At 42.7% G+C, this 72,089-nt stretch overlaps 2 protein-coding genes across 2 annotated transcripts; both read left to right on the forward strand.

Moving 5' to 3' along the window:
- The first annotated feature begins 3,904 nt into the window (after positions 1 to 3,904).
- LMAN1 (lectin, mannose binding 1) lies at positions 3,905 to 30,677 on the forward strand. Its single transcript, XM_063128188.1, has 13 exons — positions 3,905 to 4,218; positions 8,794 to 8,948; positions 9,032 to 9,139; positions 10,828 to 10,889; positions 11,229 to 11,328; positions 12,113 to 12,236; positions 14,724 to 14,782; positions 16,211 to 16,343; positions 17,968 to 18,161; positions 18,287 to 18,357; positions 24,482 to 24,635; positions 26,405 to 26,526; positions 28,679 to 30,677. Exons 1-13 carry the CDS (start codon positions 3,981 to 3,983, stop codon positions 28,713 to 28,715), a joined length of 1,557 nt encoding a protein of 518 aa, XP_062984258.1. The 5' UTR covers positions 3,905 to 3,980; the 3' UTR covers positions 28,716 to 30,677.
- Positions 30,678 to 40,989: 10,312 nt separating this feature from the next.
- Positions 40,990 to 71,229, forward strand: CPLX4 (complexin 4). Its single transcript, XM_063128688.1, has 3 exons — positions 40,990 to 41,156; positions 49,957 to 50,044; positions 70,902 to 71,229. The coding sequence occupies exons 1-3, from the start codon at positions 40,990 to 40,992 to the stop codon at positions 71,127 to 71,129; spliced, it is 483 nt and encodes a 160-aa protein (XP_062984758.1). The 3' UTR covers positions 71,130 to 71,229.
- Positions 71,230 to 72,089: the final 860 nt, after the last annotated feature.

The raw sequence follows: 72,089 nt of genomic DNA on the forward strand, positions 1-72,089 counted from the left end.
GGATACTCAACTCCATAATCCCTCCCCAACTTTTCCATACGCCACCTCTTGGCAGTCAGTCAACAATCCATGGCCACTGAGAATGCTCCTTGAGCTGTTTGGGGTGGTGGTCCCCTCTTATTTTTCCCTCCAAATGTTTTTTTCCAAACCTTGTAGTTGCTCCAAGCACGCTGATACCTTCTCTTCTATGTGGATGGTGCCATTTTAGCTACATAATTGTCCACACTGATAATGAGTTTGCTATTAATATGTAACGATAAATGATTATAGGAACTGGGTAAAATTGAAATGAATACCAATTACCCTCATTTCTGAACAATATTAATATTGCTACAACCTATCATACAAAACTGCTTTTTAAAAGTCTTACAAATCTGGTGGGATTATGTTGCTCATCATCATTGATCTCATAGGCATTATCTAATTGGTGCTCATGACACTTACGCAAACACCCTCCACTGCACTTGCTGCCTCAATGAATGAGCTAACCACTAACTATGCCAAACCTGCATTTTCCTATCAAACAAAACGCTGCAGTTTCAAGAGTGGAAAACCCCTGCGTGAGAAGCACTGGAGGACAGATGGGATTGCTCTGTAACAGCTGAGTTACATCTGTGCTTTTATTTTTCTCCCTCCCTCATAATACTAGAATTTGAGGTCACCTAATTAAATTGATTCACTAATTAGAACAGAACCAACAAAAGAAAGTATTATTTCACATCATTCATCATCAATGCATGGATTTCACTGCCACAAGATATGTTGATGGTCACTAGGTTTTATGGTTTTAAATAGGGGTTAGACAAGTTCATGGAGGTTAGGTCTAGTAACAGCTATTAATACTGAGAGCCAAAGGAAACTGCCAAGTCCAGAGGCAGTATTGCCTCTGAATACAAGAAGCCAGAGACAAACAAAAGGAATGGGCTATTGCCACATGCCCTGGATGGAGGTTTCCGGGTGGGCCCCATTCATAACTGAACTAGATGGACCATTGTTCTGATCCAGCACAACTCTTTTTTATTATTATTTTAAATCATTTCTAGGCTGCATTTAAGGATGGAACCTTTCCAAGGTGGCATGCAACATAAAAACCATATAAAACCGGTACAACAAAAATTCAACACACACATATTCAATAAAAGTTCCATAAAACAGTGATTTCCAGTTTTTTTAAAAAATCAATAAATGCAGATACTACCATTAAAAACCAGCAGCCTGAGATACTACTTAAAGGCAAAAGAATACAGGTGAGTCTTCCTGAATACCTGCAAAACGGGGGATTGGCAAACCCCTGGTGGAAGCTGATTCCAGAGATGTACTTCTGTATATGTGTTTCTGTCCTAGGGAGGGACGGGGGGCGGCTCTCCCCCCCCCCCATGATCTATATAAACCCTGCACTTGCTCCTTGGTGTGGGGATAACATGGCGCAACCCCACAGGAGCGAAAACGTGGGGTTTGGGGACTTGCAGCACCAATGCGCTGTCATCAAGACAGCCCCTGTGTCTCCCCAATTCTAGTCCAAACCAATAACCCAGCCTACTGTTTAGGTGTGTTGGATTGTAACTCCTATCATCCCCAGCCAGTCTAAATGTGTTGGACTACCGTGCTGGAGGCTGGGTGATGATGATGGGAATTAAAGTCCCATCAACCCCATCCAGCTGCTCTAACGAATATGTATCAGTGGAGGCACAAATAACATTCTGTGAGTACAATGGTGAAAAGAATAAACTACAAAATAAAAATTTAAGAATCTAATGGAAATCATACATGAATGTCTAGAGGAAAGAATAAGATCCTTCAGGTTGGTCTTCTGGGAAATGTGGCAGTTCAGAATATTTTATCTCATGTACCATGTTAGCTTCACTCTCTCTGATCCTCAATATGTTTATGGATTTTTCCAGAGAATAGTATCAAAAGCATTTGGCATGTAATAAACCCCGGGACAGTAGGAGGCTCTCATCCTCCAGCCTGTCAAATTACATTTTGGATCTTCGCTTTTGTTGTCTGACAGAAGGCAGCCCTTGATTAAAACCTACTTGATCAGGATTAAAACAATTCCTAAAAGAAAGACTGGGATTGATTTGCTAGAATCAGAGCCAACAGTCAGAGCTGACCTTCAGGTTCAGAAAAGGAAGTCTTTGATTTCTTTGGATGTATCTCATTTTTCAAGAAATCTAAATTCAATAACAGATTGTGGGGATTTCAGAAGGATAGCCATGTTAGTCTACGGCAGCAAAACCAACAATGAATTTTGCAGCAGTTTAAAGACTAACAAATATGTTATGGCATAAACATCCACTTCATCAGCTGCATGAAGTGTTATACTTCATTGGCAGGTATATCTATACATGGAAGGGATGGTGGGATTGTGATCAGTGAGATTAGAAGGAAACGAAATGTAAAATTACGGAAGGTGATAACGCTAAAGCTTAAATGCATGTAAAATTGTTGCAATTGCATTCACAAAATAGAACTGATGAAAATGCAAACATAAACTCCTGTGGTGATATAAAACCCATTATCTAGATTCAGACCACAGGTGCTACTGAACGTCTTGAGCTATTATAATTCAGCAGTTTCATGCTGGAATCTCACTTTGAAGTTCCTTTGTTCAAGAATTGCTCTGGGATGTTTGCAACTTTAAAAACTGGTGTCTGAGTCATCCACCACCACCCCCTGTTTCTTTTTCCTTTTGTGTCGTGTCTTTTAGATTGTAAGCTGGTGTGCTAGAACTGTCTTGTTTACTGATTAATAAGCCCTTCATGAAGCCTTTTTGGCGGAAGAGGGGTAGAAATGCCTTAAATAAACACATAAAGTGTGTGTGTGTGTGTGTGTGTGTAAGGGAGTGATAGCATTGTGGCTTTTATTTTTATTTTATTTATTACATTTATATACTGCCCCATAGCTGAAGCTGTCTGGGTGGTTTACAAAGATTAAAACACGGAACACTAATAGAGAGACTTCATTTACACAGCATTTTGAAGTGTGACAGGTGTAAGGTTGCAAATCCTATACCCACTTACCTGTAATACTTTACTTCTGAAGATGGTCATGTATAGGACCGCCTGTTCAGAAGTAGTAATTCCTGCAATAAGCAGGGGGTTGGACTCAATGGCCTTGTAGGCCCCTTCCAACTCTACTCTTCTATGATTCTACCACCTCATTCTGCAGCACGTGTAGACCAGGCCATCTTCACACATGATACAAAAAGTGTATTTGAGCCTCTTGTGTTATTTGTGCCACATGTGAATGTATGTATGTATTCAAAGCATTTTCATCCTGCTCTTCAGTCAAAAGGCTCCCAGAATCAGTAATTAGACAATCCCTGCCTTCAGGCCTAGGACCTGAAAGAGGCCAGACACAAGGAAAGGGTTTTGGGAGGGAGAAAGGGTGTGTGGGGGGAACCATGATGGTGATGTGTTAATTCAGTTGCCCAGATGGCTGGGAATATACCAATTTTGGAACCAATTGTACTGTGGTTTGCATTGCAAAATAACAAAGTCATATTTATTTATTTATTACATTTCTATACCGCCAAATAGCCGGAGCTCTCTGGGCGGTTCACATTGCAATTTTAAAGCTTGGATAAAAGCATATAGAATTAAGAACTCAAGAAGAAAGCAGAACAGAAGAAGAGCCATGCTGGATCAGAGCAAAGGTCCACTTAGTCCAGCACTCTGTTCACACAGTGGGGGAGAAAACAAGGGACGGTTGCTCTATATTTAAATGGGCGCGAGAAAACAGTGGGCGGAGCTAGTGTGGAAATGACAGCTTCGAACCTTCCCCCTCCCACCATACAATTGCCTCGTTCCTTGTGGGACGGACTGAGTGGGGGCGGGAACAGGGAGGCCACGCCCCCTAGAGACAAGCCGCTGCGCTCCTTGCCCTTTGGCTGGGCGAAGGACCCGCCCCTCCGGGCGTCTCGGCCAATCAGCTAGCGCCCTGTTGGCCGAGCCGGGTTGCATGCAGCGGAGACCAAGATGGCGGCGCTCTGGATGCAGGAGGGTAGCCCGGCGGGACCAGCTGGGAGGTTGTTCCTAGCCGCGTTGCTGTGCCTGGGCAGCCGCTGGCTCCCGACCGCCGATGCCGATGGCCAGGCGGAAAGCGGCGGCGCTGCTCCTGCGGCGCCTCACCGACGGTTCGAGTATAAATACAGTTTCAAGGGGCCGCACTTGGTGCAGGGGGACGGGTCGGTGCCCTTTTGGGTTCACACAGGCAGTAAGTACCAATATGGGGTTCTAGCGGGGTCAGGGAAAGGGGCTTTGAATGACAGAACTCAGTCCTAGAGCACGTCGAGAGGAGGGGAGCGTTCCGCTAAGCATGTGCAGAATGCACCTAACTCGCCTTGAGTGCCCGCAGACCACCCCCGCGTCTGTGACATTCGGGGCAGGGCCTTTTCTAAGCAGTCTGTATAAACTTGCTACCACGGTTCAGGCGAGAGACAGGGAGGCAACTGGGGACCTCTCTGGCATTTAAGTCCATTTCCAGTCCTGTTCTCCTTATCTGCAAGCCTGCCACGTAGCCCTTCTGGACTCTTTCCTAACCTTGTCAATAGTAAACATAAGGAGGCTGCCACCTAATTTTTCCATCACATGTATATGGACATGCATTTGCACATGTATGTATGTATTCTGTTCGCCCTCCTCCAGGTGCTTTGGGCTTGCCTTTGTGCAGCTGCTTCATTATAAGCAGTGTGCAAAGTGAGCAGAAGGTAAACCCTGGCCCTAGTGCTGCAATAGTTGCAAAGAATTCCAAGCTACATGGGCTGTAATGGGATCCACCAAGGCAATTTATTGCAAAAGTACATACTTGGAACAGTTAGCATTTAAGAGCACTTTCACCTTAAATGTTAATGATATTCTAAGAATATTTCTTTGCTTTGAGCATTCAAAATAAGTGAAGGGATAGGTGGTAGATAGCGAGTAGACCCGTGCCATATAAGAATGCAGAGGTGGCATGCTTGCTGCTCAGAGGGATGATTTTGTTTATAGTCCTTTATGGCCATTGACACCTTCCATTATATGAGTGGGATGAGAATGGGAGGCTTGGAGCCACAACCTTCATACCTATTACCCTAGAAGAGAATATTGTCTACTCTCGCACTTCATATGTATGCCTTTCTCTCTCCACACCCAAACATGCTGACCCCTGCTGCTATTGCTTCCTTTACTAATGTACTTTTATTTGGCATTGCCGCTGTGCTGTGTGTCCTATAGAACACAGAAGGAATTTGGCTCCTGCTTAGAGAAATTAATAAGGTTTGGGCAAGGGATATGGCTTTACAGGCAGAGACATCCCCTTATAGCCTTGACTCTTAGTGCAGGGTGGGCAACTTGTGGCCCTCTAGATGTTTTGGCCAACAACTCCCATCATCCCTAGCTGGCATAGGCAACGGTGAGGAATATTGGGAGTCATGGCCTTCCATACGGTTTTGACCTACAAGCTGTTTGTCCTTGTGAATACCTGTCATTTCTGTAAACCGCCCAGAGAGCCCTGGCTATGGGAGCGGTATATAAGTATAATAAATAAATAAATAAAATAAATAAATATCATGTTGCTTTATAGCAAGGGTTGGTAACCTCTGGCCTGCATGTCAAACGTAGCCCAGAGGCCCCCCCCTCAAATCTGGCCAACCAGCATCCTGCCAGGCCCTCCCCATAATCTCCTTGCTTTCTTGGGTTTTTTTAGAAAGCTGAGCAGTGGGGAAAAGAGGGCTATGGACACACACACCCTTTTCCTTTATGCTCAGCTGTTTTTCAGCCCTCAGCTTTTAGCATAGCAGGGATGAAGTGAAGGGGAAGGGGAGCTTGCCCTTGGGCAAATGCTTCCCTCTGACTAAAAAAAACCTTCTCTACCCGTGCCTTATGGCTATTATAATCATAGGATTATAGCTGTAGGTCTGTTCCCCACCCCTTTCCCAAATCCTAAGTAGCCAAGATAATAGATGGGTTGAATAAATCTCCTGTATATAGAAGAGACTTGAAACCTTTATTTCTGGCTCTCTGTTTTGCTGGGACATGATTTCACTGGCCTTTACCCCTCTGTCATAAAGTATTAGTTTTTTGTTTCGGATTTTTTTGTATTGTACACTTCTGAATGCCGTTGCATACACAATCGACCTTAAGAACTTTGGAGTACGGTGCCTGCTCAAAGAGCAGCATTCTTCCCATTATAGGGCTATTTATTGTTTGTGTTGCTTTTCCATGCTAGGTAATTGGTAGCATCTTTCATTACCATTATGTAAACTAGACCATATGGTGCTTAAGTAAGCCATGAAGGTTTCCCAGTAACACGTTTGTTTTTTAAATGCATTCTGACAAGCAAGCTGCTTTTTCTGTTGCTTGTTTGTTCAGGGAGTCATAGTCACTTAATAGTTACACCCCATTTATACTCTTGTTATAGTAAGATAGCTAAATCTCAAAGGATTTTCTCACACTTTTTCAGTGTATGATATAGGTAGAGAGGTTTTTTAACCCATGTTGGTGATTGCGACTAGACTGGTAGTTTATTCCATACTAATTAACATAGGCTGAAGGGATCCGATCCTTAGAATCTTGTGTCAGTAGTTTATGAGCCTGTGGCATATGCGAGAAATCACTGAAAAACATCATTGCTTGCTATAGCAACTTAATAACACATCTTGATTTTCTGTAGCTAATGTATATTTGTCCTTGAGGTTAAAGTTCAGATTTTGAACTGTGAGTTGCTCACATGCAAGCTAATTCAATACATGACGCGGCTGCCAAAGTATCTCTTCAATTTATGCCTCGGGAATGAATGTAGACTTTTCATTTAACGTGTGAAACTGCTTTAAGCTGAAGTCTTTTATGCTGTTCTTGATATTTCTCATGCAGTTGCCCGTTCAGTTAATTTTAGTTGAACCGAACTATGGAAATGACTTGATGTGAAACGTTTTGTATCTTTTTAGTGATGTGTCACTGTTGACAGAAATGAGAGGCCAAAAGAGAGGCCAACACCAGGCCTATCAACACCTGTTTTCTACTCCCACTCCCATTTTAATTTTTTTGCTTAACATCCATCCTGATGAGTTTTGATGAACTTCTTTACTTGGTCCAAGTACAGATAATATGCTACCACTGCCCTTGGACGCTTACTTCTAACGGATTGACGCAGCTGCCTGCAGTGCTGTGTTGACTATTCTGTCACTGATTAAACTAGAGGCAAATAATTTCTGATATTAAATCCAATGAGAACTGGGCAGATACTCACATTTAACACAGTATGCATGTAAATCAAGAATTGGGGGGAAATAATTAAGACCATAATGAAGTCCCTTTCTCGTTAAAGACCAAAAACGAAACAAACACAAGTACCAGTTTATAATTTTTATTTTTATAGATGTGCTACTTGTGGTCATTTGTTTCGTTTCTGGAGTGCTGTATCATGCACATTGCATTGCCTGCACATTGGATGATTTTGAATAATGGGGTGTGTGTGTGTGTTTCCTACACACACAGGAGCATGGTTCTGGCGCTAATACAAATTGAGAGTGTTGCCAAGTACTTATTTATTTAGTGGAATATATTATTGTGGGTGGGATGTTTGCCCACCATGCTTATATTGTACTTTACTCTAGCCACAGAGCCTGGTGTCCATGTTCTGTCTTATGGCTGGCCTACATCTTTTGTGATCATTTGCCCTGTAAAGTCTTTTCAGCATCGGATGTCCAAAATGGCTTAGATCAGAGTCTGCACACCAGTTTTCTCATTCACCATATGTGGCTAACTTGCTAATTTTTATTTATTATCTGTTTGACTTCTATCAAAAATGGTACTCAAGGTGGATCGTTACGGGTTCCTGTGGTCTCTGTGACCCTGGGCCGCTTCCTAACTGATATGGCCACAGAGTGGAAAGAAACTGGACTGCCTATATTTGACTCGAGTTTGCATATTCACCCTGTGACCCTCTCTGCATGGGGAAAGGGACTTCTTTTCCTTACTCAGTGCTAGAGAAAGTGCTGCCTTTCTCCAGTGCTGAGCATTGGGCGGAGCCTAAGAGATGGTCCAGAGCCTGGAAAATAAGCTGCCAGGCTGGATGGGGAATTTCTACAGGCTAGAGATTCCCCATCCTTGACTTACACACTTTCAGCCCTTATTGATTGTCCTTGCTCATTGTAGTAGGTGCTGTGATTGCCACACATGTTCTCCCTGCCTCAGAGCTTACAGTGATGGGAAGGATATTTAAATATGGCTTACCCCTGCTTTATCTTGTTCACCACTGTGGACATCAACCAAGTAGGCGAACAGTCTGAAGCTGCCATTTGTGGAGGGAGCACATGTTTGTTCCCTATCTTCCTCCAGTGATGCACTGCAGGGCTGACTTTATCTCCCACTGTTAAACATTCTAGATGCCATTATCCTCCACTTCAACCTTCGACCAGTTGTTGTCATCTCAGAAATCTACTTTACATGGTTGTTGTGAGCAAACTATGGGTGATGGTGGCACACCTTGTGCACTGCTTGTGGTAGGGGAGTAATATTTACGCTCAGTTCTGTAAAATCATTTCTCTAACTCTGTATTTTAATCTTACATCAATTTTGCTGCGTGGTTTTATCCTGGTTGTGCTTTTCATACTGTATTTTGTATTTGTGTTTTTAACCTGTTGGTTGTTTTATTATGGTTTTAATTTTTGTGAACCTCCCAGAGAGCTTTGGCTATTGGGCGGTATAAAAATGTAATAAATAAATAAATACCATGTGTTTTAGGAGAAGTCATTCTTGTAAGTGTTATCAGATTTTAAAGATAATAATCTGTTATGAACTTTCCTTTTAGATGCTATCCCCAGTGCTGATCAAATAAGAATAACCCCATCATTAAAAAGCCAGAGGGGATCAGTATGGACAAAAAGCAAATCTGTATTTGAATTTTGGGAGATTGAAGTGACCTTCCGAGTGACAGGGAGAGGGCGAGTAGGAGCTGATGGATTGGTATGTAAGAATAGCTACTTTGCAAACATATCAGTTGTTTAACCCTGAACATGTAAAATTTAGATTTGGATTTCTCTGAACAGGCAGTGTGGTTTACAGAAGGACAAGGCTTAGAGGGTCCGGTTTTTGGAGCCGCTGATAACTGGAATGGTGTTGGCATCTTCTTTGACTCGTTCGACAATGATGCAAAGGTAAGTGGAAAGTTATGCAGACTGTGCACAGTGGCTAAAACCTTAGTGCATATATAGCACTATTTTGTAGTAGGTTCTACAATGGCCATCAGGGTCATTAAAACAGTATGTGTGAATTTACAGCGTGTTCCCATACATGTTCTCTCAAAAGTAAATTCCACAGAGTTCAATGAATCTTATTCGTGAGGAAGTCTACATAGGATTGCCACCTCAAATGTACTAGTTGAATTGATTCATAGAACGCAGCACTAAGCTTTTATAGGGTGATTCTTGAAATGGATTAAAATAATACTTAGGTACGTACGTTGCCTTTTTGTTGTTGTTGTTGACAGAAGTAGGACCTAGCAGAGAATCTGGTGACATCTATCTCAGTAAAGCAGCCCAAAGAACTAAGCTGTAAGAAATGCTTGGATTTCTGAAGATCATCTAACTATTTATGTTATCCTTCAGAGTTGGCAGTGTAACTCTAGTAGTGAAAAGAAGTAGAAAATATTTCATGATTTTGGGGTGGGGGGTAATGTCAGTGTTGCTTTAAAAAAAGATTACCTTCTTGTGTGCAGCAATCAAGTGGGAACTCATTGAGTACCACCAGGGAAATTACTATAGTGAGTTAATATGTATATAACATCCACTATCTGCAGCTAAGAATGTACAAAGTGCTTTCACTGCAACTGGGATAATATATAGATAGGTTTCAACACTCCTGTATCTTTCCCATCTTTCCCATTATGCTAGAATATAAAAATAATCCTGCTTGTTCAAGCCAAAGGTCCATCTCATCTGGCATTCTGTGTTCCGCACTGGTCAACCAATTGCCTCTGGGAAGCCCACAAACTGGGCTTGAAGGGAGTAGCCATCTCCCATTGGTGCTGTCCAGCAGCTGGTAATAAGTGGTATGAAACCTCTGAATTATGGAGGTTCCATATAACAGTCCTGAATAGCAGAATAGGCTGTTATACTGACCCTCCATGGATTCCTCATCCCATTCCATGTAGCATGCAAAGCTGCAATAAGATGTTTGTGGTTTTAAAAAAAGGCTCAATCATAATTCAGATCTTTCAAAACATGACATTGGGTAGTGAGGCAGTTTCTTTCAGTCACTGAAATGCATTCCTCCGTTTTCACGAAGTATAAATTGTTATGAAAATTGGCGCATCTTAGAAGCTTAAGGGTCTCAATTAGTATTAGGAGCTTCTTATGTTGATAAATCTTGATGTCAGTTCTGCCAAGCAAGTATGGCACAATGTAAAAGAACTATTTTGAAGGTAGTTTTTGTTTGTTCATCTCTTAACATGAGTTATTTTAATTGGTGATAGTGGCATTGCAGTAATTCTTAAAAAGTCCTTGGGTTTGATTTCTCTAGCTATGTGTTAAGCTCTTAAGTTTTTCTTTTGTGTTCATGTATTTCTGAACAATATCCACTTATTAGCGAGCACTAATGCTTCAAGTTGGCTTTGTGTATTTTCTGATAAAATATGTAAGGTCTAAGTCAAGTATTCATTAGTGTATTAAATTATGACTGGGGCATGATTTGGAATCTGAACTTCAAAAAGGCATAATACTTCCTAGCTAAATTGGATAGTTTTTTGGACATTGCTGGAAGAGTTATCTAATAACTAAAGCTAGAAGAGTTCCAGTTTAAAGCCATTTATAATCTGGTTTCATATTTATTTGCATTTTCCCTCAAGAAAAACAACCCAGCAGTGATTGTGGTTGGAAACAATGGCAAGCTCAATTATGACCATCAAAAGTAAGTTGTATATTTGTCTGATCTATGTTGAATTGAAGAGGGTTTATGAACTAGGATGGAATTATTTTGAGCAACTTCTGCCTGTTTTTATTTACTTGATGATTATCCTACCCAATTCCAGCAGGTTGAAGCCTGTTGTAAAATAAAACCCTGGCTAAGATGTTCCTTTCTCTCTGTTTGTTTTAGGGTGCATGTTAATGGAGTTGTTATTTCATTTCTGGAATAGATTGCTTAAACTTTGTTCTAGTTATGTGTGCTGTGTTTCTTCACTTCTCAACTGCGTGGTTCTGCTATATTTTCTGGCTTTTAAACTGCATTTATATGTTCTGTCCCTTAAAGTGATGGTTCTACACAGTCGTTGGCATCATGTCAAAGAGATTTTCGTAACAAGCCTTATCCTGTCCGAGCGAAGATCACATTCTACCAAAAGACACTGAGTGTAAGTGCTCTCTATTCTCATTCTTCTTTTCTATGTCTACGTTTGATGCTGGGGTCTCTGAGGATACTTACTTTTTATGGCTGTAAAAGTTGGCGATGATTGTACTTCTGAAAGTGAGAGGTGAAGTCTGAGCTGCATGTGGTGTGCTGATGCAAGGAGAGAGTGCCATGCAGCCAAAAAACCCCACACCCATCTTAAAGTTTGGCAGTGAGATGAAAAGCTGGTACAGCACAGGAACAAAATTTAGTAGTAGTAAAATTGAGTTCTGCGGTGTAACCTGAGAAACAGCTTTCAAGTTCTTTGTTATCATGCCTTCAAGGGGAAGATGTGGACTTTGAACCTCTGGTTCAGCTTACACATTGAGAAGTAACATTTTAAATGGTTCCCCATAATTAATGAAAGACTTAAACAGTAATTTAAATTACAATTGTAATTTAAATTACAATTTAGTAAGGGATTAAGATATAGAAACAAATCAGTTTGTTGTTGGTGTCAAAATGGGGGCTGTTGCATAACTCAGTGGAGTATATAAGGGCGGATTGTGGAGGACTTCTGTGTGTGGATGAAAGACAGGCAGACAGACGTATGGCACTCTATTCACCGGCCATGCTGGCTGGAGATGCTGGGAGGAGCATCCAATACATCTGGTGGGCACCAGCTTGGGGAAGACTGATCTAGCATCTCTGCCTATACAGGGCTGGGAAAGCCCTTAGAGCGCAACTGCCAGTTGGAGTAGGTATTGCTGGGTTTATATGCAGCTTCATGTTTCTACATCTCTTTTTAGGTATTTATAAACAACGGCTTTACTCCAGACAAGGAAGACTATGAATTTTGTGCCAAAGTAGACAACATGGTGGTACCTTCTCAGGGATACTTTGGGATCTCCGCAGCAACTGGTGGTCTTGCAGGTGCTTTCAGTACTTAAGATGTACCTTCCCTCTGTTTTGTTAAAGAAACGATTCCCCCACCCCTTTGGGATAAATTAATATGTGATCATACAAAATGTCTGCTTAATTAGTAACTGACGAAGCACCAATTGTCACTGGCACTCGATGGTAAGATTTTTGGAAGGCTGCAGAGGGAAGGAGTTAAGTGAGCAGGATGTACAATTTCAAGTTGTTGCCCTGTTTCCTTCCAGTTGAATGATTGTGGTTCTTGGCATTTGTGTAAGAGAGAAGCGACTCCTTTGTGAGAGCTCTTCTTCAAGATTGAGGGGCAGAGAATCAATTGCATCTGCTCTAGGAGGAAGGTTGAAATGCTTTAAGATCTTGTCCAGCTAGAGTTACTATCAAAAGCCATCCTTTTTTATTGGTTGGGATCTACTTCTGGCTCAAAGGATTGGTTACTTCCAGTTGGATTTATCACTTTTCCTTTGGAGAACCAGCTTCCCTATTGCCCTAACCATATCGCAAAATGCTTTTGGAAAGATTCGGTTTGGCATGACTCTGGGGGTTGCTGTTTGAGGAAATTTGAGCCCAGTGCTCTCTTGGGCATGCAGAACTAGTTGTGTTTTGGATCCCAGCCATGGCCTTATTATTTTAGTGGCTCTCCTGATAAGAAGACCTGGGCCAGAGCTACTGGAATTAATAGTAAGCAGCATGGCTTGGATTCAAAGCACAAAACATTCTGCATGCCCAAGAGAGCTTTGGACCTGTGTTTACCTTTGAATTTGCAGTGAACCCACAGTAGTAGATTCTAATTATGTGGACAGGATCATATCTGTGCAGCACCTGGAAAACTAGGCTTTCACGTGTAATACTTTATTAAACATATATCATTATATGAAACTCTTCTGCCTTTTTGCTCCAGTCTTTTGCCCAATGTGGCCTTGGGGCAGATTCGCATGACCAGCTTACGTAGTGCATATTTTTTAATGGCATAAACTCCGTTCCTCATGGAGGGGCAAGATAGCTTACAGATGTGAAAGGCTCCAACCCCATTTTCTCTCCATACTCACTCAGTGTTGTGGGAGCTCTGTTCTATGCTATGATTCCGCATTAAAGAGAAGAATGTGTGAGTAGGCGATAACGGTTTGTGATTTGACCTGACCCACAAGATTGGGATATTCACCCACTCTTCCCCAGAGGTATGCGTACAGAAGCAGCTCCCATGTTGCATGGTGTATTTAAAAAGCGGGCATTTGTGTGAAACGACATTTCAAATGGCAATCTTCTCTAAATTAAAATCAATACGTTTCATTTAGAATCAATATATTCCTTAGGTTTTGCTATAGGAATGGATTTTTGAGAATACTTTTCTACTCACCTTTACTCATATGGGGCTTGCTGGTAGGCCACGTAGATGTGTGCGTGTGTGTATACGTGTTCATTAGTTGGTTCAAGATAGTAGGTAGGAGCTTATGCACACATACACACACACACACACACACACAGTTGGATATTGACTTTTTTTACAACCAGTTTAGTCAAGCTAACTCCTGAATTCATAAATCATGGGGGTGGGGGGCAACTTTATATTGGATTGCATTTCAGATCTTGCTGTATGTAATTCTTGCACCAAAGGGATGGGTGAGATTGACACAGGCAAACTAAGGTGGTTCGAGAAATCTTGGAAAGTATAGTATAGATAGCTTGTTCAGTTCTGCCTTTGGAACAGTAAATATGAGGCCTAGTAATCTCTAGCTGATTAGATAACCACGAATTCAAAGTAAAACTACTAACATAACTTGCAAATGATAACATTTTGCCGTTTCTTTTAAAAACAATAAGGGCAGTGTTATACATGACAATTGTTGCAGGAATACCAACCTGTTGCACTCCTGACTTCTGCAGCAAAAGTGTTAAGTGTGGTTGTGGTAGGTTTAAGGAAGCCCTCAGTGAAGTGCCCCCTGCCCCATCATCACCAAGAGCTTACCAGAAGGGTGCTGACGCGCACGGCTCCACTCTTTGTCTTTTGATGTTGTCTGGTGCTGAGTGAAAGAGTGGTGGGCAGCTGCAGTGCCCCCCCTCATGCCTGTGGGACCCTGCCCCTAATTTAGTGTCCATCTGTGATACTATATTGGAGGCGGAGCTCAAAGGTATTTGGGGAAAGGAGAAGATAGTTGTGTAAGCTGCCCAGTCTGCTGCTTCTCCATTCAGTGTTGGGTCTCTTAAGTAAAAAAATTAAAAGAATGGTGCCGGCATTGGCTGCAGTGGGTCTCAGGGCACCTGGAACTTTAGCTACCATGCTCTGTGCTGATGCTGAGCCTAAAAAAATAGATAAACATACATGCCTCCCAGCATTCAGAATCTGTAATGTTGCCCTCTGTGTCACAGCCTGGAGGTGATCATGTGATGGGAGAGGTGAGAGGAGAGTTTTATATAGATAAAGTTACTCTGTTATCCTATTAGAACAGCTGTGACTAATAACTTCGTATGTTTGGTGTTTTTATTCAGATGACCATGATGTCTTGTCTTTCCTGACTTTCCAGTTGACGGAGCCTGGCAAAGTAGCGGTAGGCATCTGTAGACAGCAGCACTTATTTTGAGATGTACATGTTCGTGGGGACTTTGTGGAAAGAGAGGCTGTTACCCATTCACTTTACCATTGGATAATACATCAGTCTCAGTGCAAAGCAAGTGTTCCCCATTGTTTAAGTGGAACAAGGGATGAGTATGTAATTTGCAACTGGGAGATTTTAAGTGAAGTGGGATTGAGGTAGCAGTCTCCTTCCAGTGGGCTTTATTTGCCTATTTGAATTTTAATGTATTGTCTTAATTTTTTTTACTGTCCATTAATGATGAGTTAAGGAGGATACCTTTGCTGGAAAGCTATGAGTTTTACATGATAGACAGAGAATTTCACATTGATTTTTAAGAGCGCTCAGGTGGATGCCATCAAGGCTTAATAGCACATTGCAGAGCACTCCATAATTTTTAGTTTCATGTCACTGACAACAGGATTTGGATGCAACCTTCATCAACATGGTGGGTTCCAAACATCAAAGGCAGGGTAACAAAGCCTTTGATAGTTAAACTCATTGGCACATTGTTTTAACTGCTTTTAAATTATATATTGTTTTAACTTGGATCATGGTTTAATATGTTTTTAACTGTGCATATTTATTGTTTTATACTGTATGTTTTTTATCTGTACGCCGCTCTGAGATCTTAATGATATAGGGCGGGATATAAATGTTTTAAATAAATAAATAAATAATAAATAATAGTAGCTGGTGGCATATTGGTTTTGTAAAGCTTTCCACAAGTTCTCTAAAAATTTTGATTTGGCCTTTCCCAGCTCTCGATTTCTTGTGTATAAACATGTGAGGGCAGACCAGGAAAAAATGGTATACTGAGCATTTGTTAGTCCATTTGAAAAACTTAATCGTGTGAACCATTGCTCACTCCAGCCCTATTCAGGCATTTAACTCCTCGTGCAATTGCACTCCCACAAGGGGAAGAGTGGGGCAAAACGTTCTGACGTCACCCCCCAGTGTTGTGTCCCCATTACTGGCCCTTCCACACCCCACACATAGGAGGAGAAGGTCTAAAGTGGGGAGCTTGTCCGCACGATCATGCAGCCTTCTAAACGTATGGGGAGCCTATATGCATAGAGCAGGGTCTTTTCTTCTGATTTCACTCACCCACCCCTGGCCCAGAGCATCAATGGCTCTGGCAGGTAAGGCCCATGAGTGCAGCCCCACTGTTCCCTTTACATAACAGGCATCATATGAGCACTTGATATCTCAGTTGGGCTTGTTCTGAGTGCGAAATATCCCAAAACTATTTGTTTGTTTGTTTGATTGATTGTTTAATTATTACGTTTCCATGCTGCCCAATAGCCAAAGCTGTTTGGATGGTTTACAAAAATTAAAAATCCCAGCCAGAACTTCTTTTTTTACAGTGTCTACTTAAATAATCTCTTGAAATTTGTTCTATAGCCTCCTCCCGATACAGAAATTCCTGAAAAGGACAAAGAGAAATATCAAGAAGAGTTTGAGCATTTCCAGCAAGAGCTGGACAAAAAGAAGGAGGAGTTTCAGAAGGAGCACCCTGATGTGCAAGGAGAGCCCAGTAAGTGGCTACTGGACAGGCTTGATGGGGGAAAGAGGCATGACTTGGTTGGAAGGTTTATTTTCCCAGTGATGCATTAATCTTCATTTAATACTGAACGGACATGGATGTTTGCTATACTGTCTGTGTGAGAAACGGCGAGACAGTTCTGTATCTCCAGAGTTACCACACTCGAAGCCACATGAAATTTGAAGAGGTGTCTGATTACATTTTTTTTCCAGTTATCAGTGCAGCAAAAAGTTGCAAGTCTTGATCATGTGAGCTTCAGTTACAATTATTTATGTGCTTAGGGCACCACTTGCCTAATTTGTAGGTCTGTTCCAACATGTATACAACTCTTTAAAAACTGTTATGGGTGTAATATTCCCCACTTTGTGGCTTTATTGTACCCTTTTGTCCAGTTTCTGGCTTTTGCCCAACATATATAACACTCTTTGAAAACCATTATTAATATAATATTACACCAGTTTTAAAATCTCTTCACTGGCTGCCAATTAGTTTCTGGGCGAAGTATAAAGTGTTGGTTATTACCTTTAAAGCCCTACATGGTTTGGGTCCAGGTTACCTGCGGGATCGCCTTCTCCCATACAATCCGCCCCGCACACTCAGGTCCTCTGGGAAGAATCTACTTCAGTCTGCCAAAATTAAACTGACAAGTATTACTCAGAGGACCTTCTCTTCTGCTGCTCCCAAACTGTGGAATGGCCTGCCAGAGGAGACTTGTCAACGTAATAGTCTTTTAGCATTTAAGAAAGCCGTAAAACTGATCTATTCTGGCAGGCCTATCCAGTGGAATTTTAGGATGTTTTTAGGATGTTTTAATAATGTATACTATGTTTTTAATTCAGTTTTATGTATTTTATACTTATTGTTGTTCCCCGCCTCGATCCAAACGGAGAGGTGGGTAAGAAATTATATTATTATTATTATTATTATTATTATTATTATTATTATTATTACTACTACTACTACTACTACTACTACTACAAAATTCAAAGAACCTTCTTTGGTTGCCTTGTAAGTTCCACCAGGTTCCCCACCTTGCCTTCTAAATAGCAGTGATTCTTATGAAGGCGGGAGGAGAAAAGCTTGAGAAAATGAAATAACTATGGTAGAAGTCTCAGCTTCGGCCTTGACTGCTTACATCCTTCTTTTTAGGCAGCAATCCTGTACCTAGTTACCTATGTGTAAATCCCATGAACTTGTTTTCAGGTATAGAATTGCACTGTTAGCCAAGTAGCCACATGAGGAGGGATCTTTGCCTGCAGACTTGTACTTTCTTCTAAGTTGTGCCGTGTTGCTTGAAGCATCTTCCTGTTGAATTAAAGACATTTCAAAATGGTTAACTAGAAGCTTAAACACTGTTCTGTTGTGAAGAAAGCTGTCTGCACCTGCCTTGTCTCCCTCCTTTTCATCTGTGCTCGTCAGTGCCAAATTAGGGCACTTGGGACTCATTTGGGTGTAAAATAATACTGGTTGTGAGAAGAAATTGCACAAGAATTGCGTATAGTACATGTGCACTGAAAAATATGATGGCAATGCTTGAAGGGGAAAGTGGTGAGTGTCTAGTTGTGACCCTTTGAGAGCATATATTTAAAATGCCCTTTCTGTTGTTGTTTTCAAGCGGATGATCTCTTCGAGACAGTGAGTGATCGTGAGCTGAGGCAAATCTTTGAAGGCCAAAACCGAATTCATCTAGAAATAAAGCAACTCAACAGGCAATTGGACATGATTCTGGATGAGCAGAGAAGATATGTCTCTGCAATGACGGAGGAGATTTCCAAAAGAGGAGCTGGTGTCCCAGGCCAGCAAGGGCAGGTAGCGAAGTGTTGGTGCATGTGCCATAGGCAGCACAATAGTCTACTCTTGTCATTCTTCACTAATGCTGTTGGATGTATTTGCTCATTTATTCTTTTTTATTCTTTTTCTGTTTTACACTTAAGGTCTCCCAACAAGAACTTAACACGGTTGTGAAAACACAAGAGGAGGTCCTGAAACAAGTCAGTGAAATGAAGTAAGAGCACAAGCATCAAGAAGGACACTAATAGCCCAAGTGTTCGGTTTTTTTCTGATACAGGTTTCATATTGTCTGGTGTAGATGCAGGATGTTTAGGTAGGGATTATATCAATACACAGGACAGCGCCAAAGAGAACTTGGAGATGTCTTCATAGCACCATTCATTGTAACATTTACACCGCAGTTCTATACAAGTCTGTTCAGAAGTCTCATTGGGTTTGGTGGAGCTTGCTCCCAGGTAAATGGGTATAGGATTGCAGCCTTAATTACCTTTTGGCTATAAGAATGCCTTCTAGGCTTGTTACCTTCTGCTTATATTTTGATTGCTTGTCCTCCTATCCATATTTGTTCTGTTCAAACATGCGAGTAAAACTTACAGATTTCCCAGGGGACTCCTCATACTAGCAGATAGATGTGGGGTTGTCTGCTGAAATAGCAGATGTTTGTGTAGCAAAGGTCAGGTAATTTCTTTGTGATGCAACGGGAGAGGATGGCAGGTACGAGCCTGCAAAACCCATCAGTTTTGGCAGCGGAATCATGAGTGGCTACAGGACAAGGCTTGTTGAGACAGAAGGAGAGCTTGGGGTAGTTGAGGATCTGAATGAATTCTGGGCTACCTTGCTGAAGGAAATGGTTGTCCCTGAGCTGCTGCTCGGTGTGGCCTCTGTACAGTCTTACATATGGGTTCTAGAGCTTTAACCTAGTAGCTGCTGTTCAGCCCTCCCTCCCCAAAAGTAATGTATTTAAGTGTGGACATTTGCCCCTGGAAGTAGGGTGAGCACCTCCATGATCAGTTCCCCACCCCAAAATGCTGTGCTGGTGTGCACTTCTCAAAGGGAAGAGGACATAGGGGAGGGGCCATAGCTCAGTGGTAGAGCACCTGCTTTGCACACAGAGGGTCCCAGCTTCAATTCCCGGCATCTCCAGGTAGACCTGGAAAAACTCCTGCCTGAAACCCTGAAGAGCTGCTGCCAGCCAGTGTCAACAGTACTGGGCTAGATGGACCAACGATCTTCCTATGTTCCTATGTTCAGGATCAGAATGCCTGTGAGTTTGCTGTGTTGCCACCCCCACCCCCCACCCCGGGTATCCAATCATGAGAAGGGGAAGGGGATTACCTCCTCTAATACCTTCTAAGACATTTTCTTGGGGTCTTCGCACAACATTTCTGAACCGTGATGTTTACTAATATTTTTAGTTAAAGGACAGCTCCTTCGATGTACCTAAGTAGGTCAGCTTTTATAGAATCAAGATTATAGAATGTACTTCCATTTTCACCCATGTTATTTGGGAACAGCTTTCGTTTTAATATTCTTGACAAATCTTTATACTGGAGAAGTAAATTAGATTTCCTTGTTAGCATCAGAAGCCTGCCCTTTTAGTGACTACTTATTAAGAAAGCTTTTGCGTAACATCATCTTAATATTTTCAGCTTGAGATTAAAGAACGTCTTGTAGTGGATCAAACAAAAACAAATGAACATCCCTCTTGTCTTCTGGGCCATCCCTGGATGGAAAAGCCGTATTGCCCATGTAATTTTTCATGTAAAGATCTGTATATTTCCTAATCGCGTCATTAGAAAAGACTTCTGGATTGCGTAGACAAGAGAAGAAATCTTGTCTCTCCCTCGAGCAGAGCATTTCTTTCTTGAACATTGTTCAAACCAAGTAACTCCACACCAACTATTTACTGGACCATTTTGTCCCTATTTTTTTTTTATTATTATTATTTATTTATATAGCACCATCAATGTACATGGTGCTGTACAGAGTAAAACAATAAAATAGCAAGACCCTGCCGCATAGGCTTACATTCTAATAAAATCATAATAAAACAATAAGAAGGGGAAGAGAATGCACCAAACAGGCACAGGGTAGAGTAAAACTAACAGTATAAAAGTCAGAACAAAATCAAGTTTTAAAAGCTTTAGAAAAAAAAAAGTTTTTAGCTGAGCTTTAAAAGCTGCGATTGAACTTGTAGTTGTAATTCTTGTAAAACTTGTAATTCTATTACCTTACTCTCAAGTGATTGTATTTCAAACTGTTGATATATAATCACTTTAGATAATGCAGTAACTTGATATAAGTGACAAGTAAATGCAGTAACTTGATTTAATCTAAAACAATATATTCTTAAACCTGGGTATTTCTTCTAAAAATGTTAGAGTAGGTTTTTCCTGAACTGTATATGCTGATGGCAGGGACATAGAATCATAGAATAGCAGAGTTGGAAGGGGCCTACAAGGCCATCGAGCCCAACCCCCTGCTCAATGCAGGAATCCACCCTAAAGCATCCCTGACAGATGGTTGTCCAGCTGCCTCTTGAAGGCCTCTAGTGTGGGAGAGCCCACAACCTCCCTAGGTAACTGATTCCACCGTCGCACTGCTCTAACAGTCAGGAAGTTTTTCCTGATGTCCAGCTGGAATCTGGCTTCCTTTAACTTGAGCCCGTTATTCCGTGTCCTGCACTCTGGGAGGATCGAGAAGAGATCCTGGCCCTCCTCTGTGTGACAACCTTTTAAGTATTTGAAGAGTGCTATCATGTCTCCCCTCAATCTTCTCTTCTCCAGGCTAAACATGCCCAGTTCTTTCAGTCTCTCTTCATAGGGCTTTGTTTCTAGACCTCTGATCATCCTGGTTGCCCTCTTCTGAACACGCTCCAGCTTGTCTGCATCCTTCTTGAATTGTGGAGCCCAGAACTGGACACAATACTCTAGATGAGGCCTAACCAGGGCCGAATAGAGAGGAACCAGTACCTCACGTGATTTGGAAGCTATACTTATTATTATTATTATTTATTTATATAGCACCATCAATGTACATGGTGCTGTACAGAGTAAAACAGTAAATAGCAAGACCCTGCCGCAAAATAGCATTTGCCTTTCTTGCAGCCATATCGCACTGTTGGCTCATGTTCAGCTTGTGATCTACAACAATTCCAAGATGAAACAATGGTGTCAAGTAAAGGAGGCCACAAATGGATTTTGTCCAAGATCTCCCCCTGACCCTCATGTCTTAGTAGGTTTTGAACTCCTGTCCAAAAGTTGAAAACCTAAACTCAGTCTCCTACCCCTTAGCTTCCTCTAAACGTAAGGTTCTGAGCTCCCGGAGGGTTCAAGACACAGTTCAGATGGATTTTAATACATTTTACTCTGTGAATGTATTTTAGAAATTCATCTGTATCAAATGAAATAGATGAGATGGGCATGACAAATGTTCTGCAGGTTTTAAATCTTATGCAGCCAGCAACTGTTAACTGAGGAATCATTAATATCTGCACATTTTGCATCTTAACATCATCTCATAGAAATATTTAAAGAAACGAGTGTATTTGGTTGTTTACCACAAAGTAGTGATTGAATCTTTTCTAATTACTTTAAAGTTGCAGTCACGATTGTTATTTGACTGAATAAAGAGCTTTACTAAAGGCCACAGAGTAAGGTGCTGAACAAAGGGTTGCAGCAAACCTTCTTTGTCCGAGGAAATGTAAAGTTTAAAGCAAATTAATAGAAACAAATTCAGGACTTTGATTATTCTGTTAACAAAGAAAGGGATTATCATTCAAATAATATTTAGCTGTAGACGTTAATCCTCTTTGCAACTGGGAAGAGGCATCACAACAGGAAAAACTTATATGAACATATTGATTAAGGACCATGCCTGCCTCCCTTATCCAATCAGTTTAGATGTCTTATATCACCAGTTACAGCATCTGTACTTCTTCTGGTTTTAATTTCCTTTTCTATAAGAGCAGAAATGAATTTGTGCCAAGATAAATACTATGTTGCATTGATGCGCGCGGCAAATGAATTTGTCATGTAAAAGGTAATCATGAGCCTCATGTCTTAAGTCTTTTGCTTATCCCTAAAGCATAGTGGGGGGTTGTTTGTCATCTTTAGCTTCCTTAGAATTATGACATTAAGAATTTAGCTTCCTTAGAATTATGGCATTATTTAAAGCTTTGGGAGACACTGATTCGAATTGGTCTTGGGGGCCTTCAGATCGCCACATGACACTTTTTGCACACAGCTTACATTGGAACATGTTGCAATCTACGTTGTCATCTGCAGATTTTTTTTTTTTTAAAAAATAGTGGTAATTCGTGCTTGGAGAGATGAAGGCGGCTGTCCTTTACCCACTCAGTGAGACTTCCGAGTATACACGTGTAGGATTGTGTTGTGAGAGTTGAAACAATTCGCTGTGTCAAATGGGGCTTCAGGGAATGAATCCGATTTAATAGAGACTGCCTGCACTCCGGAAAAGTGCATTGGCTTTGAAAGTTGTGGCTATCAAAGTCACGTGGGCGCTGCTAGAGACATACCGTTGGCTGCTGTATGTCAGCTTGAAGATTTTCTTGATATCTATTCCGGTGTGCCTTGATTTAGGGCAGCTTTGACCAAGTCTCCACATTCAGTCAGCACAGTGCAGGAAGCTTGGTGTGGATTGACTTTTAACTAGGGCTGTACTTTGAATCAAATAATATTGAGCAGCTAATAAGATTTGTTGCTTCAACTGGTGGTGTACTCCTATGTGAAACAACGCACAGGCAAAAGGGTTCCATGACCCCTTCTGCTACAGCAGCCTTCCTCAACCTGGGGCGCTCCAGATGTGTTGGACTGCATCTCCCAGAATGTCCCAGCCAGCTGGCTGGGGCATTCTGGGAGTTGTAGTCCAACACATCTGGAGCGCCCCAGGTTGAGGAAGGCTGTGCTAGAGGGTTGTCTCACGACGACAGAACCCAGGGTCATCCCATGAAGCTGAATGGGCTGTCAATGACCACTAGTCATGATGGCTATATACTGTCTACACTATCTGAGACAGTATGCCCCTGAATGCTGGTTTCTGGGAACACGAGTGGCAGGGTGCTTTGCACTCATGTCCTGCTTTTGGATTTCCCAATGGAGCATTTTATTTATTTATTTACTTATTTACAATATTTCTGCACTGCTCTTTATCTAAAAAAGTAGTGAACATAGGTATAAACAGTAAAAAGAAAGATTTTAAAAAGCAAATTAAAATTGTTCAATTAAAAGTAAAGGACCGGGGGCGGGGGGGGGAAGTCACTGGTCAATTGGGGAAGGCTTCTCGAAACAGAGTTGTTTTCAGGAGGTGCCGGAAGCAGCCTAGTGCTGGCGCCTGCCTGACCTCCAGGGGCAGGGAGTTCCACAGAGAAGGGGCCACTACACTAAAGGCTCTTCTCCTGGTGGATTCCAGTTGGGCCATAGGTTGGTACTACATGAACAGAATGCTGGACTGGAATGCAGACCAGAACTCCTGGTCTGATCTAGCATGGTAGTTCTTATGGATCAAAAGCTACAATAGTCCTGGCAGAATTTTTCCTTCAGCTGCTTCTTCCGTTTGCTGCATCTTGGCTCGCTCATGGGAATGAAGGCCTGAGATCATTCTGGCAGGGTGCTTGCTGCTGTTACATTGGGGGAAGAGCCAGTTTTAAAATCTCTGCACTGGCTGCCAATTAGTTTCTGAGCAAAGTATAAAGTGTTGGTTATCACCTTTAAAGCCCTACATGGTTTGGGTCCAGGCTACCTGCGGGATCGCCTTCTCCCGTACAATCCGCCCCACACACTCAGGTCCTCTGGGAAAAATCTACTTCAGCTAGCAAAAACTAGATTAACAACTGTTACCCAGAGGACCTTCTCTTCTGCTGCTCCCAGACTGTGGAATGGCCTGCCAGAGGAAACTCATCAATTTAACAATCTACTAGCATTCAGGAAAGCTATAAAGACTGATCTCTTCCGGCAGGCCTATCCAGTGGAATTTTAAGATGTTTTTAAAATGTTTTTAGGATGTATATTATGTATTTAATTTATTATGTATTTTATCATTTGTTGTTGTTCCCCGCCTCAATCAGAATGGAGAGGTGGGTAAGAATTATTATTATTATTATTATTATTATTATTATTATTATTATTATTATTATTATCAGCCTGCCCCTGCTGACTCTCTTTAATCCCATTGGTAAGGCTGTTAGGCTTCAATTTTAGGGAGGCTTGAGGAGCTTTTTATCTCTACTGAGGGAGGCGTGCTGCAGGGAAGACAGAGAACCTCCCATTGGGAGGAGAAGAGATTGTCACCACTGACAGTGGATTTCTGTCTCTTCCCAGGAACTCTATGGGAGAAACACTGAGGCTCATCAATAGCATCCAGCATGCTGGCCCTGCTGGCGGGATTTATGAAACAACCCAGCACTTCAATGACATCAAGGAGCATCTCCACGTCGTGAAGCGGGACATCGAACACCTCGTCCAGAGGAACATGGTACTGTGATATGTGCCTGATGTTCAAGCAGTTCACTCCAGTGGGTCTGTGGGCTGCCACTGGGAGAGCGTGGTGATCTTGGCGTCAAGGCATGCCCATCTTTCACTTAAGCCAGTCAGAGGAAACCAGCAATACAAGCAGTCTTCTTATGCTTGTATTGATGATGAACTCCAGGCCCAGTTTGTGCACGTACACAAGTGGCTGCTGAATTGAGTACCAATGTTCACTTGTGATGGTAACTGAATGGCATCTGTAAAACTGATCAAACTCCAGCATAGCTTTGTCAGGCATTGTCTGTTTGGGAAGAGCTAATGTGACCAGGATGAAATACCATAATGTACTACAGGGACAATCCTTGTTGTAGATCCCAGCTTAGTAATTTATTTTCCCATCTTTGCAAATAAGTCCACAGAAGACACCAGCCCATATGTACCTCTGTAGTCGCTCATTTGTCACACGCCAATTAGCTGAATAAGGAGGGAGAACTCCTCCCAGTGTATCAGTGCCCTCCTGGGTCACCAAAAGGCATTAATCCCCATAGGCGAGTGGTTATTTGCAAGCATGTCCGACCCCTTCCTGATCCACACTCTTGAGTGATGTCAACAAGCTTTGAACCTATGTATGCCATTTGGATGTGTCAGTTGGTATCCCTGCAACTCAGTAGAAGGCCGTTCTTGCAGCCCTCCCTATACCAGAAGTGGTATGTGCAAGGCTCAGCCTTGAATCTCTCTGCAGAGAACACTTGGTAGAGATGTTTCTGTGTTTTGGAAGGAGGATAATGCATGCAGAGCACGGTTGGGTTCTGCCTTTAGAAGGGCAACTCTAGCATCTAGGCCCTCACCCAGTCTTAGTCCTAGGATGTAACTTTAGCAGAAAATTTCTGATAAATGTTCCTTATGCACACATGGGAAGGGGAGCAATAGTTGCCATGACTTGATCGGCTTTTTCCACGGAGCTATCCCTTCATGTCCCAGTTGTTCAGGCCATTCGTAAACTGCTCCAGTGTGTTTTAGTTGATCTTCAGGCACTTGGGATTGTAAATTCCCAACACGCTTGTTGGGAGCGACTCTTACTGACACCAGTCAGGCTTCTGAGTAAACACACTTAGGGTGGTGCTGAAGCTTTTTCAACTGGTTCCATGTCTGAACCCTTTTACCACTTCTTCGAATGGATCACTTGGGTGTAGCTGATTATAACGTAGACCTTCGGGGCATCACGGACTTTATTCCTACAGTGGTTTCAAGGCACTTACTACTGTCTTGTGGTATGCCTATGTCAAATCATTTTGCGATTGGGGTTCACCATTCAAATGGCAACATTGCCAGTAAAAACATAATGGAGAGATCTCTACGCTTGAATGGCCTTGGGGCAGTTTCAGGGGTTGGTGTACACCCCTGCAGAAGGCCCACTACCAAGGATTCCTGGTCCTTACTGCTGCAGTTCCTTATTCTTGCTCCCTGCTTCTTTGCTTAGCCTTTTCCTCTGTCTCAGAGAGAGCAAACAGTGGTGGTGGTAAGGAAGGGCATCTACTCTCACCTGCTCACCTCTCCACGTCTTCCTGGCAAGTAAGGAGGCAGCAGTATTGATGAAAAACAGCAGCATCTGGCCACAATTGCAATGAGGATGAGGTGGGAGAATGTCTTAGCCTAAACCTGGGGTCAGTACAGTAATGGTACACAAAATATCTCGCTAGCTGCTTCTGTACACTTGCATGCGTATATCTCTGCATTAGTCTCACTGAAAAATCGTTCTACCATCTTGCTTTCTAGCCATCCAATGAAAAACCCAAATGTCCAGAGTTGCCACAGTTTCCATCATGTTTATCTACAACACACTTCTTCGTATTTGTAGCAGTCCAAACAGTACTGTTCATTGGTTACATCATGTACAGGTAAGTGGCTTTTTTTTTTTACTGTATTTTGCAAAATGATACTGTGTCAGAATAGAACTACGTCAGTAGCTCAGAAGTGTAAAGTAGTTCTCCCTAAACAGGCACTAAATAGCTGCAGGGAAGCGTAAAATGTCTCTTGTTTTAAACCAGTTGAAGACATACTAGGCTTTCTGAGTCAATGAAATACAGGGCTGATATGACCTGTCATTGGTGCAGGGATTTAGAGGGCAGATTTGCCCTGTCATCAGGGCAGTTGTGCCTTGAGAGTCAGCCAAAAACTGTTCTTGCTCTCAGCCTTGTAGGGTTCCTCTGTAATAATACGCTGAGTTTTTCAGGTCCTTGTATTTCTTAGAAGCCCCACTCACCTGTGGGGGCAAGGCTCTGTTTTCTGAGTTGAGCAAGAGTAGGGGGATTCACTTTGAAGTGTATTGAGACATCTTGCTGTTTTCCCAATCTCTCTGAGGCTTGGTGTGAGAGCCCCTGTCCTCCAGAGCTTGAAGGAGGCTTGGTTTTTTGCCAGATTTAAAGGTGTGGGTCCCTAACTTTAATAATGTTTTAAGAACGCATTTCAAGTTTTCATGGTTGCTTATAAATATTCAAGGGTTCTCTCTGTGTGTGTCTGTCTCTCTGTGCATAAAGCTGCATAGGATTTTTGGTAGTCTGAAGTCTTCACACTGCATATATAAATCCCCTTTATGGCCTTCTATTCCCAGCCCCTTTAGCTGCAAAATATTCATTCTCCCAGATTTCAGGTTTCTCAAACCAAGTTTTTCCAGCCTGTACCAGAAAATCTTTGTTGAGAGAATTGTGCCACACCAGTAGTAGGTGATAAAAGCTAATCAAATTATAACTGTATGCAAACATGCCCAGTTTTGGAATCTGTCAGGTTGCAAGGGGAGGAAATGGAAATCTCATCAGCAACACAAGCTTGTCAGCTTCAAATAAAACACCTCTCTAGAATAAGGGTTCCGAAAATGTCAATTAGACACCTCAAAGTAAGGCAGCAATTGTTTTTGACCTTTCCCTAGTATCAACATGTAAGAGTGGCATGGCCCACACTTTCAGAGCAAGCTTACCTACAAGAAGAATGAGCTGCCATCATACACTGATGGTGCTATATAAATAAATAATAATAATAACACTTTACACTAGCACCAGGGGACAAACTATGTGTTGCATAAAAGTTGTGCAATGATAGCCTTAGGGTGAAACCCTGTGCAGGGACTTATTTCAGTCTAAACATGCATAGGATTGTGTCCGTCTAGTCTCTTTTCTCTTGCAGAGTGACCTTACGAATTGTTGCTTTGCACTGGAGGCTGGAGTGCTTAAGTCTTCGCATTCCAGCCATTTCTTCCCCTGCCTGGATTCCAAACCATCGTTTACAGAGTTAGGAGGGACAGCTGGTGGAGAGATGAGTTTCAGAAGGGTAACAGCTGGTAGAGGAAGAGTTAAGCACCACCTCTCCCCATCCCTTCTGTGTTGCAAAGTTCTTCCTTCCAAGAGTGCTTTGCAGCACAAAAGCAACCATCTGGCTCTCGCTACATGCAGCTATAATGTGACACGTCTTTTTGTCCCTAAAAGATCAAGGGAAGGATTCAAAGATTTCCAGCTACGAGTGTTAAGTGTCGTTGTACTAGCATAAACCAACACTTGCACTGTATAACCAGTGCAATGGGGGAAAGTGGCAGTTTGCTGCTGGATTTTGCTACCTCTGATTTTCCCTGTTGCGCTAGTTTTCTTGCACCAGAGTTGGTTTATGCTAGCGCAACATCATTAGCATCCAGACACCATTGGGTCCTATCCCGAAATGTTACTGGGAAATAAAATAGGTCAAAGTGGTCATACTTCCATCCATCTCCTTATTTGAAACAGCATGAAATGATTTTGTAAACTAGGCTTGAGCTGAGCAAAGCTAAGCACTAGTCTGAAGGGTGCAGTCAATTGCTTGTCCTAAATAGAGCTTGGATTTAGTCTTAGCTGTAGAAGAGGAAGTTTAGGCTGGTGCCATGCCACTCTGACCAGGCTTTGAGCTCTTCCTCTGAATTCAAGAGCATTCCTGGATCTGAAAAGAGTACGTCTGCCTTGTTCAAACAAGCAAAAAGGCTTTCTGTGTTCAGTTTGGCTAATTGATTTCTCCTTTGTGTGTCTGCAGGAGTCAGCAAGAAGCAGCAGCTAAGAAGTTCTTTTGATGGCCAGTCTGTGTGCATTCAGTGTGCGCATGCAGAGAATTACACAAGTTGCGAATGAGGGAGATGTTAGTGTTCAAAATGCTTCAATATTTTAAATTATTGAGTTGGTTTTTTTTTTACTGACTACACTGAATTCCGGATAAAAATGTTGGGAAGTTGACAATAATACTGAGCAAAAATGAGGTGAATTCTGCCCTTGATCTTCCAGGAGAGGTTGGAATATGCCCCTTACTCCACTGTGAAGATACTTCCTAAGTAGAGTACTGGAACCGAGGTTTAGCTCATAGTAATTATTACACTCTCTGGTTTTGGGGGGTAAGCAGGAAGATTTGCTGTAAAATATTTGTTACATATCTGAATTTTGTTTAGGGGAGGGAATATTAAAATTGCATTCCCCTTCTGTTTTATGGAAAGAGGTTGCAAAACAGTCACTAATTCTGCGGGCAATGTCAATCGAGTAGAGTCACATTGTTGCAGGTCTACCTTTTTTAAAAAAAGGTGCAGAAACAGTGATCAGCAGAAGCATTTAATAAAGATGTGTCGAGAGTAGCCTCCATCAGCCTCCAGATGTATTGGACTATAACTCCCATCATCCCTAGCCGGCATGCCCATTGGCTGAGGACGATGAGCTTTGTAGCCCAACACATCTGGAGGCTTCCAAGTCGGGGAAGAATTGCTCGACAACAACAGCTCAATTTTTAATGGAATTTTCTTTTGCATACGGGGGAAAAACAGCTCTACAGAAAATTGTACCCCTTTCCAGCATGTTTTTGCTATACTTCTTTGTACTTCTGACACTGACCATTCTTTTGTAGAAGTGTTCTTTAATCTCTCTTCAGCGAAGAGATCTTACCATGCACGACTTCAGAATTTGCCTGACCTGAGAGCACACACATAGTATAGTGGTGGTCTCCTTTCAAAACAGTCACTGAGCATTGTTGCAAACCGTACCGTTGTTGTGATGAATCCTTCCGAGCGGCACAGTTGTCTCCAAAGTGTGTTATAGTTTCATCGAGGAACATTGTGTGTATCCACTGGCAACATTATTCCAAATCGTCCCATTGCTAATCCTCTCATTTTTACTGGACCGACTGCCAAGTACTCTGTGTTCATCAGCCTTTATCATGTAAGCATACTTAGGGAGATTCCCAGCTGGAAAATATTTCACTCTGCCTTGTTTAAGTCTTGTAAATTATCCTTGTATTGCTGCTGTGAAGATTTGTTTTTAATGCCCATGGAAATGGTAACTGATTCGATCTCCAATATCCTTAAAATTAAAGTCAAATGTTATTACAACTCCTCTGAACTGAAAATTTATAAAAAAGGCAGCTCTAGTCTACCGTATTCAGTATTACACACATTGAAAGTATTGTGCCTGATAACTTTGAGGAACGGAACAAGTCTATGCAATAGTAGTCTATTTCTCAAATATAACCTCTCCCGGCTTAACACTGGTAGCATTATGTGTGGAATTGTAGATGGTAACGGTTTCTCATCATTTTTTATTTACAGCTGCTAAAAATTATCTTCTGCTCAAAGTTAACAATTCGTAATTCACAAAGTAAGGACAAGTAAAGAGTAGCATCACCAACCAAAATTACAGAAGAGGGCAGTTTGCCCACTCAGTTTCACACCAGCAAGTATTTTTACAGGTGCCTTGGACAAATTAATACAAAAATAAATAAATAAAAGAAGATAGTGTTGTAAAAATGACCCGGCTCAAGGGCTTCTTAATGTTGAACTTTTGCCCTCTGGGCTTGCTCCCACCAGCACCAAAGAAGATGCCACTTCTACTGCAGAAAGACTTTTCAGTGCTTTGTAAGCTGAAAGAACTGATTCTGTTGCAGTACCCTTCTAGTAATTACAAACTCGCTTGTAGAGCACACCTGTATTTTGTTTTGGCATAATGTGAATCTTCCCAGCTGTGATGCATTCAATTTGAAAATTAAAATATTGAAGCAACCAGTGGTATGCTATCTTGTGTTCAGATGGGATGAAACCAGGCTTTGAAGCATCTTGCATACTGGAATTAACACCATGGCGATACTTTTCTGGAAGGCTGCAGCTTTTTAGAACTTTGTCTTTAGTGGGAGGGAAGGAAAACCAAACCAGGCCCCTTTCAAATGGCAGTGCTCTTCCAAACAGATGCATCTGACTTTCTGCTAGTGAAAACACAGGGGTTTGCTACCTAATCCCATCAACTTCTGCATAGTTACACTCCTACGTGACATACCTGCATCTAAGCCGGTTTGGTCCCATTTGAAGTTCAGTCGGCATGTCAAGCACATTGTGTCCTTTCTCAGACATAACCCTCTTCAGTATAGCATGTGGTCAAATGTAGGCCTGTTATAGGCCAATCCTACGCATATTTGCTCTGAAGTAAGGCCCAGTGCATTCAGTGGGGGTTATTCTTGAACCTAGTGCCCTCCAGATGTTTGGGACTATACCTCCCAGCATTCCTGACCATTGGCCATGTGGGCCAAGTGTAGTGGCAGTTGAGAGTCCAAAACATCTGGAGGGCACCAGGTTGGGTTAGGCTGGGGTATAGGTTTACAGCTGTAATGTTCTTATCTCCAAAAGGCTGTATGAGCATTTCTAATTGGTGAGTGTACACTCTTTAAACCACGACAGATGTTAGCAATTTACAAACCAGTATAAAAAGCAACAGGGTGTGTTAAATCACTGTTGCACATGGTACTGCTGAAGCAAGTAAATGTAAAAATCTCTTAACTATGTTTGTACAAGCCACCTTCTGTAAGAGAATTCCACAGTCGTTTTGTGGAAGCACTGCTGAAGAGAATTTAATTGTATTGTCAGCTCTTGTATGCTTTTTTTTAAAAAAAGCTGTCCTATGGTCTCAAAATTCAAATTTAAGAAAATCAGAAACCTATTTCAATAAATATTTTTAGCCAATTTTGTTGAAATGTATAATTTGGTAAACATCGATGGTGGGATGGAAAAGCAAGATCCTTAACCTAATTGTATTATAATTTTGCATAACTTGTAAAGTACTCTACACATACAAATTAGAAGATCCTCAACTTTTTCTAGGCCAGTAGTACGTACGCTAATCCTGGTGAGGTTACTAGGCTGTTCTTTTAAAAAACAACAACAACGTATTAAGCCCCAGATCAATATGTTTAAATTTGATATAAAATCAAAACCATTTAGTCCAAAATGCTATTCTATTTCAAAAAAAGAAAGTTCATGCCTGCTGATTAACAAATGATAATCTTGGATTACTGAACGTCCTGTACTTTTTTCCTTTTCTTTTTTTAAGGAGGAGGGTGTGCTTTAATTAGAAAGCTACTAAAGTATATTAAGAGATTAGCCAAGAAGGATTTCTCCCATATGTCCAGTGAAATGGTAGCTTTGTTGGGAGGCCCAGTTCACACTGAATTAATTCAAAAGGTTACTAAAAGTATAGCCAAGAACTTAAAAATATATATCCAATGTTATAACAGTGTTCCTGACCCAAAGAGATTCTAAGCTATGTGGGATATGCAGCACAATCTTATGGCAAGCCCTACTGTTCAAATCATGCATATCCACCCCTTTAAAGAAGTAAAAGCAATGTTATGAACGTTAGTAGTAACATTTACTACTAACCTGCTTGTTTAATTTCTTCCAGTGGTTTCAAAAGTTGGATCCTTTCCTTTGCCAATTTACTGCTTGTTTACCATTCACTCCTCTTGCATTTCTTCTGCATTATCAAAACCGATTACTTCATAATTTGTAGTTTCCTTTCACATCGACCTATATTAGTCCACAAGTCCAGCTCTACAGATGGTTGGAAGCTGCAAACTCCGCCATACTGTTGTGCGGTACTATGGGTTGATGCCATCGCCATCCTGCATCTGAACCAAGATTATTTGGACCCAGCCTCAATAAGGGAGGTGTCAGTTAGGAAGTAATCTAGGTATACTGGATTATTTCTGGGCTAGAACCAGTTGCTATTTACAACTTTAGCTATCACACACAAAATGGAGGGGCAAGATTGACAGATGGCCCATTCAATAGAGAGTCTGTACCTTAGAAGCATAGAGTTGGAATAAAACTTTGAGGTCACTTAGTTCAATATGCTGCTGATGCAGGAAACCTGCTACTACCAAACCCATGTGAATAATCCATAGCTGTGCAGCAGCTAGCATGCATGATAATTTACCCTTTAAATTTCCTTTATTTCTCTATAATAAAAGGATCCCAACTATGGGGTGGGCCATCAGAATGATGCTCACTGATTCTGTGACTCACTGACCCTTTTTGGCCTCACAGCCACCAGCCCGGCACTCTCTATTCACCCTTTTCCTTCACTGTTGCCACCATAGAACATTCTACCTTACCTCAGGTACTTTAAGAATCTAATCCAGTTTGTTAAATAAAAGTTATTTTGTTTCATAATCAGGAAGTTCATGCAGTTTATATATCTTGTGGTTTCATTTGTTGTGATATTTGTTTCAATACAGTATCCTGTATAACCCTGCCTACTCTACCCACTGGTCTACACTATCTCTTTCCATTCATTCCCCCCCACAAAAAAATATTAAAACACATTGATCTTCCTCTGTTCTAACCCCTTGTGCAGACAAACCCAGACTCTTTCTCATTCTCTCCACACACAGCTCCCAACTTCTTCTCTTAACTCCTCCTTCCAACTGCTGCCATTCAAAACATTTGAATCCAACAGCCAATCAGCACTCCCTCCCTCTCCCCACAAAATTAACCACTTACCAACCTTTTATCCGAAATCCAAGCAGCATTTACATCCTAAATAGCAATAATCAGTAAAACGTTACAAACACATATAATTAGCAATAAACAGTAAAACATTGCAGCATGTCATGTCACATTTGTTTGGCTGGAAAGGCTTCGGCCTGCAGTGGGATGGGTGACTGCATGTGGATGGTGCCTGTTATGGATTATTCACAGTGGCCATCCAGCCTCGGCTTAAAAGCCACTAGGTTCACTTCCCCTCTGCTATCCTTCTGCAGGCAGACGAAAGACTGCTTTATTCCAGCAGACCTTTGGCTTTTAAGGGAATCTGTTGGGTTGGGTGCTATATTTTGTAATAGGTTATTTTTATTGTATTTTAATGTATTGATTTATTTTTAAAAATCAATTTTAATTGTCTCTATAAGTGATTTTGAGTGGTGGGGCACTGATCAGAGCTGGACAGAATATTCCAGGTGAGGTGTAATCAAAGCAGAGTAGGATAGTACCATTACTTGTATCGATCTGAATACTATACCGCTGTTGATGCAACCTAAAGCTGCATTATCCCTTTTAGCTACTGTATTGCACTGCTGATTCATGTTTAGCTTATGGTCAACTAAAGTCCCTAGATCCTTTTCACATAAGCCAGGTTTCACCCATCTTGTATTGGTACATCTGATACTTCTCATCATCATGCAGATTACATCTGTGGAAGGAAGGTAGAACTCCCTTTAAATAGTACATTTGCCTTACCCTTAGTCTTCTCTATTGGGTGAGGATATACAAATTGTATATCCATAGTTCTCTATACTCTCAGTTCTCTTGGAAATACATTGTTGATGTGCCTCTCACACTACATTTTAGGCTTGACCAGTGCCTCTCTCACACTACATTTTAGGCTTGACTAGTTCATTGCTTCTCTCTGAATACAAAGGCAGTGTCTGTACCTGTTTGTCAAGCAGGTCTCTTTGTCTTTCTTAAAACTCCCTATTTATTTCTATTCATCTTATGCTTGATGTGCCCAGTTTTCCAAAGTGTTTGCAATCCTCACCAAGTTACTATCATTTATATAATTTTGAAGTGTATGTTCTTTGTGGTCTCTATGCAGTTCCACAAATGGGTTTCACAGAGCCTATACAGAACTTAATTCATGAAGCTTCTATAGGTCAACCAGAGTTTTAGTGGGCTCTTCATCCATTCTCTTATTGCATGCTCAAGAGGGCATGGCTCCGACCTTCCCACACAGTTCCTTTCTGATTGCTGCCGAGACCATTGCAGAAAGCTATTTGGCTAGACATTTAAAAAAGACAAAACTAGGGCTGTGCACCACTTCGGATCTGAATTCCGAATCCAAAGTGGATTGGGGTGATTCGGACCTCTGAATCCGAAGCGGGTTGGGGAGGTCCGAAGAGCTTTGGACAGATTCGGATGGATTCAGACCTTTTCCCAAGCACATATACACATGAAATGGGCACCATGATAGCTTCCACATAGGACCTTATGCATGCCAACTTTGAAGCAAATTTGATAATCCCCTGACTTTTAGGGAATTTTTAAAGTTAAACCTCAACCACAATATCCCTCAGAAATAAAATGTGTATTGGAAGGAGCAAAACTGCATCTCAGGACAACAGTAGCGCTTCAGACGGAACACTGGGGTTATACATAACACCATTATTGTTAAATTCTGGGGTTATACATAACACCATTATTGTTTTCATCCTAATCAGTATTGAAGCAAGTCCCACTGTCATGAATGTTGTTATCTGCCTTCTGCTACAGTCTCCAAGCCAACTCCATTTCCACCTCAACCTTTGGAACAGAAAGGTTGTGGTTCTTCTCAATTAGACATCCACTGAAATTATTTTGGTGGTGTCTACCCCTCTCTCTTTGTTTCTTCCTCCTTCAGAACCAAGGTCAATCATGACTGCTATGGGCAGAACATAACTGTCCTGTAGAGGTTCTGAAGACTATGCTGTTCTTGTTGGAACCCTCAGTGATGCTGCCTTTTACTTTAGTTTCCATTCATTCCTCTGCTGTTAGTTTTGACCTTGACAATCACTCAGAAATAGCCACAACAGCCATTTATTGAAGGAAACGCGTACTCCGACGTGAGGGCAGAAGTTCTTTTATTGTGTACATGCAATGTAGTTATATAGTTCCCCCCCCCCTTTCCCTCCTCCTCTTCTACGGAGCCAACTTCATTATCACCTTGTCCCTGTGTGAGACTAGAGGTAAACAAGCTAGGGGTAAACAGGACATGCTGTGCGATAAGAAAGGAATGTGATAAGAAAGGAAGCAGGGCGGTCAGACCCGTGATCCCATAGGCAGTGTGCTGCCATAGGGAAACCCAGATCTGCCACGTCAGCCCTACAATTTATGTTGGAAGCCCTCATCCCAAAGCCAGGAACTATCTCAGCTTCAGTATTTGGTACAGGTAGAGGAGCTGCCATCGGACCCTTGAGTTATTGTCTTTGGTCACTCTATTTTGTTGCCTTACCTGATGAAAATATTCGGGTCCAAATCCCAATTTCTCCTACACAGAACACTCATCCATACACCCAACAGATTTATGAATGGTGAACACATTGGGTTTAAAGGCAGCATACAGTGGCCCAAGTTCAAGATCCCCATTTTTGAGCTTGTGCATTCTGACATATCACTGCTGGCTGCTGTCCCTATTCTGCCAATGTTACTGCAAGTAACGAAGAGTTCTTGAGTGAAACATTTCTCTGTCCAACGTCAAAAAGGATCAAAACTCACTACCATGTTCTGCAACAACAGTGTGAGTTCGTCTTTGAACATCCCATGCCCAACTTCATCATAGGGGAGGTGATGCAGTCCAAGTCTAACTCAGCACTTAGGGGAGGAAGGGAAGAAGGCTCAACATGGTGGATTTACTGTACTGCCACTCTTGTCTTTCAAGGTAGCAGACTGCATGTCCACATACCAACACTTTTTATGGGAGACAGCTGCCTAATTCTTCAAGCACTTGCCAGATGACAAGCAGGAACTCATTCAAGTATTCCACCATAAAGCCTCTCAGCAAATTAACACATGGCCAACTATAACACGAAGTCCCTGGTGGCTGCCCTAACCTTGAGGAGTCCTGCTTGGCTGCGGTCTACTGCTCTAATCAAGGAAGCTAACGCCAGATCTACACCAAGCCAGATATTGCACTATGAAAGTGGTATGAAAGCAGTATATAAAAGGCAGGAGCCACGCTACTGCTTTATAGCGGTATTGAAGTGCACTGACAACTGTTGGGGCTAGGGGTGTGATCCGCTCCGATTAGGAGCGTAGAAGCAGTAGCGGATTGGCCTGCTCCGCCTTACCCAGAGGCGGAGTAGGAGCGGACCGCGGACCCCCTAGAAGCAAGGCGAAGAGAAGCGGCCATTTTTCGGAGCTCCTAGTTCAGGCGGAGCGCTCCGGTCGCCATCTTGAAAACATTTCACCATAGGATTGCATTGCGGCAAATAATCGCGCATAACTACGTTCTTTTTGAAGCTATCGTTCTAGAAATTCTTGTGCTCAGAGAGTCGTGGATGGGGGTCATTTTGAGACCACTCTCACCTCTCTGCGTTTTCTGGGTCGCGTGCTATATTTTTGTGAAAATCGGGTCAACTGCGCGGCTCAAACGGCGTTTTCAGCTTTTCGCCCATAGGATTGCATTGAGGGAAAGACTCGGGCATAACTGGGTTGGTTTTTAAGCTATCGTTCTGAAAATTCTTGTGCACAGAGAGTCGTGGATGGGGGTCATTTTGAGACCACTCTCACCTCTCTGCGTTGTCTGGGTCGCGTGCTATATTTTTGTGAAAATCGGGTCAACCGCGCGGCTCAAACGGCGTTTTCGGCTTTTCGCCCATAGGATTGCATTGAGGGAAAGAATCGGGCATAACTGGGTTGGTTTTTAAGCTATCGTTCTGAAAATTCTTGTGCACAGAGAGTCGTGGATGCGGGTCATTTTGAGACTATTCTCAACTTTCTGCGTTGTCCGGGTCGCGCGCTAGAAGTTTTTTAAAAATCGGTGGGAAAAATACCTTTTTCAAAGGGCTGAGGGGCAGAGTCAGCTCCCGGTCATGATGATCCCAAAGTTAGAGGAGGGCATAGGCAAAACAGGTAACTTGGGATTCTGGGAAACTTCTCTTTCTTCATCTGAACGGGCTTTTCCCCGTGTTTTTTAACACAGTAGCCCCACCAAATGCACAAACACAACCTGAAATCATATACTAAGCCAAGAATAAGAGATAGAAACACAGCACTGCTCCCCACCCTAACTTTGGGGAACAACTGAAAAGATGTGGTGCAAGGGGATGAGCTCCCCTAGGGCATCTCATTGTGGACGTGCCCCCACTCTCTCCTGCACTGGAAGGCCATTAGAGCCTTCCAAAGAGAGTAAAACGGTGGAGCAATGCCTATCATGAGTTGAAGTGAATGTTCACTTTTTAGTGGTGGAGCGATGCCTGTTATGAGTTGAAGTGAGCGTTTACTTCTTAATCTCAGAGCTGTTGGTGGCTGTCTTGAGTTGAACTGGCAGCTGCTTCCCCCTCCCCCGGGCACGTCCCCCTATTGCTGGTAAAAGACAGATATAGCCTTTTTTAAAAAAAATCTTCTTGCTGTTTATTCAGCAACACTGCTGCTTTTAATTCCACCCCTCCTTTGTTTATTTATTGATTTATTCCATTTTATATGCATTACTGGCTTATCCTTGGCTCACTTCCTTATGCCCCCAGAAATGCCAGCTGCATGCCTGCCTGCCTTCCCTCCCTCCTCCCCTGCCCACCTCGCAGGGATGTTGTGTGTGGGGTGCCCGATTTTCAAAAATTCGCCAAAAATCAGGGGATGATGGGATTGCTTTGAAACTTGGCGTGCATGTGTATATCCCCATGAGGTGTCATGGTGCCAAACATGAGGTTTCTAACTTGAACAGAAAAAATGTTGTATAATTTTTTAGCTTTCAATGCAAGCCTATGGGGGGGGGAAACGGAGCTCCGGATCCGGATCCGGAGCTCCGGGCGGAGCAGAGCGGAAGTGGGCAGAGCGGGGGCGGGGCGGAGCGGCCCGATCCGGAAAATGGCGGATCTACAAGTGAAGCGGAGCGGGGGGTCCGTGCACACCCCTAGTTGGGGCCCATTGACACAGGGCATAGCTAGACCTAAGGTTTATCCCAGGATTGTCCTGGGGTCAAACCTGTTCATCTAAGTGCCACACAGGGCATCCAGTGCTCAGGCAGGGATGAACCAGGGATAAACCTTAGGTCTAGCTACGGCCATACCATATACTGCTTTCGTTCCTCTATATCTTGCTTGGTGTGGCTCCTGCCTTTTATATACCACTTTCATACCACTTTCATTGTGGAATATCCTGCTTGGTGTAGATGAGCCCTAAGACTCTCATACAGGATTTCCCATTTGATCGGAGGGGTCTTTTTTAGTGAGTCCACTGATGACACTTTGAACCAAGAGCAGAAACTTTTTGTGGCCACTTGTCATATGGGTATTACAGAACAAGAAATGCAACCTATGCTCAGTCCATCATTGGCAGAGATCCCCTTTACGCTGAACATCATCCAGGTCCAATTCATTTCAGGCATCTCATAGATAGGCTGGGGGTGGAAACCCTTTGCAATGGGTTAACCAAGGTGTTCTAATCGATGCAGGAGTTTGGACTCTTCAAAATGTCGTCTTGGAATGCCCAGCCATCAACAGCCAAGATCCACTTCTACCTCTGCATGGGATTCACCTCAGGGATTTTGCCAGTGCACTGCAGGAGATCACCATAGTCCAGTGGATGCTCACCATCATCAGGGTTGGATGGTCTCTATCTCATCACCAGCTGGTATCCTTCATTGAAAGAGTAAATCTTGACACTCCCCTAGACAGTGGCCATCAGGTCTCACGCAAGGGGATTCATTCTACTCAAGATACTTCACTGTACCCAAGAAGGATACCCAGTCATGGATCTTTGTGATCTGAATAATTCAGTAGGCTCAGGAAGTTAAACAGCTATGGCATTCTCCCCTTGCTCCACCAAGGAGACAACCTTCCACATACAAAACATGTGCTCTACCATTGAGTTACAGTCACTGCACTTAGACTTTTCTTTTATCCTAAATTTATGCTATTTCCCCCTATATAATGATGTAGCTCTTTCATTGTTTAAAAAAACTGTAATAGCTTTTTATGCTTTTTATGGTTTTAAATTTTGTATATTTGTTTTCAATTTTCTGTGTTTTAATCTTTGCAAACCACCCAGAGAGCTTTGGCTATGGGGCAGTACATAAATGTAATACATACATAAATAAATAAATAAAATCTAGACATCGGGCATACCAGTTTGAATGGCAACAGTCAAATTCTGTAATAAAGTGTAGATCAACCTAACCTGGTCTTCTCGGTTTGGACTTCAACTTCCATCAGCTTCAGATAGCAAAGCCAAAAGCCAGGAATTCTGGGAGTTTCAGTCCAAAACATCTGGAGGGTACCAGGTTGGAGAAGGTTGGCATCGATCATGCAAATGAGGGGCAAATGATTGCAACATACGAGCACGTTTGCAAGGCACACATGACTGTGGCCTACTTCTCACTGAGGTGGTAAACCTGCATTTTGCTTGTATCACTTCAGAGTCCTTTGTGGCTTACATGATCTACTCCACGCTCTGCCACATACACACTTTATCCTCAAGATACATTAGACACACACACACACACACTGACTGACTGACTCAGGATCAACCAATGAGCTTTGTGGCTGAGTAAAATTTGAAGCTGGGTCTTGAGCCTGACATTCTAACCACTGCATCACACTGTCCTCTCATCTACATATCTGGGTTGTATTCTGTGATCATACTAAGTTTTTGGTGGTGGTTTTAAATAGGGAGACTAGTACCCTGTCCCAGTAGGAGTTTGGCATAATTTTCCATTGGCTAGCCACAAACCACTGAAGAATCTGAAAGAGAAGGCTGACCTAAAATCCATGGCCCAATGGGATAAAAGAATATTAATGGATAAAAGGATTGATTCTCATTTAATGAAGAATCCTATTGCTCCCTCTACAACCACTACAAATCTCTTTGGTCCCTGTCCATCCAACATGATTTGCTGACACGTTCTACAGTACTCATGTAATCAACCAGGTCCTACCATTTAAATTTGAGCAACTGGAGCAACTTGAACATCTAAAAACTAAGGAGAACTTAACATTGTCTCAATGTCTCTTGCGATTTTTTTGTTTTTAGAAGTAAAATTGGCTTAAGGTATTAATATAAAAAGTAGGTAGCTGCATCTAATGTTTTTTTTTTTCCTCCGAGTAATCTGAACCATCTGCCTCTGGATACTAAGGAGTTCACTGCCTTAATCCAGATTATGGCTGACAAACTGTTTTTGGCATACAGTTTTCACTAGCACTGTGCCGTTCAAGAGCTGTACAGGACTGTAGAAATTTTCCAACTAATTTATTATTATTTTTTGGAGTTGTGTCTTTCTGTTCTTGGTTTGTTTATTTTTTCTTCTTTTTTGGAGGGGGTGGGGTTGTTTTTTGGGGGGGGGGCAAAGAAAAAGAAAATGGCTTTCCTAATGAAAAGTATGTTGAGCAACCAGGTGAAAAATTTGGGACTTGGTGGAGGGGGTGAAGAAACCAAAGAAGAAGCAGCACCTGCTGACCCAGCCGCGGCAGCAGGAATGACCCGGGAGGAATATGAGGAGTATCAAAAGCAAGTGATAGAGGAGAAGTAAGTACAAATTCCCATATTGTCACTACATAACTGATTGTCCCCACAAGAGGGGACATTGGGTTGGGTGCAGTATCTATGTTTCTTAAATGGAAGAAGCTCCATTGATAGATTTGGAATTATTATTGTTGTTGTTGTTGTTGTTGTTGTTGTTGTTGTGGCATTGTCTCCACAAAAATTACAACACCACATCTGAATTTCCTTTCTACAGATTCCTAGGAAAGAAAAGGGAGAAATGCCTTGCATGTCCCAGCTACTTCCTCCAAAATAAAAGCTTCAAATCTGAATGTATTTTTACTATTTCAGCCTCTCAAACATATTTTGATCAGTTTTTAAAGATCTTAACATTAGTTGGATCATTTTTTAAATTTTATTTTTGTAAACTTAATGAGCGGTACAAGGTTAGATTTATTTTAAACACAAACACAGTTAATGTTCAATGTTACATGAGACTCCCTCTGAAAATGCCAGAATGTGCTTAAAATCCCTTTTTGCCTGCATAATTCATTACAAATATGCACAAATGGAGTCAGCTATCATTTACTTCTCTTTACCTAAATGAGATCTGATTTTAAAATGACACGTGAGAATTTTCATTTGTCTGTCCCTCCTACATCATGCTTTTAAAATGAAGTTGGGTATTTGTAAAAAAAAAGGAAGAAAGAAAGAAAGGGGGGATTAAAATAAGATGCTTGTCAAAAATCCAATTGCCAATGATATGAGTAATGTATCTGTAAGATCATGCAAAGCAAAACAAAAGGTTTCATAAAAGCATAAAAGCCAGCCACAATTTCAGCTACAAAAACAATTGAATTTTAAATCTCCAGTGCATCATTTCACTAATGATCAATTACATAATGGTTGGCTAAACCCCACATCTAAGATGATTATGGGTGAAGGGTTAATGACCTATGGAATTTAAGGCAAACCAGACTATATTTAGAAGTAGCCATTTTTGTGACGTGGATTTAGAAACATGGAAACTCAAATACAGTTACACTTATTAGAAATTTTCTCAAACGTCCAATAGGAGGAGGTGGGTAGTCAACCCTGTCCACCCACCATCAACACTTTCCAAACCTGGAATGAGCAAATTCCTTCCATTAATGATACCTTTCAATAATGTTTTTGAATGAGGTTTTCCAGGCTAAGTTGTGTTTCCTCTTAGCAGAAAACAGAATTAGCATGCTTTTCAAGGCGGGAATTAAACTTTGTACCCAGGTCAATATATAAATGGGAAAGAAGCAGCCATTACGCAAATGGCTGATTGAGTCATCAAGGGAATTTGATAACAGATGCAATGTCCATTCTCTCCCCTCCCCCTTCCCGGTAATGTTGCAGTTTTATAGCTGAACAGACTGCATTTCCCAGAGGTTAAATGATTTGCCAAAGGTCACCCAATGAATCAGTGGCTCAGACTGGATTAAACCCCTCCTTCCCCCCTCTTGTTTTCCTGCTTTCTTGAACTTGCTACATTATCAATAAACAGTAAAGAAAAATTTAAAAAGCAAATTAAAGTTGTTCAATTTAAAAACGAAGGAACCAGAAAAACAGCAGCTAGTCAGTTGCAAAAGACATCTTGAAACAGAGTTATTTTCATGAGGCACCAGAAGCAGCCTAGTGTTGGTGCCTGCCTGACCTCCAGGGACAGAGAGTTCCAGTATCCTGGTCCCAAGTTGTTCAAGGCTTTGTACGCTGGTACCAAAACCTTAAACCTGGCCTGGTAGCCAATAGGTAGCCAGTGCAATTCCCTCAGCAAAGGAGTTATACGCTGAAAAGAGGCAGCTCCTGATAACTGCCGAACTGCTGCGTTCTGTACTAGCTCCAGCTTCCGGGGCAGTCTTAAGGGCAGCCCCACATAGAGCACATTGCAGTAATCCAGTCTTGAGGTTCCTAATGCCCATACCACTGACCACTGGACATTTTTTTTAACTGAGTTTCATAATCATGGATATATCTTGTTACTTCAGTTGATGATCTGCACTTCACCTCTCTCTGTCTAGTGTATGGCAGGCTGGGTTGCCAGATAATCAGGGAAAAATTACCTGACCTGCATTTGTGCCTTTAACAACATTTGATCCACAAGGGAAGCTTTCCACAGAACTGAGATAAACATCGGCACCTGCTAAGCTCTGCTGTTAAGGGCACAACTAAAGTGTTTGGTTGAAATATGGACAACCCTAATTATAGGGTGGACAACCCAACATGGCATTGCTAATGCATAGCACATGGCCATCAGGACTAGTAGCCTTTGAGAGGAGAAAGCTATACCTCCAGTATCAGAAGCAGTAAGCCTGTATACACCAGTTGCTGGGGATTGTGGGCGGGAGGGTGCTGTTGCACCATGTCCTGCTTGTGGGTCTCCGGTCAACAGCTGGTTGGCCACTGTGGGAACAGAGTGCTGGACTAGATGGACCCTTGCTCTGATCCAGCAGGGCTCTTCTTATGTTCTTATGAAGTGTGGACTACTTGGACAGAGGAGGCAGAACTGTGGATGAGTTATCTACACTAAGCACAACTTCCAGATTAAGGGGGAGGAGCATTAGTTACTTCCTGACAGCCATGGTTACTTTACAGGAACAAGGGGAAGGGGCCTGCTATGGAAAAGGAGGCCTAACGCTGTCTTTCACTTTACCTGAGATGATGGTATCTAATGATGAATGGAAAAGGGCCCCACCAACACGAGATATATGCTATGGTGGGACATGGGAGAGGTCTTTCTCTGCTGTGGCACCCCGGCTGTGGAATGCTCTCCCCCTGGAGGCCCGACTGGCGCCAGCACTGGCTGCATTTCAGTGCCGGGTTAAGACATAGCTTTTTAACAGAGCCTTTGGTGGCTAAATCCACCAGCCTGCACACTTCTTGTTTTAAGTGGATTTTACTGTTTTAAAATTTTATATTGGTTTTAACATATCAATGGTTTAATTTGTTTTAGAATTGTGTATTTATTGTATTTTATATGTATGATTTTATCTGTATACCTCTCTGAGATCCTTGTGATATAGGGCGGAATATAAATGTTATAAAATAAAATTAAAAAGTGGGGGAGGAAAAATAGAGGGCTTGGGGTGAGAAGGCTGGAATTTTCTTCATAATGTCAAACTTGACAATAGTCTAGCTCAGTGTTTTACAAAAAAATAAAATAAATGGAACTGAAGTCCCATCCTTCTTCTAAATTTATGTTACCTGTGGGTCCCCCATCCCTTCCAGGGCCAGCTGCCTGAGGCAAAGGACAAGATGTCCTTTCTACCCAGACCATGTATAAAAACTGGCTGTTCTGGCTGTTTAAATGTTATTTTACTGTTGGAAATGAATGTCTTCCACCACACCTGAGGGCAGCAGGCTAGTTTAAGGGGAAGAAGGCCAAGTGGCACACTTGCTTTGTCCACTACCCAGCCCTCGGCATCTTGTCACCTGAGGTAATGGTAGGGCTGCCTAATGGTAGGGCTGGCCCGGGCCTCCCCGCCAAAGCCAGCAGCAAGTATACAATCCACAGGTTAGTGTGCACAGATCCCTGCAAACAGTTGTGTTCACATTAGCACAGGAAAGATCTTGTGAAAAATCACTGAATGTGGGCAAAATTGTAGCAGGATTATTATTATTAATTATCATCATCATCATCATCATTTATATACCGTCCCATAGCTGAAGCTCTCTGGGCGGTTTATAAAGTGTTTTCCATTCAAAAGGGATAGCTGATTAACACATCAAAATTCTCCTGTTACATTTTTGCCCACATTCAACTCTGTTTTTCCTAAACTACATTGCCTGTTACTCCATGTGCCTATCTGTGGATTGAGGTATTCAACACTTGCATTAGAAGAGGAATGGAGCAGGAGTGCATTAGTAGGAGGCCTCTCCCAAAGGACATTCAACTCTCCCATGTGTCTTGGATGGTGGCTGAAGAAGGCATCACTTGCCTCACCATCTCAATCTTCCCATGATCTCTGTGTGACCCACACATCCAGGGTCTCCACTTCGCCCACTTCCCAGTTTTGAAAATCACTGCTTTAGCTACTGATACTACTGATACTTTGATGTTATATCTTGCTTTCCCAAAGTACTTAAACAATTTCAAAACATTACATGTTTCACTATTTCAGCCTTCCCCAACCTGGTAGCCTCCAGATGTTTTGCGCTACAACTTCACTGGCTGATACCCTCTTCCTGACCATGGGAGTTGAAGTCCAAAACATCTGCAGGGTAATCCACTGGTGGCCTCATGACGGTCATGGGTGGAGCTGGAGCCAAAGTGGGCAGAGTTTGAAACTAGGCCAAGGATCTCCCCTCGTCCTGTGTACCAATGAATACCAATTGCTGGGCAACAGCCATCACAACCAGCTTGTGGGTAGAATGTCCGATTGGCCATAGTGGGAAAAAGGATACTGCATTAGATGGATTTTGGGGCTGAGATAGCAGGGTTCTTCTGATACCAGGCACCTGCTAAGGAGACTGCTAAATGGGACCTTCACTGAATGGTAGTTCTTGGGGAGCAACAGAAGAGGAGAGGCAGCTACTCCTTCATTGCCCTACTTGTGGACTTCCCTTAGAGATCTGTCTGGCTGCTATGGGAAGCAGGATGCTGAACTAGATGGACCTCTTCGGTCTGATCCAGCAGGGCTCTTTTGACATCCTCATCTCAAAGAGATCTTTGGAGAGATGTCAAGAAAAGATGAATGAGCAAAGACTTCCTATGGCTTTTGAATGGTAAATGGTTAAGGTTTCTGAAGTGGTACAGCCATGTTCTTTCCCCCGGCGCCTTCTTAGAGATCAGCTCACAGGTTGACCTCAAGGATGCTCCTGTACCTTAAATAGATCTCCCACAAGGAGGTGTGTGGGATGTTTCTCCTGTTCTAATTCTTCACTGACAATGAATCTGGTAAATCTCTCCAGTTCAGGAGGAGGAGGACGTTTAGCTCAAGGTCAGATCACACACCTTGCAGGCAAAAATTCCCAGTTTCAATCCATGGCATTTCCAGTTAAAAAGACTGGAGTAGAAGGCTATTCCTGGAAGAGAAGGCTATCAATGGCTACTCATAGTGATGGCTATGTGCTACCTCCATTATCAGAGGCATTAAGCTTATATACACCAGTTGCTGGGGAACATGGGTGGGAAGGTGCTGTTGCACCATGTCCTGCTTTGTTGGTCCCTGGTCGACAGCTGATTGGTCATTGCGTGAACAGAGTGCTGGACTAGATGGACCCTTGGTCTGATCCAACATGGTTCTTCTTATGTTTGTATGACTGGGTAGCAGATGATAGGAACAACATCAGCCTTAAAGGCACATGTTACGGTAAACATACTTTTTAAACAGGTATGCTCATAAGAATAGAAGAACAGCCGTGCTGGATTGGACCAAGGATCTATCTAGCCCAGCATTCTGTTCACACAGTGGCAAACCAACTGCCTCTGGGCAACTCACAAGTAGGACATGAGTACAACAGCACCCTCATGCCCATGTTCTCCAGCAACTGGTGTACTGCCTTGGATACTGGAGGCAGCACATAGCCATCAGGACTAGTAGCCATTGATAGCCTTTTCATCCAGGAATTTGCCTAACTCCCTTTGAAAATCGTCCAAATTGCTGGCCGTCACGACGTCTTGTGGTAGCGAGTTCCATAGTTTAACTATGCGCTGCACTGCTCTTATTTTGATGGGAAAGTGTCCACCGGGGCCCTCAGCCAGATTATGCTCCTGTTTTGCTGTAAATGGCACCCTCTGAGTCCAATAACAGCTACAGGGCATCATTCCAGATTGGAATATGACATGCAGACTAAACCTGAGACTCTGCAGAGTGACTGTTAGCGTAAACAATATCCAGCTACATGGACAAATAAGGCAGGACAGACACCCTGTGGGGAAGTGGTTCCTGAATCCAGGAGAGAGGCTGATTGCCTGTTCAGGCCCCCATCTATATGACAACAGGATTGCTCATTGAATATAAACCTGAATTTTTGTTGATTCGAATCTACGCAAAGAGTGTCACACCGCAGCAGTTATTAATGCACACATACAAGGCTACGGAACACTAAAGCTTTATCTGCAGAGCTCCGTAGATTCATATAAGAGGAAAACCAAGGGGGAAAAGGAACGAGGCAGCAGAGGAGGATGTGAGCAGGGGTCTGAACATCTCCTCCCTCTTGTTGCCTGTTCCCCCCTTTGTTTTAATTTTAAAAGCTCTATATGCTGACCTCCGCAGATTCATGTAATCATGAAAACAGTGGGAAGGAACAAGGCAGCCAGAGAACACGATAGGTGGGAAGGTGGGAAATCGGCCAATCACTTTGTCCTGCCCTCAAAGTTATGCCCACATTTCAAAATGTGATTTAACTCCCCCAAAGACTCATAACTATCATGCGGTGCAAACTCGAAGGTTGATCCAAAAGTCTTGGTAAATCGCAACTATGAATATGCACATTATCGGGTTAAAAACCCGGCGCTGCGGCGAATGGGCGGCCGCGTCATGTGTCCTGAAATGCGAATCTGCGCATTTAGGTCGGGGTAAAGAAGCCGTATAGACATCCCCCTGGATGGGGTTGCATTCCCTCTGAAAGATCAGGTTCGTAGTCTGGGGGCACTCCCAGATCCATCACTGTTGCTGGAGGCCCAACAGACTGTGGTGGCTCAGAGTACCTTCTTCCAGCTTTGACCGGTACTCCAGCTATGGCTTGTTCTGGGCAGGAATAGCTCAGCCGTAGTGGTACAAGCATGAGTAATCTCAAGGCTGGATAACTGCAATGCGCTCTAGTGGGTGGTCCAGAAACTGGAGCTAGTACAGAATGCAGCAGTTCAGCACACAACCCCTTTGCTGAGGGAGCTGAACTGCATGCAACTCCCCCCTTTAAAAATGGCCCAGACACTGAGTAAACCTATTCCTCTTTATTGTGGCAGCAGTACAGTGGTGGTGGTGTCCTGACCTCTCCTCACAATAGCCCTGTGAGGTAGCTGAGGACACTCAGAAAAAGCACCTTGCCTAGGGTGACCATATGAATAGGAGGATAAATAAATAAAAACTGTTGCCCATCAACCATTAGCACAACAGGCTAAACAGGCAGGCCCATGGGTCACTTGGTCACACTCTTCCAAAGTATGGTGACATGTACTGTTTTTCTATTTAAATCATGATAATTTAGGGTGACCATATGAAAAGGAGGACAGAGCTCCTGTATCTTTAACAGTTGCATAGAAAAAGGAATTTCAGCAGGTGTCATTTGTATATATGGAGAACCTGGTGAAATCCCCTCTTCACCACCACAGTAAAAGCTGCAGGAGCTATACTAGAGTGACCAGATTTAAAAGAGGGCAGCTTTAACTGTTGTGATGAAGAGGAAATTTCACCAGATTCCCCATATATACAAATGACACCTGCTGAAATTTCCTTTTCAATACAACTGTTAAAGATACAGGAGCCCTGTCCTCCTTTTCATATGGTCACCCTAACCGTGCCTAAAGCTTATCCAGTGAGCTTCCTGGCTGAGGAGGGATTTGAGCTCAGGACTCCTCAATGACATGTGACACAGTAGTTGCATGTTGCCATCTACATATGAAAAAAAATGCAAAAGGAAGCTTGTGCCATCCCACGTGTGGAATGGATACTTGCTATGGGGCCATGACCAAATCACAGCTCTCTGGCCAGGATTTAGCAACACAGTTTGTGTATTGGTAGTAAATTCAATTGTTCAATCAGTGGGACTTACTTTCAGGTAAATGAGTACAGGATTTAACATGACAGTATTAGGAGCCATCCTATGCATGCTTAGACAGAAAAGTATCCTACAACTCCCAGCATTCCCCAGGCAGCCACGATAGGACATTTTTCTGTCTAAGCATGTACAAGATGGCACTTTGAATGAGAATTGACTCATGCAGTTCAGCCCTATGTGTGTATTGTATTCAGCAGGGATTACTTTTAGGTAAGCAGGCATAGGATTGTAGCCTAAATCTGCATTCAAAGTGTCGTCTGGTGGGGGCGCTCCTCCTATATTGGCAAGGGCGGGGCGCTCCTCCAGCATACTAGGAACAGGCCACACAGCTGGGTTTGAGAGCCACCATTACTTTTCCCACAATGCCTCTGATGTTGCATCACTGTGGGGAATAAAAATGGCAGCTCTTAGACCCAGACATTCCTTTCAAAGGGCAGATGTCTGCAGGGCTGTGTGCTGATCTGGTCCTGACAGGAGGGTAGATTTCAGTTGACTATTAAGAGAAACTTCTTAATGGTAAGAGAAGTTTCACATTTAAACCAGCTCCTGGGGACTAGACTTTCCTTTGCTGGACAGTCATAAGTTGGAATGTTCTAGTGATCGAGTGTGGGTTGTTGTTGAATCGTGGGTTGTTTGTTGAACTGTGAGTTAGAGTGTTGTCTGAACCCAGGACAATTTCTTCAGAATGGCTTGTTAAGCATGCACCTTGAACAAGCCACCTTGAGAACCCATGGTTTATTGTTGGGTTGTTCAGAGTGGATAACAAGCTACACTGTATGTTTAACAAGACACCCTGTGGAAAATGTCCTGGATTAAGACAACACACTAATCACGGTTCAACAAACAACCCACACACTCAGCCATTGCGTGAACAGCCTGATCCACCCTTCCCCAACCTGCAGTCTGGCTCCTCTAGAGGGAAACAACTCCCATCATGCCCAGTCACTGTAGTCCAACACCCTTGGAGGCACAGGATTGGTAAAGGTTGCTTGATTCAATCTCATGCTGGCTTGATAGTGGCAAACACAGAATATAAAGTTCTGAGATTGGAAAATGCTCAACTTACAATTACAGAACCTCCCAATTTTGCTTGCAGGATGGAGAGAGATGCCGAATTTGCACAAAAGAAAGCCGGGAGAGCTGTCCTGAGGGTTCATTTGCGAGAGAAGTACAGACTCCCAAAGGTAAGGAACCCCACTCCTACAAAAAAGAGTTTAAGAAACATTTTATGTAATAGTTTTGCTATTTAGCCTCTGCCCCCTCTCTCAATGACCTAGGAATTTTAAATAAAATGCAGACATCCAAGTCCCTTACTGAATTTGCAGTCAGATACAAGGAAAGAAGAGGTGGGGAAAGACAGAAATGTTATAACAATACATTATATATTAATCTAATGTTCTCTCTCAATAATAGTGAATAATAGTGAATAATAGTTTTTAACAATCTATCTTAGGGGCTGTCTATATGTGCTCAAAGCCCCTTGTTGGCTGCAAATCTATGCTGCGTCAGTTATATGATGCAGCCATAGATTCATAGCCAATGTGGGGGGCTTTTCCGTGAAGCTGCGCTGTAAAAAACTCAGGGATTTACCCGACTTTTTCGGTGGGAGTGAAGTCTCCCTGGCTCTTCCACCATCTGAGCTCGCTGTGTCGCCTATCTGGTGGGTGGTCCTGGCAGAAAGCGACCAGTGATTGATCACCAGAAGCCAGGAAGAGAGCAGGGTGCCTGGATGACTGCCGGAAACCCCGCACTCCCTCCTTGCCATGGGGATTCCCTGACGTCACCCTGGGTAAGCGAAACCACAGGGTTTAAGAGTAAGGTTGCGCCATGAAGGCAGCCCTCCAGTATTCCGCAACCTAGTGCCTTCAAGATGTTTTGGACTACAACATCTATCAACCCAGCCAGTGTGGCCAATGGTTATGGATGATGGGAGTTGTAGTCCAAAACATCTGGGGGCAATACATTGGCGGAAGTTGAACTATTTATACAAAGAATAAGTGGACATAATTCTGACATCAGAAGTAGTAATATTCAAAAGATGTGTGTGTGTGTGTGTGTGTGTGTGTGTGTGTGTGTGTGTACATTTCAGACTTCCAGGACAGTGTAACTGAGCTTCAGGTGGCTATTCTTCAACAAAAGCATTTCACAGGGAGATGACAATGTGAAACCATTGAAATATAGTATATCAAGGGGTTCAGTTCTATCCCCAGTGGTTTTACCCAGGATAAAAGTGTGTATACGTGTTATTGCACTAGTTGTGTGTTAATTAGCTTTCTCGTGTCAAGACATCTGTGTCATTATCTACAACTGGCTACTAATAAGAACATAATTGATATTGTCTGCAGTTTGCTTTGATCTGGTGTCACTTGTTACAATCCCATCACCGTGTGTGTGTGTACACACCTGTAACTCAAGGTATCATTTCATGCATCTGGTGAAATGGAATGCAGTCCAACAACACTTATGATATAACAAATTTGTTGGTCTTTAAGGTGCCATTCCCACAACACTCTTTGTTGTTTTTATCTTAAGTTTAACCTTCTGCAACTCATGAACAAACAAAATAATAACCTGAAATATTTTAAAATGAGCATTTTTACATTAGCAGAAACTGGAAAGAGGAATGCCAAAGCTATCTTAAGGCCTGATGACTTTTAACAAGAAGTTGTTTTATATAAGTTTAAAGCATTTTATATTACCAGGCCAGAACGTTACATGACAACTGTCAGTGGCTAAACGGCACGACAGAGTTAAAGCTCAGTTATTAGGTTTTAGCAGCTGGTCTTAGATTCTAAGTATAGAGGGAGTGACTGTGTTACTTTCTATCTTTATTTTGTTCCCTGTTTGTCAGTATCAAAGCCAGGAGCAAATTCTTATGTTATGTATGCATGCTTTTTAGGCCTACATCCAAAAGCTACAGATGTACACAAACCAGAACCTTGTACAATTGCACAAAGCAGGGGTGAGCAAAAGGTAGTTCAGGGTCAACTGATAGATCTCTGGGTGATCTAGAATAGATCTTCAAGGGTTTCTGACTCAGTATTCCTCACCAGTAAAATATAAGTCGTTGGCCGTTAACCAGGCCTTTCTGCTACTCTGCTGCCAGAGGTAGAATTCCAGTGTTAGAGTTTGTGTTAGAATTCTTGCTCTGAGGTAACTTAGGTGTAGATTTGGACTTGTATATGCAGGTTCATGGGGGATAGGGTGCAGTAGTTTACCGACTGTGAGCCACCATTTTCCTTCCGGCTGCACCCCATTCAGACATTATTTTGCATCTGTCTCAATTTTTTATTAGCACTTGGAACCCAAAGTAGATCCTGCAAGCCTGAAGTCTGCTCACCCCGGTGCTAAGAGCTGATAGCACACAACCATCAGGACTAGTAGCCATTGATAGCCTTTGCCTCCAGGAATTTATCCAAACCCCTTTTAAAGCCATCCAAATTGGTGGCCATCACTACATTTTGTGGTAGTGAGTTCCATAATTTAACTATGCACTGTGTGAAGAAGTACTTCCTTTTATTTGTCCTGGATCTCCCACCAATCAGCTTCATGGGGTGACCTCCTCTTATGTTCAGCGAGTGCACGTTTTGCTGATTTGCACACGTCTAATCTCAGGTAGCTAACCTGCCACTTGCTTCCATTTATACTCTGCTTGTTTTCTTTGTTAATACAAATATTACAAAGATCCCTTAACCCTCAGTGCTTCTCACAAATGAAACTAAGCCCCATAGAACTGCTCCCGGAATGTTTCATGGCCTGAGGGAAGGGCACCTGGACACACACACACACACAAAACCATGTCATCTTGGCCATTTGAATGTAAAACCTGCTGCATCTTTATGGCCAGACTTGTCATTTCTATTTCTTATACAACTGTGGATAACCACACTCAGCTTAATGTTGCCACCTTTTCTTCCTGGCAGAGCTCCTGTGCATTTTACAGTTGCCCGATAGGCAGAACTTTCCTCCACCGCCATATTGCCATGCTGAGAAAAGCTATACCTCTTAAATCAAACACTGCTTATTTGACACCAAATATCTAGCGTATTTCTCTCCTCTGCCGTATGGCAACTTCAGAGGGGGCATTTTCACCAGGACAGGGGTTCAAGAGGCAAGGAAACCCTCCCATCCCATATGCTGCAGTGCAGGAAATCCTGAGTCAGCTACACAAATGCACAGGACAGGGTGGCCGCTTATGAATCACCAAAAAGTGGGAAAAAGAGGAGTGCATTGGGCATAACATTTGCATATGCTGATTCATAGATGCAAATTTAGCAATGCTTATTATAATTTAAATAGAAGTAGAGTACATCTCACCAGAGTATGGAATTCTGTGACCAGCCAGGAGACCTGTGCACCCTCCGGTTCAGCCTGCCGTCCAGGTGCTAACTGTGGATGGCAACTGTTCTTATAGCTCATTATCTTGAAACTTGAATTGGACCATACAGCCTTTCAAATAGAGAGCATCTTCAAACAGAGGATGGCCCTCTCTAAAGGAGGACACCTGGTCACCCAAGTAAGTGATGCATTTAGCATCGTGTGTATTTTGGCCCTGAGTAAATGAACTATAATACTTTCCCTTTTATGATCAGTTTAGTAACACAGAGGAAGGAAAGCTTGTGCGTCCTAAAGGCCATTTGAGACGTCACCCAAAGGCAAAGTACCATCAGCGATTTACCAGGGTCAGAGACTAATACAAAAAGAAGGGACTGACTCTATAAATAGGGACTGACCCTGATAAATAAGGGTCATGAGTTGGAAAATATGTTATACCCACAGACATATAGGAAATTGAATTATTCATGTCTAAAGCACAGAAGCCCTCCTGCCTATGCCAAGCATCTGTTTCTTCAAATGTTTGGACTGCTCCTTCCCTCAATCCACTCAGATAAATGAGGGTATTGCATTTTATATTTTTGTTTCCCGTTGCAAGTGCCAGTTTAATCCAGTGGTAATGTAAGCAGAATTCAGATCCATCTGATGCAAAGAGACGGGGATTAAAACCAAATTCATCTCCCTACTTCTGACTGAAATGAACATGTATATTGATTGATTTAATTCATTTATTTATAAAAGCATTATTATACCACCTTTTGATCCTAACAAGGGCCCCCCAAAGTTTACATAACAGAATAAAACCAAATAGGGCAACATCAAAAAGCAACCAATTAAAACTATGGCCTTAAAATCAAAAGTAGTGGGGTTAAAACCTGCAATCATATATTTAAAAAACCATCAAAAGCCAAGTGGAATGAAAAGGTTTTCACAGCTTGCCTAAAGCCATCAGGGATGGAACTTGTAAAACTACCTTTTGGAAGGGATTCCATAACTGGGAATTCCAGAGACTCAAACAGGCTTAAATAACACTGGGAATTATAGCTGTGGAAGGATCAATAGGGATCTGTAACAAAAAACTTAGCACTTTGCTAGACTACAAGTTCAAGAATTCTTTCGAAAAAAACAGAACACTGAAAGTGATATATTGCTAAATTATATGAGGCTTTTATTGCACACTTGTGATTGTTCACTCATGGAAGTTTGCGGGTCCTGTACATAATATTGTCAACCTCCAGGGTATCTACCATGCTTTATGACCTTTATTCCGCTTTGAAAAAGATCAGGGGAAACCCGATAAGAAGACTTCATAGCGCAATTCTTTCCAGTGAAATTCTGGAGTCATGCTATAAGCACAGCGCCATCTAGTGTCTGCAAAATGAGAAATATAGAACTTGCCAAGAAAGGTATTCCCTGAATCAAAGCATGCATCCACCTATGTAAAGGAGCCGAACTTACTGCCACAAAGATTCCAGAAGCAGAAGCCCCAGTAAAGATACAGGATTTTAGCCTACATTGTTGAAGAACATAGGGACTTTCAGAACTTCTGGCATTTTGGAATTTGATTGTTTCAGTTATATATGTCCAGGTACTATTCACCTTTATGGAGAGGGGCCATAGGCTCATTAGCAGAGCACCTGCTTTGCATGAAGAAGGTTCCAAGTTCAATCCATGGAATCTCCAGGGCCGGATCTACACTATTGCTTTAAAGCGCTTTATAACAGTTTTATAGCACTTTAAAACAGTTAAAGCACTTTATAACTGTTATAAAGCGCTTTAAAGCAGTAGTGTAGATCTGGCCCAGGCAGGGCTGGAAAAAACCCTGCTTGAAACGTTGGGCAACTGCTGCCAGTCCGTGTTGGCAACCCTGGGCTAGATGGACCAATGGGCTGACCAGTATAATACAGCTTCTCATAGAAAAGCAACTGAGGAAGACTGTGACCAGGTGAACTATATGCCTGCTCAGCCTTTGCTCTCCCTCCTCATGGTCCCTTATCTTTTAACCAGCTTGGTCATGGCCTTTCAAATAGTCCTCCATTTGATTATTTAGCCCTCTGTAAAGTATGACACTTGACTGACCACTCTATGGCTAAATCTCTAAAAGTTAAGTCTCTTAGGGTGCAATCCTATGCATGTTTAGAGATGTTCTCAGTAAACATTGTGGAAGGATCTTGGCCATGGGAATGGGCATTGCAGGATAATTATAGTGCAATTATTTAGTTCTCATTCTCTCTCTCTCTCTCTCTCTCTCTCTCTCTCTCTCTCTCTCTCTGTGTGTGTGTGTTTGGAGGGAATATCCAGAGATGATATTCTGAAAATTCTGCCACACTAGATTCATGGCTTTTTAAGAAAGCTATAAAGACTGATCTCTTCCAGCAGGCCTACCCAGTTGAATTTTAAGATGCCTTTTAATGATGTATTAGTTTTGAATGTTTTAATTATATGTATTTTATGTCATTTGCATTTGTGTTGTACCCCACCTCGATTTGGAGGGAGAGGCGGGTAGAATCATAGAATCATAGAATAGCAGAGTTGGAAGGTGCCTACAAGGCCATCAAGTCCAACCCCCTGCTCAATGCAGGAATCCACCCTAAAGCATCCCTGACAGATGGTTGTCCAGCTGCCTCTTGAAGGCCTCTAGTGTGGCATTCAATAACAAGTAAATTATTATTATTATTATTATTATTATTATTATTATTATTATTATTTTCTGCATTTGAGCAGAATCAGGGAATATACAGAGCTGTGGTGTCAGATATTATAATTCCATGTCAGCATCCAACCAATGCCCCCTCGTTGCAAACAGCAATGCTTAATAAGATCAAGTCAAAACCCAACTCAAGATGCCTTTGTTCAAATAATGGATTATTTTGTTTGAGAGCCTCCCAGGGGCAATAGGATGCTCTTGAACTAGGAAAACCCTTCTGAGGTCAGAGACAGTACGATGACCTCAGAAGCAGGAGCTGGAGATCTGGTCCCCCCTGCCCTGCCCTGCCCACGCACAGCCGGTGTGGAAAGAACTGCACTGTCTGCCCTTCAAGGTCACAAAAGCAACTTCAGAGGAGGAGGAAAGGGGCATTCCGGTGGGCAGGGCGGGGAGGAGACTGGAGAGGCCAGGATACGAGTTACCCTGAGCCTCTTCTTCCCTCTCCCTCCGAAGTGCCCTCGCTAGACAGGCTAAAAAGCCCATCTAGCTAAAATTGCCAAAGACTGAGGTCATGGAGGCTTAAATTGCCTCCACCGGTCTTCCCACGCTGCCGGCTCCAGCTGGGTGCAGTCGCTAGGTTAGTTAACATCCTTGGTTAGTTAAACTATTTTTAGGCTGCCTTGAAAGGTAAAGAGGACCCTCTCAAAGCAGCATCCAAGATTAAATGCAGGGCAACAACAAAGAAAAAAAATGAAGTAAGGTTTTATAATACTTCAAACTATCCGTGGAAGAGAAATGTTAGAAGTTTGTTACTGACGTTTTTCCTGCACAGTTTAAAAAAGAAGAAGAAAAAGCATTATGGTATTTATCTGAAGTGATGGCTTCATGAAAGTCCCGGAAGTTTCTCTGCATTCTTTATAGTTTCTGTATAAATTAAGCTGCAATAATCAAATTAGCAATCCACAGGGAATGTGACACATTCAGAAATGTCCTCAGGTAACCAATTATTTCCTCCTCGGGGTATTTCATTCATAATTGCGTAGGGTTACAATCACTGAGGCTATGGAACAACAGGGATAAAAGCGTTAACCTTAGGCCCACAGACAAGCACCTTATTAAGGCTCAACTTACAGAAACGCTAAGGGAAAACCTTCACGGGAGCTGTCAGGCCTTGTAACATTCATTTTGCCAAAGTGCAGGTCTGGGAACTCTTTTTCTCAGGCTGCAGGGAAGGGAGTTAAGCCTCTGGCATCTTGCATCTATTGCAAACCAGACGCTATAGATTGAAATGGAGTAATGAAGAAGCAGGATACAAGAAGTAATTACTGCACATTTCAAACCCACTTACGCCATGTTATCTGAAAGCTGCTTTAGCCAAACCTGGCACAATTTATGAGAAGGGCGGAGACAGCTTCTTTCTGTTGTGGGCCACATTCCTTCAAGGACAATCTGCTGAGGGCTGTGTGTGGCAGTGGTGGGTAGTGGCCAGAGCCAGTGGTGTGCTGGGCAAGAGTCATAAGAACATAAGAAGAACCCTGCTGGAACAGACCGAGGGTCCATCTAATCCAGCAGTCTGTTCTCACAGTGGCCAACCAGCTGTCAGCCAGCGACAGCACCTTCCCACCCATGTTCCTCAGCAACTGGTGTGCACAGGCTTACTGCCTCAAGTTTTGGAGGTAGCACACAACCATCAGGGCTAGAAGCCATTGATCGCCTTCTCCTCCAGGAATGGATCCACCCACCCCCATTTTAAAGCCATCCAAATTGGTGGGCATCACTACATCTTGTGGTAGTGAGTTCCATAATTTAACTATGCTAGGGTGACCATATTTTGGAAACCAAAAAGGAGGACAACTTGGTTGTCCCCTAAGGGGGCGTGCCCACCTGAACATAGCCTTGGTCACATGTCTGATTTTACAGCACATATTTAAGACAAATCTGTTCTACAAAATAATTTTAAAACCTCAATTATTAAAAAATTCCTTAAAAAATCAATGGATGAACGGATCTGTTACAAATTTGGTATGGCTAAAGCTCTACCTAAAACCTATCATGGTGCGAAGTTTCATCTCTTTATCTTTAAAAATGACGATTTTAAAAATAATAATTTTAAAATCTCAATTATTAAAAAATTCCTAAAAAATCAATGGATGAACAGATCTGTTTCAAATTTGATATGGCTAAAGCTCTACCTAAAACCTACCATGGTGCAAAGTTTCATCTCTTTATCTTTAAAAATGACAATTTTAAAAATAATAATTTTAAAACCTCAATTATTAAAAAAATCCTAAAAAATCAATGGATGAACGAATCTGTTACAAATTTGGTATGGCTAAAGCTCTACCTAAAACATATCATGGTGCGAAGTTTCATCTCTTTATCTTTAAAAATGACGATTTTAAAAATAATAATTTTAAAATCTCAATTATTAAAAAAATCCTAAAAAATCAATGGATGAACGGATCTGTTTCAAATTTGGTATGACTAAAGCCCTTCCTAAGAGTTACCATCATGCCAAGTCTCATGACCCTAACTATGCACTGTGTGAAGATGTACTTCCTTCTATTTGTCCTGAATCTCCCACCAATCAGCTTCATGGTTTGACCCCATTGGGTTCTAGTATTTTGAGAGAGGGAGAAAAATGTCTCCCTCTCCACATTCTCCACACCATGCATGATTTGGTACACCTCTGTCAGGTCCACCTTCTCTCTCTAGGCCTCTCCCTCCCTCAGTGAGTCTACCTTCTCACCGCACCAGTTTCTCTCACTCCTCAACCTCTCTCTCGTCATGGTAACCATTGCCTTGATTGACAGGGAGCAAGCAGGCAGGGGGCATCTCCTGCTCCTCCTTCTCACCGTCACCATCATCTGGGCCGGAGCGAGAGGCAGGCAAACAATGCCACTGGCAATGGTGAAGAGGAGGAGCAATTTTTGTCAGTGGGTCCCTGCTGGGGGGTGAGGTATCAGCAGGTGCCCCACCATGCCTACCGTCTTGACACCTCTCTCCTTCTCCATTCACACACCCTTCTCCCTCTCCTTTTTTTGACCCCACGGTGGGGGGATGGGGGGACGACAGATGGCTCTCCTCAGAGGCCAGGACTGACAGCTTGCAGATGGCTTTTGAAATTAGGCTGAAGGTCACAGGATTCCTTCCCCTGCTTTATAAGAGCAGGGGCTTGTCTAGCCTGACCTAAATGTGCCGGAGTGTGTGTGTGTGTTACGCAATAACACACCTATAAAGCCCTACATGGCTTGGGACCACAATACCTGATGGAACGCCTCTCCTGACATGAACCTACCCGTACACTGCGCTCAACTTCTAAGGTCCTCCTCCGAGTGCCTACTCCGAAGGAAGCTCGGAGGATGGCAACAAGGGAGAGGGCCTTTTCAGTGGTGGCCCCCGGACTGTGGAATGATCTCCCTGATGAGGCTCGCCTGGCGCCAACATTGTTATCTTTTCGGCGTCAGGTCAAGACTTTTCTCTTCTCCCAGGCATTTTAACAGCATTTAACAAGGTTAAGTTTGTTTTTAATGGACCCCAGAATTGTTGTTTTTAAATGGATACTGTTGTTTTTATACTGTTTTTATGTTTTTTAAATTTTTGTATACTTTTAATGTTTACTATTTTTAATTGTTGTAAACCGCCCAGAGAGCTTCGGCTGTGGGGCGGTATATAACTGTAATAAATAAATAAATAATGCACATATTCGCATTTGCGATTTACCGTGACTTTTGATCAATGTTCGAGTTTGCACCGCATCATTATGTGTCCTTGACATGTGTGCGTAACTTTGAGGGCAGGACAAAGTGATTGGCTGATTTCATAGAATCATAGAATAGCAGAGTTGGAAGGGGCCTACAAGGCCATCGAGTCCAACCCCCTGCTCAATGCAGGAATCCACGCCAAAGCATCCCTGACAGATGGTTGTCCAGCTGCCTCTTGAATGCCTCTAGTGTGGGAGAGCCCACAATCTCCCTAGGTAACTGGTTCCATTGTCATACTGCTCTAACAGGAAGTTTTTCCTGATGTCCAGCTGGAATCTGGCTTCCTTTAACTTGAGCCCGTTATTCCGTGTCCTGCACTCTGGGAGGATTGAGAAGAGATCCTGGCCCTCCTCTGTGTGGATTTCCCGCCTTCAACCCTATCGCGTCCTCTGGCTGCCTCGTTCCTTCCCGCCAATTTAATGTTGAATTAAGATGGAGCTTTTCAAATGAAAACAAAGAACGGGGAAACAGCAGAGAGAGAGAGGAGACCTGTCAGTCCCCCGCTCGCATCCTCTTCTGCTGCCTCGTTCCTTTTCCCACTCGCATTTCCTCTTCTATGAATCTGCAAAGCTCTGCAGATAACATTTATAGCTTGCCTCGTCTATAATCCATAGCCTTGTATGTGTGTATGTGCGCATGTGCGCATTAATAACTGCACTACAAAAATAAATAAATTCAGGAGAGAAATCGCTGTTGCTTCTGCAGTGTGACGCTCATTGGCTAGATTCGAATCAACTAAAATTCAGGTTAAAATTAAATGAGAAGCAATCCCGCTGTTGTATAGACGGGGGCCAGAGCAAAAACTTACAGATAATTGGTGGTGGTGGGGTGATAGGTCCCTGCTTTCTTATACATCCCTGCCTGTTTTGCCCTTCTCAAAGCGATACTTGTTCCCCCTGCCCTTTTCTATCTTTTTCTTTTTGGCAGTATTAGTATATTTGGGCAGAATTAATCATATTTCCCACTATTCTGTGGTTACTAAGCATAACCAGCTCTTCTAAACTGCCCCCTTCCTCTCTTCCTTCAAAAACGTCCTCAAAGTCCGCATTTGGTGCAGCGTCCCTTTGGATGCAGCTGGCCATGAGGATTCCGGCTCTACACATTCCCTGCACAGCAGGGTCGGGGGTTGAATGGATTTAAAAGTTGCTTCCGGACGGAAGGCTCCTGTCACCAGCAGTCAAACGGCTTCGTGCAGCTATTCCATTTTTTCTTCTTTCCCAGATTTTTTTTCTGGGAAGAAAAAAAGATGGAAGATGCAGTGAGAAAATGCAGAAGGGCTACACATTGAAGACAACGGGATTCTTTACATGAGCGTTTCACGGCACGCTCATGACTGGCCCCTCACGGATGTTCGCGGGTCATTTTGACAATGACGTGAGCCCCCTGTGTGTCTCCTGTTCCTTTTCCCTGTTTTAGCTTCACAAAATAAACCTCAGAAAATCTGACCCTTCTGAGATATGTCCGGTTTGTCAGGATTTCCTGCCATGTGCAGGCGAGGTTGCGGTATAAAATGCCCACTAGAGGGCATTGTCTCATTGAAATGTACAGGCTATGTGGTTGCTGTTCTCTTCTCTTTGTAATTCTGCTAGTTTTAAACACGGAAGTGAACCAGGAAGAAGAGCCACAGTAAGGAAGTGTGATTCCCCCCTTCCCCATCTGAAAGTCCTCAACATTACCTGGACCCTCTGTGAAATTTCCTAGCATCTCCAGCGGTTGTTTTTTTTTTAAAAAAAATTACATATCCTTTGGCCACCTTTCAGGCTAGAAGCCGCCACCCCCACCCCCCAAAGGTAGTATACACCAATAAAACACATAAAACTGATAGGATATTAAGAACGACAAAAACACATTTAAACAGTAAGAACAAAATGAAAACAGCAATAAAAATCAACAACAAAGCTAGCAATAAATACAGCAACACAAACAGCAATCATATCAGGAGAAGACTAGCATAAATATGTTTTCAAGGCCTTTTTAAGAGCCTGCAATGATGGAGATTGGCGGTTGCCTGATAGCAACTTATTCTAGAGGCGTGTGGCCACTGCTGAGAAGGCCCTCTCACATGTGATTACTCACCTAACCACTCTCACAGGTGGTCAAATGAGGAGGGCCTCTCTTATTGAATTTGAAGTGCCATCAGGTTGGTAGGAGTGAAGACAATCCTTCAAGTAAGTTGTTCCCAAACTATTTACACCTTGTTTATCCTTCCTTCTTAAAAAAAAAATCGTAAAAAAAATTAACAGGGTTGCCATTATTATTTCCTGACTATCGAACATGTTTTAAGTATGCCTGTTAGCCTAGTTTCTGAATTTTTGTAAAAAAATTTTTTGATGTGATGCTGGTGACTGATGTAATTAACCAAAAAATTGTAACTTTTTCCTGCTGCCACAGTTCTTTAATTTCCATAGCTAGTGGTGTATGTTTTTCTCTCTTTTCTTTTTGTCATTAGGTATTGCTGTGTCAATGAGGCAGTTGTATAGTTTTGTTTGTTCGTTTATGACTGTTATGTCTGGTTGATTGGAAAGTATTGTCATGTCCCAGAATTGTTCTGTCCCAGCACAGAGTGGCTTTGCTTGACTTGTTTGCTCTGAAACTATCTTTCTGGAGAACACTTGCTGGTTGCATGATCCAGAGTATAGCAAAAGCTTCAAAGTTTAGCAAAATTTACAAAAGTAGGAGTGAGTGAAATTAATTTCAGATACATTGAATGTCTCACTTGTTCTTCATTTCAGTGATTTTAACATTAAGATGTTACGTAGAATAGGTTTGTCCTAATTGTGTGCTGTGAAATCAGACATGTGACCAAGGCCATGTTCTAGCCCCTTGGGGCTAGACATGTTGGTAGGCACGCCCCCTGAGGGCGGCCATGTTGTCCACCTTTTTGGTTTCCAAAATATCGTCACCCTAGTATTTCTGGAATCATGTAATATTGCAGCAGCATCTACTGGCTGTATAAATGGAACATATAAAACATGTCCACAAAGCAAGCGGCCCTCCCCAAAGGGGAGGGGGGAAGCTGATCATACACAGGATCTACATTGCTGCTTTATAACAGTTTATAACAACATTGACAACTGTTGGGGCCCATGACACATTCCATATACCATTTTCAAACTACTTTCAAAGTGTTCTGTCCTGCTTGGTACAGACCTGTCCATAATCTTGCAAAGACTCCAGAAGACAAAGCCCTGGTAAGGGTGTGGGATTTGGGCTTCAATGTGGAGAAGCCCTTACTGAAACTAGTTTTGGAATAAATCTGGTGGACCCAGACTCCAGAATTTGGCACCAAAATCCAGTTAACTTCAGATACCATCAACGTCCTTAATACAATTAATACAGGAATCCAGTGGTAATGGCTTGAATGGAAGATACAGGCAAAGTTTGACTTGTATATCAAGTGGCAGAGTACATAGCATAGAATCATAGAATGGTAGAGTTGGAAGGGGCCTACAAAGCCATCGAGTCCAACCACCTGCTCAGTGCAAGAATCCATCTTAAAGCATATCTGAAAGATGGTTGTCCAGCTTGAATGCCTCTAGTGTGGGAGAGCCCATCACCTCCCTAGGAAACTGGTTCCATTGTCGTATTCAAGCATATTGAATGTGGGCCAGAGAGATGTGGTCTAAAATCCTCACACTATCATAAAACTCCTAACCTACCTATCAGGTTGTAGTAAGGATAAAAATTACACTACCTTGGATTTCATAGAAAAAAGATGGGATACAAATGTAATAAATACATATATTGGGCCGTCTGGTGAACAGATACAGTGCACTCCAGTTGCAGTGGCACCTCATAAACATTTTAGATTGCTATCCAAAATTATACTTAATATTTTAATATGTAAGAGGTCTCAGGTTTTGGTGCAAGACTTAAAAGCTCCTGGGGTATTTGGGGCAGACTTCTGTGACAAAACATGTCCTTAATGAACCTTAATCCTATTAATGGGATTGTCAGGGTAGATTTGTCATTGAACAGATGTTTTCGGCCATGACTCATATGGCTTATTCATACATGGGACTGTTTTGCTGGAATGGAATTGTAAACATTACTTAGTATGAGATTTGATGTATGTAGGGGCTGTGTCTGCCACATATTTGCATGCTCTACAGGGCTGTTTCCTAGGAGGACACATGTTCTTCCTCTTTGCATCCAACCTCTGTAGTCCACAAACATTTGTGGCTTTGGCCTTTTCTACACCTATGGGTGTAAGAGGGAGGGAGGAAGAGGCGATCCCGGACTTAACTTCTTCCGGGATCGTCCCCCTTGTCCAAATGGCCAGCATGACATCTGGGATGGGACGGGGGATGCTGTGTGAGTGGAGGCGGCCATTTTTTTAAAGGAACAGAGCTGGAGCGCACTCACGCTCCAGCGAAAATTAAAAGGTAAAAAAAAGCCCCGACCCTGCTCCCCACCCCACCCCCGATGGCCCTGGACTCCTCTCGTCCCGTCTCCTTCCCTCTGATGACCCACACTACTCGCAGGGAAGAGGGAAGAAGCCGGGATGGCCGCCCACACCACCCATGGTCCTTGGGACTGTCCCCGGACTGCATTTAAAACTGGGATAACTGAGGTGTCAGTTATCCCAGGGAAATGGAGGGATCATCCCTCCCTGATCCCGGGATCCCCTGTTCGTCATTTGGACACACAGGGATGATCCCACGATGATCCCTCCCAAAAATGATGGTGTAGAAAGGGCCATAAACACTCTCTAGGCCTCTACTTGTACTTTCCTGTCCACACTGCAGACATTAGTGCTTACAGAGCCAGTGTTGTGGAGAAGGATTTGGGCTTTGACCCACCAATGCCTTGGACTGAAAAAAAGGACTCCCCACCTGCCCAGAGCATGGTATATAGGGGCAGGTGGCTGGCAAAGTAGCTTGTGCTCCCTTAGGCACAGCAGCATTTTTTTTACTATAAGCCTTGCATGGTTTGGGACCGCAATACTTGATGGAGTGCCTTTCCCAGCATGAACCCACCCATTTACTATGGTCATGATGTAAGGACCTTCACCAGGTGCCTCCTCTGAGGCAAGCTCGGAAGGTGACAATAAGGGAGAGGGCCTTCTCGGTGGTGCCCCCCCCCAATATGGAACTATCTCCCCAATGAGGCTTGCCTGGCGCCAACACAGTTATCCTTTTGGTGCCAGGTTAAGACATTCCTCTTCTGTCAGCCATATGGCAGCATGGTTTTAATCAGGTCCTGGATTTTTCTTATTGGGCTTCTTTAAACAAGGGATTTATAGCACACTCATGACTGGCCACTCATGGATGTTTGCAGGCCATTTTGAGCCTCCTGCTCTTGCTTCTTTTCCCGTAAAAAGATAAATCTCAGAAAACCCGAAACTTCTGAAATAGGTTGGGATTTGTCAGGATTTTCTGCTGTGTGCTGTTGAAGTTGCGCTATAAAACACCCACTAGAGGGTGCTGTCCCATTGAACTATATGGGCTGGGAGGTTTACCATTATAGACCACATGGTTGTTGCTCTCTTCCTGTATAATTCAGCTTATTTCAAATGCGGTAGAGAAGCAGGAAGTAGAAAACCATGGTACGGAAACACGATTTCCCCCTTGTCTGAAAGTCCTGTTTGTTGATTACATAAAATTGCAATAGGGGTGTGTGCATGGATTAGTGCTGTCTGTTTATAGGTTTGTATGTAAACAGTTAAAACCCCTAAAAATATAACCTCATACATAGTATAAGATTGTATTTCTAAGGTTTTTAATCTTTATAAACTACACAGAGAGCTTCAGCTATTGGGCGGTGCAGAAGTATTATAAATTAAATTAAACATTAACTTTGTCTTCATTCACTCACACACAGACTTCCCATTCAGGCAGGAACAGAAGAAGAGCCCTGCTGGATCAGACCAAGGGTCCATCTGGTTTAGCATTCTGTTCACACAATTGTCAACCAGCTTTCATGGGAAACCCACAAGCAGGACACAGGTGCAACAGCACCCAGGGCCGGTGCTACCATAGAGGCCACTCAGGCGGCCACCTAGAGCACCAAGCTAAGAGGGGCGCTGGGCACAGCGCAGCACTTACGCACGTTGGATGTGAGCGGGCCCGGCCCAAGGATTCAGCTGGGCCTGGGAGGGTGAGATGGCGCTCCACGCCTGCCCAACTGAAGCGAAGCCAGGGACGCTGGGGTGGGGGTGGGGCGGCTCCACGTTCGGACTTCCGGAACGCGCCTGGAAGAGAGAGAGAGAGAATGTATGGGTGAATGGGGTGCATGGGGTCTTTGAGTGAATGCATGTGTTCATGCGTGTGTTTTTTTGGAGTGAATGATGCTGAGTGTATGTGTGTGTGCGCGTGTCAGTTGGGGGGGGGATGATTTGGAGGTGATATTCCTATTAAATAATGCATTTTAGACCCATAGACGTTCCTTTCCAATTTGTTTGCTAAAATTGGCATGACGTATTTCTTGCACTTTAAAATAAATTTAGCAGTTTCAAGTTTTGTGCTTATTTTTTCCAGGAAACATATGTCCTTAAAAATCAAAGTTAGCATTTTTTGGGGGGGTGGGGGTGAAAGTAGCTCACCTTGCCTAGGGCGCAAAATAGTCTGGCACTGGCCCTGACAGCACCCTCTCACCTATATTCCCCAGCAAGTGGTGTACATAGCCAGACCAAACCAGCCACAGGGATTCTGCTAGGTGCCAGACTCTTGACGTCTACCCTCACGGAAACTCTTCATAGATGGGCATACTGGTTGTGGCACTTATTCCAATTCTGCACATGTCTGGACGCATTTTGATGATTTCCTTTGGATATTCAGTTTATATATATATATATTTGCATTCTGAATATTTTAGCATTGAGTAGGTTGGTTAGAGTCACATATGAAAATGTGCTTTGAGGATTGAAAATAAATGTGCGTTTGGAAGATATCATTGGAAACAGTCTTTCCTTTGGTAATCGTGGCCAAATTGTTATATTTGTTCCCCTTGGTTAATTGTGTAAAATAGCATGAAACCATTTTCTTCGATCAAATGTTGGATGCTATGCAATTGGGGAGGTGGACTGGAAAATGATGGCAACCGGAGCACAGGTGGGGAAGGAATGGAGGATCCGTGATAACACTTGGGGCCCACTGATTTTTCTTTTGCTAAGGAACTGGAGGATACCACTCTGTACCTGCTTAGTCTCTTCGCTTTGATGAAGGCTGAGTATCCCCTTATATGGATCCAATAGGATTGCATTCCTTATTGAATCCACTTAATGGAACTATTTATGCCAGTCACACAAGCAGCATGAAATGACAAATGGGAAATGACAGCTCAGTACCCACGATGCCACCTAGTGGTGGAGGATAGTTAATCTAGAAAAATCTTTTGCCTAAAGTGAAGCCTGAAGAATAGCCACGTACCTTTGGATGGCTTCTTATCTATTTGCAGTATTATTTATAGGTTAGCTTTCCAATGCAAAATTGCTCAAGGCAGCAGAAATTACATTATTTTATGCTGTATCCTTGTACGTACACGACTATATGTGCTAAGAATTGTCTTTTGAAAAGGCACTGCAGTCACACACATGAAAAGCATTATGGACTATTAAACCACTCAATAGTAAGAGACTAATATATCCGTTGCTCACCTCTATGCATTTTTAAAGAGTGCCTGGGAAACCGCCTTTTAAATTACCTTCCCAAGTTAAGATCACTTGGCCCCTCCTTCTTTGACTCCTTTTCTCCACCTCTTTTTCTTATTGTTTGTCAGATTGTGAGCGGGATTCGTCTCTCTTTATTATTTGACGAGATTTGGCTCTGCCATGGATTGAAAAATGATTCTCCAGTTTGGGTTTTAAATTTTATTTATTTATTTATTTTATTACATTTATATACCGCCCCACAACCGAAGCTCTCTGGGCGGTTTACAACAATTAAAAATGGTAAACGTTAAAAGTATACAAAATTTAAAAACCATCAAAAGCATAAAAACAGTATAAAAACAACAGTATCCATTTAAAAACAACAATTCTGGGCTCCATTAAAAACAAACTTAACCTTGTTAAATGCTGTTAAAATGCCTGGGAGAAGAGAAAAGTCTTGACCTGACGCCGAAAAGATAACAATGTTGGTGCCAGGCGAGCTTCATCTGGGAGATCATTCCACAGTTGGGGGCAACCACTGAAAAGGCCCTCTCCCTTGTTGCCATCCTCCGAGCTTCCCTTGGAGTAGGCACTCGGAGGAGGACCTTAGATGTTGAGGGCAGTGTACGGGTAGGTTCATGTCAGGAGAGGCGTTCCATCAGGTACTGCGGTCCCAAGCCATGTAGGGCTTTATAGGTTAAAACCAGCACCTTGAATTGGTCTCGGAAACATATAGGCAGCCAATGCAAGTGGGCCAGAATTGGTGTTATATGCTCAAACCTCCCTGTTCCAGCTATCAATCTGGCCGCTGCATTTTGCACAAGCTGGAGCTTCCGGACCATCTTCAAAGGCTGCCCCATGTAGGGAGCATTGCAGTAATCTAATTTGGAAGTTACCAAAGTATGGACAACTGAAGCTAGGTTATCCCTGTCCAGACCAGTAAGAGCAAAACGTTTTGATTAGTTGTTTCAGAGTAAAATCAGGGCAAAGGGGTGATAGACAGGGCTCTGACTTCCAACAGGTTTAAAGCAGGAGTAGGCAATCTGATGCCTTCCAGATGTTTTGAACCAGAGGGCCCACCAGCCCCAGCCACAAGGGGAATGTGGGAGTTGTAGTCCCAAACATCTGCAGGACTTCGGTTTGCCTACCCCTGAAAACTAATCATATTTTGGACTCTCCTAAGAGACAGCTCCCATAAAAGTGTTCAAAAACACGCCCCACAAAGTGGAAGTTTTCACCTGAATTTTCAGAGATAGAGTAATAACTTCTTTCACTCCCTGAAAGCCCCATATGTACAACACAATCCTACGCATGTTAACTCAGAAATCCTAATAAATTCAACTGTCTGACTCTCAAGTTAACTATGCATAATTTCCTGTTGTATTATTTCTTATACATCTGATGCAAATGGGACCAGTCCATTCTTTAGACAATGGCCATGTTGTTTTAGTACTTTGGGGTGAATTCTGATGGCCCCAGCCTTTGTATGTACAGGATTAAAAAAAAAACCCAAACAAAACACAGTTCACACATCAAAGATAAGCATTAATGCTTCACTACGTCTCCAAAACGAAGGCTGACAGCAGCCAAAGACCAGCAGGAATAAACATCAATGCTGTCGGCAGGAGGTGCTTCAGAATGCATGATGGGACTGTAGATCTGAATAAAAGTAGGCAAAAAATGAATGAATAAGTGTGTGTATGTGTGTGTTCAGTGCAGGAATAGGCCCAGTCCTTCATGAGCAGAATGGGTTGGCTGGATACTTAACTAGTTATTTACTCACCTGTTTAACCATTGTAGATAGAAGATCAGTGTTATTATTGAGTCTGAACTTGCAAACTATAATGTGGATGAATGAGGATGTCAGCAAGGGAACTCCACAGCTGGAAAGAGGAACAGGGGAAGCAACCTGGTAGCCTCCAGATGTTCTACAACATGTACAATTTCGGACCATTGGCCATGTTGACTGGGGGATGATTGAAATTTTGTTCCAAAACATCTGGAAGGCACTGTTGGTGATCCAATGAACATGCAGATCTCTTGTGAGAACAGGCTTTACCATTCCATTTTTCCTGATTTGGTAGGATCAGGGTGAAAACCCAATCCCGAACCTGCTCTGTTTGTGACCTTCTTTGGGGCATCTGGCTGACCACAATGCTAGACCAGAGGGATCTAACAAGGCAGCCCTTACATTCTTCTACGCTGGGACAACTGCCATGACTACCTATGTCTTATGAGAAAATAACCATGTTTATATGGTGTGAAAATATGCTCCTATTGAGCAGGTGGCAAAACAATGAGAACCTCAAATAAAACAGAAGGTTACCTTGGCCTTAAGAAAACTGTTCCACTCTCAGCACACAGCACAAGAAATGTAATTGAGCAAGCCAGATTTATACTTCTGTGTGATTTCATTGTTCATTATTTTACCTCTCTAGCCGTAACAAAAAGTATGTCGTCTGGCGAATATGATGTAGTGGAAAAATGAATGGGCAGTAAACGCTGACTTGGAATGAAAGGGGGTGGGTAGAAAAAGTGACTCATGCTGCTTCTAATTTAGGACCGGAGAACTGGTGTCCAGGGAGGACTAAGAGTGGCTGAATTCAAAGAGAACCGCTACAATTTTACCACCATTCTTTTGGCCTGGAGCTCTCCTGCCCACCACATCTCCCCTAGCAAAGACATTTCATTGGAAATTAAGCTATTCCCCCCTTCCTCCTTCCAGGGGCTTTCACTTGGGTTATGCAAATGGCTGGGTAGAACAGTTCCATGTTTTTACAGAGTCATCAGTGTTCCTGTAACAGCAAGTTTGAGCAGAAACAAGCAGGTGCTACTGCCAAGCAATCTGGATTCAGTTAATGGAGGGAGCTATATGTGACCTATTCTTTCCTCCACCCATTTTCTGCCAATGGCAAACTCGCTGCTCTCTAAGCTTGGGCTGGATCCAGGATCTGCCTTCCACAAGCGGAAGTGTCCTGCTCCAACTAGTTTCAGTACTCTGCTACCCAAAACACAAAATTGAATACAATAGAGAAGAGTCAAGCACAGTTTTACTGGTCAAACTCTACTGGCCTGTCTCTTGAGGTGACAACTCTCCTGGGACCAGGAGGTTGCTCAGCTTCTGCCTCAAAGGTGGAGGCCCATGACCCTTGCAGGGATGGGGCTGTCTCGCCTGAGAGCACAGGCTCTTCCTGATCTTCTAACATTGGCTGTTCTGGGGTGTTTTTGATGTCTGGGAGTTCTAGTTCTTCCTCTGAGGAGGATTTCTCCAGTGGATGCATGACAGGAAGGGACCTTCTGTGTGAGGAAGGGCTTTGCTCACGGAAGGCCCCTTCAACCAGTTTTTGAGGATCCCCCCTTTCCTCCACTCCCTCCAGCAAACCCATTCATCATGATCTTCTCAGGGCCACCCCAAGACATTCTGCTGCCTGAGGTGAAGAACAAGACCTGTATTTACTCAGGAGTCATTGCTATTGAGTTCAACTGGACTTCCAGGTAAGTGCGTACAGGATTACATGGTTAAGAAGGTTACGGAATCACAGACCGTAGGATTCAAGTTTTTACTGGTGCAGAACTTTGGTTGACTATCTGCAAGAATTTAAATTTAGTTTTCTCTTGTAATAGAGCATACACACTTTCCCTGCCCTAACTTCATTTATATAGTTCTCTGCTTTGTCCCTTCTTTGTTCTCCCCCCTGCCTCAGAGTGAACTGGATGAGAATCAGATCCAGATGGCTGGAGATGATGTGGACTTGCCAGAAGACCTCCAGAAAATGGTCGCAGATGATCAAGTAGAAGAAGAAGACAAGGACTCTATTCTTGGACAGCTTCAGAACATCCAGAACATGGACATGGATGCTATTAAAGAAAAGGCTCAAGCTACTTTCACTGATATTAAGCAGGCAGCTGAACAGAAGTGTTCTGTAATGTAGTCGAGACATTTACAAGACCTGTGTACAAATGCCCGATAGAAATGGATGGCTGAAGCAACAGTGCCCCACCCACCACTCTCTCTACCCCTTTATAAGGAATGATGCTTTGTTTCTCCAAATAATGTAAAACTGATAAGGTATACCTGTTGTCAGAGGAGGGTGGAGTTAGTGGGACTCCAAGATGAGAAGTAATTATCCAAGCTTGCACCTGCAGTTATAAAGGCGATTGCTTGTGTTGATGTTCACCAAAGCCCACCACACTTTCAAGTTCTGAATCACACGACAAGACTCTCACCTTGTTAACAGTGAATGGAAGTATTTTTAAGCTACTTCAAATTATTCCACTTCCCAGGGTTTAAGAAGGGTATAGTAGTTCTCACCTGGGACTGTTAGGACAAAGTCTCCTAGGTAAGGAATGTTAAAGATACATAGTATATATTATATATATGGAGTTCGCTGGGCAGTAATGTTCTGAAATAAGAGATACCCATTACATCCCTGTAGGCAGTGTTGTTGTCATAGAGTAAAGAGACCGATCCCCAGTTGTACTCTCATCCTATATAAAACATAGGTTTTGTATTTATAGGTTTGGTTTGACAGAGTCGAATCCTCTTTTAGAAAAGAAAAGGGTTCAAGATATTTTTAAAACATGGAATGTCTGATTGTTGCTCATGTAGAACATTATATTCGTTTCACTGACAACTAGGGATGGCTAAGAATTTTGTTTGGTTCGTTTTATGTATAAGAACTTATCAAAATTTGCAAACTTCTTCATAAACAGTCTGGAAAGAACTTGATGTTGAAAAAATCTGAATGTTGGAGAAGCTGAAACTGATAGATTTATCCATCCAGGCCCAGGGCTTTTGAGTTCTTTGGTCTTAAAAGCCTGGATTTGAATCCCTGTGTATTCAGCTATGGCTGTGGTACTGAATCGAGGTTGCTACCTTTTTTGCTTTCTTT

This window comes from Elgaria multicarinata, chromosome 6 (genome assembly GCF_023053635.1).
Source record: "Elgaria multicarinata webbii isolate HBS135686 ecotype San Diego chromosome 6, rElgMul1.1.pri, whole genome shotgun sequence".
NCBI classification, from domain to species: domain Eukaryota; kingdom Metazoa; phylum Chordata; class Lepidosauria; order Squamata; family Anguidae; genus Elgaria; species Elgaria multicarinata.

Coding starts and splice junctions, on each gene's coding strand:
- LMAN1 (XM_063128188.1), top strand. CDS start 3,981: ATGGCGGCGCTCTGGATGCAGGAGGGTAGCCCGGCGGGACCAGCTGGG. Junction 12,237..14,723: donor AGCAACTGGTGGTCTTGCAG/GTGCTTTCAGTA, acceptor GTTTTTATTCAG/ATGACCATGATGTCTTGTCT. Junction 14,783..16,210: donor CGGAGCCTGGCAAAGTAGCG/GTAGGCATCTGT, acceptor TTTGTTCTATAG/CCTCCTCCCGATACAGAAAT.
- CPLX4 (XM_063128688.1), top strand. CDS start 40,990: ATGGCTTTCCTAATGAAAAGTATGTTGAGCAACCAGGTGAAAAATTTG. Junction 41,157..49,956: donor AAGCAAGTGATAGAGGAGAA/GTAAGTACAAAT, acceptor TTTTGCTTGCAG/GATGGAGAGAGATGCCGAAT. Junction 50,045..70,901: donor AGAAGTACAGACTCCCAAAG/GTAAGGAACCCC, acceptor CCCCTGCCTCAG/AGTGAACTGGATGAGAATCA.